The sequence below is a fragment of the Sphaeramia orbicularis genome, chromosome 22 (genome assembly GCF_902148855.1).
Source record: "Sphaeramia orbicularis chromosome 22, fSphaOr1.1, whole genome shotgun sequence".
Classification (NCBI taxonomy): domain Eukaryota; kingdom Metazoa; phylum Chordata; class Actinopteri; order Kurtiformes; family Apogonidae; genus Sphaeramia; species Sphaeramia orbicularis.
In genome coordinates, this window is record NC_043978.1 from 29,823,230 (window position 1) to 29,895,318 (window position 72,089).

Consider the following 72,089-nt stretch of genomic DNA (forward strand, 5'->3'; position numbering starts at 1 on the left):
GAGTCCGACGTCACCGGTTACATATATTCACCTGAAAGTCAGAATCACTAATCGCATTTCCATCGGACATCTGCGCAAAACTTCACCGATATTTACTAAATGTCGATAAAATAGAAGTGTGTAATGTCAGTTTTTCCATTGAATCACAAATGCGATGATTTGTTTATTTATTATCGCAAGATGACATGAGAAGCCATTCAATAAACATGGCAATGAATGCAAATATCATGTTGATGTATTGATATATTCATTAATATTATATATTATCCCTCTATCCCGTACTAAGTTAAAAAAATTATTCAGTTTCCTGGTTTGTCCACACATACTGTGCCATGTTTCTTTTAAAACTCTTCTTCTTCGCATGTTGTAACGTCTGTCAACAGCCTTTTTTTTTTATTCACGTGACTCCAGTTGCAGAAAAAAGTCTTTCCATTGCAGTTTTGCATGATATACCAACTGCACCACGCCCAAAAAAAACACCTCTTCCAGCGCAAAAATGAGAATTTTGCTAAAATTGTTGTTTTTCCATTAGGTCACTTTTTATGCACAAGTTCTATTTGCACAATTTGAGGGTCAATGGAAAAGCAACTGTTGTGTCTTCATTACCTCAGAATTAGCTGTTCATTGCTGCAGAGTGACCACATCCTCTTCCACCATCAGTAGTGACGTTGCAGTCTGCTGTGAAAATTGCTATGATGTCAAATTCTGTACTTAGGGTATATAACCAGCATCAGGCTAGGTCTTTGAGTTCAGTAGTCTGGTCTTCACTAGCTCTAAAAATAGAACTCAAGCTCATCATATATATAAGCAGACTCTCCACAGATGTTCTACCTAAACTTAAATATGCACAGAGTACAAAAAAAGGCTGCATCATTTGGTAAAAAAAAAGTCACATTGCAATTATTCAGAACAATATTGTGTGTGCATGTGTTTACAAAATGACAAACACACAGAACCACCAGGGTTTGTCCAAATGTGCCCGATGGCCCGTGGTAAAAACAAGGAATAATATATTATTTAAGTCCAGACAAGAGTTATGTAAACATTTGTAATTAAATTGGAGCTTTTTGTCGTCCTTTAGTAGCACAGGCTGACACTGTGACTGTGACTAGATTTATTACGGAGCTCTACTACAAAAGAATGAAAATAGTGGTGCATCAGACACTACAGGACATTATTAAGATGATCAGGCCCGAGGGAGCACATCACGTGATCTTGTGAGGACACAGTAAACAAAAAGGGGTGACTCTGGGGTAAAGTGGGCTGGAAATCCTGTAGTCTGAGTCCAGTATTAGGCACCTGGACACCAGCTCAGACTGAGTGACCTTGGTTTTTCCTCTCTAGATCACATGCTGGATAGGCTGGTGCTGATTCATAGGACTGGAACTGAAAGAACACCTCACTGTTTTAGATTAATGCTGCGTTCCAGGCAACCTGTAACTTGTGTTTTTCCAACCTTCTACCGCTGAAAATGCACTGGAATGGCAGTCAAACCTGTGACTTCTCACCCGTGAACTTGTACTAGATCAATGTACTCCCAGTTCCGAGTTCTGACGTCACGTAGCAACGGCAGCCCCCATGGAACAGGTGTTCATGCAGATAGTTTATTAAAACGAGGTATTACTCTGATATTATTTACCTGCAATTTACCTGTTCTGTATAATCAGCAGCTACTCTAGTGTTAGCTTGTTTTCAGTCCAATGAGTGCAAGAATAAATGAATACCAAATATGTATCCAAATATACAAATAACATAACATAAAAGGTATAACAGCTTCTCTTGTCTTAAGCGCCATTTTTACTCCTCTGTTTCCCTCAAATAAGCAAAGAGCAAACACCTTTGGCGATAGAAATGATTGTAAATGAACATAGTGTGCGGTCTACCATGCTGGTTTGTTTACATTAGTGATGTGATGTTCACGAACGAATCGAATCTTTTGAACGGCTCTTTGAAATGAACGATGGGAACCAAGTCTTTGTAAAGAGGTGTTCATTTTTTTTTTTTTTTTTTTTTTTTAAGGAGTGAGTTTTCTGATTGCCTGTCAATTTACCAACATATTGTTCTTGTTCTGAGAATTGCACTACAGTTCAGGTATTTAAGTCATTGCAGTGATTAATCACTGTTGTGTTTTGTGCAATTCTTTCCGTATGTTTACACACATTTATTGGTCTTGTTTTGAGGAGAATAAAATGTTATTTCATGAGAAAATTTTTTATTTTCTTCTCCATTTTTAGGCTACAGACTAGTCCATATAATGTACCGTGATGTTTTTGGTCTAATTCCAGCATTTGCCTAATGTCACCTCTCATGTCATGGATTTAGCCCACACATTTGAACTAACTATTCTTTTTTATAGTAAGGTAATATTTACTTCCGCGCCAATTAAACACCTTTAAAATGTAATGTCAATCATCGCATGTAGCCCGTTTAGTCATTAAAACATTGGTGTTTCAAAATAATGTAAAAAACATAACAGAGCCAGTCTTTTGAACGACTCTTTTCAGTGAACGGCTCCTGATGGAACGGCTCCCTTCAAAGAGCCAAAAGTTCCATCACTAGTTTACATCTAGCTACCACAATTCCTTGCGCTCAGGCAGTTTGGCGTGACTTGCCTGGAACATTTCAAAGTTGTGAGTCGTGGTTTGAAGTCATGACTCATGGGCTCAAAAACCAGCCTGGAACGCAGCATAATTTCCACTAAAGTATGATTATTTACCAAGATGACTAAGATTCACAAGGTTTTGGGATGAACTACCAGATATTTGCTACAGACTTCAGGCTTGTCAGCAACTGGGAACGGGTGGTGGGGTGGGGGGTCGCTGTGGCTTCACATCAATAATATATATAGTTTTGTCAGGTCCACTTTCATCAAAAGAAAACTCATGGCATGTTATATTTGGCAGTATGGATCTGTTGTGGGAGCATGTGCATACTTTGAAAAGTCTGAGAAAGAAGTGCAATCCCCTGCCTTTCCATGTTTTTGCACAGAAAAAGCTGCATCAAGACCCACCCCATGGGGAACGAAACATCAATGACAACACCATGACATTTGATTAAGTCAAACACAGCATGAAAAGGCAGAGATCTGGGTTGCAAGGAAAGCAGAAAACGGAGGCAGACTAAAGCAGGAATGTTATCCAAGCTGAGCAGTTTAAATATGGCGCCAAGAATGAGAAGAACCAGCTGATGTGGGCGGGCACTAGAGAGGCAGCGGTTAGAGGTTGTAGTGCTACGATTATCGTCAGAGAAATAATCGCGGTTTCACGATTACTATGATTATTTTGTGCAAATTAATTTCAGAACAGTACTTATTAGGGCTGTCACTTTTTATTTGAACTTTGAACATTTGTTTGAGAATGAGGTGAAAAGTTAGAATTTGAACTGTAATTACCTGTTTGAATGTCGGCCGTCGTCTCTACAGGCGCATCAGACTGCAGTCATGGAAAAAAAAATATTAGACCATCAAAAGTCATCAAAAGCAGTGGTTATGCAATCAAGTACTAACTCCTGTGTGTATCATGTGACTAAAACAGACAGAAAAGAAAACATGGAATGCCTAAAAGCACTGTTTTTGTCAGTACAATGCCATAGATATTGATGTAAGAACTGAGGGGATTTAGGTTATTATCAAGAAAACATGGAAAATGGGTAGGTATCACATCTGAAATTAAACTGTTATGAGCTATTTTTGTTGTTATCATTATATCTGTCCAAACACATGTACCTTCAGTTGTACCAGGCATTAAAATGAACAAGAAATTGAAGAAAACAAGGGGTGGTCGAAGAATTTTCTCCGATTTTGTCCGACTTGATATCAATTTCTGACGAGAACCGCATGTTTTGAATATTTGCATAAAGCTTAAAAAATCCAAGTGTTACCGGACAGTAATTTGACATTTTGGACTCAGCTCTGAAACTAAACTCTTATGAGCTATTTTTGTTGTTCTCATCATATTTGTCCAAACAAATGTACCTTTAGTTGTACCAGGCATTAAAATGAACAAGAAATTAGAGAAAACAAGGGCGGTCTAATAATTTTTTCCGTGACTGTATTTTATGCAGTTTGCCTTGTGATCAAACAGAGCGTGTTTTCTGCATCAATTCACAAGTTAACCCTCCCAAAGCTTGAATGACAATCTGAACTACTGGAGAAAAATGGCCTTACTCTACAGATAGTTGTGAATGGGTTGTGCAATGGTAGCCTGAAGTGGCGTAGATGACGGTAGTGAACGCAAACTCGACGAAAACAAAAGTAAGCTTGCACTGAAAATATATTTACGGTTAAGACAATTCAGAAATATGTCCACCCCCCTGAGACAGAAAGTCAGCTTGTTCCTTCTCTGTTATTTTCACTTGTAAAATGTTAGCTGTTTATACCAAGAATGCAGAGTACGGTCTTGGTAAGAATAGTCTCAGAGAACGTACTTCCTAAGAGCACAAGTCTATCTGTAATTGGAACAGCTGTGTACTTGTGAACTTTCCTCCCTGTCTCTGCTGTATTTCCACCATCTGCTCCCTACGTATTTCCCTCAGATCACCACAATGTCACTCAATTTGATTTCAATACATTTGTACTAGTATTTACATGACATTTATACATTTTGTATATTTTCAAAACTGTAATTCATTTCGTCGGTTCAGCCGGGCAAGCCGACTGGCTCCCAGCCGAACTGACGGGTTCATAACCACCCGGCACGAACTGCATCTTGGGAATTATTTCCCAGCCAAGTCTACATGAGTCACCAACCAGTGCATCCTGGTTTAAGCTAGCAGACAAGAACAACATCCGGGTTTTCCATGCGTTCTTGGTTTGTGTGAATTTGCAACTGGAACAGTGCTTGGGCCTCGACTGATGACGTTTCACGAGAACACAAGAAGAACAGATAAAAACACTTATTGAGAAACGGCCGTTGAATTCAGCGCTTGTGTAACGTTGCTTTCATTCCGTGCAGGAAGCACATATTGCCATGTCTTTGGTTCTGCTCTTAATCTACCGTACTTTATGACACGGTTTTTGGCAGCCTTGACGATTAATTAATCATGACGTTTAAAATCGCGATTAATTGTAACACCATGACATCGTAGCAACCCTAGATGGCACCGAGATTGTTTTTTTTTTTTTATCTGTGTGTGGGCTGAACTTAACTTTGTGAGCCTGAACTAATGCAGTGTTCTGGTTCTTTGTCTATGAACCCATAAAGCAAAAGCATCTACTGATGTAAAATATTTAATACCTGTTGATCCACAAATCCTATCAATACATGTAAATAATTGGTGTAAAATACAGTTAGTCATCTTTTCATGGTCATCAGATATGACCCATTTGGATGTTCAGGCTCCGTCGTTGAATGAATGAATTATTTATTTATTTTAAAAATGGGACAGTTGGTATTAATGGACCTATACATGTAAATATGAGAGATTATAGCCATAGTTACCGTGGAAACACCATCATCTTATACAACACTATACAATACCAGTAAAACCCATGAAGTTTGATCACTGACAGTATTTGGAGACACTTGTTTTATGTTCAGTTATTTATATATTTGCTGAAAAAGTCACGTTTTCTTCAGTTTTCCCCATTTTGATGTAATAACCTTTGAATTTACAGTGAGTTTTCATGAAAATCCAAATTAAATATAGGAAATTACATGATTCACAATGAAAAATCAGAGGGTAATATTATAATATGTGGTGATAAATCATTTGAGAAAGTTTAAATAGGGAGAAAAAATCATTTGGGAACCACTAGAAAAGTAGTATTGGGTCTTTACAGGTTAAATACGAAACAAGCGCCAACATTTTGGATGACATTATAACTACTATGATCCCAAAAATGTTTTAAGACATATAGAAAATACTCATGTTACCTCTATCATTAATATTCACTATAAGGTCTAAAACATACTCTGTACTGTAAGCTATACATTTAACATGCCACTCCGACTTGTTCGAGTTTAAAGTGATTACTTTTAAAACCAAGTAGCAAACTCACTTCTTTCCCCAGTGACACCACTGACAACTCCACATGACACCTCCAGGAGAAGCATGACTTTAAACTCCTTACAAATTTCACCATTAGGCTGACAAATGAAATGCAGGCTTTAAGTCGACAGAGCGAGTCTCAAAAGCTGGTAAGGAGTGGATGGAAGGAGATTATGGGGGGGCCTCATCTCACCGATACAGGGCAAGAAATTGCTGACAGTCAAGGCAATGTGGAGTGTCACGCTTCTGATGCATAAAGTCTGGAAGTTCATTACCCCGCATATCATCACTGAGCACACTGAGGACCCCGGAGCTGTTCACATTGCTCTCGGTTCTGTCTTTCTCTCGTTTTTACACTCTTGCATTCTCACTTTCACTCTCTCATTTTCTCTCTTTTGAGGATGATGATGATGATGATGAAAGAGCAGGGAGCACACAGTCATCGTAATACACTTCAAAACCCTAAATGTGTCATGGTTGGGCCTGACAAGAAGAATAATAACCACTTACTCAGACTGCTAAAACCGTGTTATACAGGGGGTATAAAAAAACTATACATTTTGAAAAATTACCCCCAATTCCACATTTGATCATTTTTGGATTTTTTCTTTTATGGACATTGGTAGGTAGAGGATTGGTGGATATTTGTCCAAATTTACAGACCCAGGTTTTCATGCATGAGTGAGCAGGAGCAAACTGTGCAATCCAAGTTAAAACTGTTTTTTGTGAAGTAGCAGTGGGATTTAAATCCAATCAAAGGTCATAATAATAATAATAATAATAATAATAATAATAATAATAATAATAATAATAATAATGGATTAGATTTATATAGTGCTTTTCTATGAACCCATACTCAAACCGCACACAGTGGATCCATCATTCATTCACTCTCACATTCTCCCTCTGGTGGTGGTAAACGACATTTGTATCCACAGTTGCCCTGAGGCAGACTGACGGAAGCGTAGCTGCCAATCTGCGCCTACGGCCCCTCCAACCAACACCGAACATTCATACGCATTCATACACCAAACAGTGTGAGTAGCAGCACTGGAGGCAAGGAGGGTGAAGTGTCTTGCCCAAGGACACAACAGCATATGGACAGAGCGGGATTCGAACTGCCAACCCTTCAGTTATTAGACAACCCACTCTACCATCTGAGCCATGGCCACCCCAAAGGTCATGGGAGGGGACAATGGGCATCCATCTTGTTTTCCACAAAATTACCAGAATATAGCATTAACACTTTGGCCAACATGTCAGTTTCATTTCTTCACCCATGGCAGCTGTTCCTGCATTTCAAAGTTAATTCAACTTGTTTAGGCCTGAAAATGTCACTGAGGACAGGCCAAGTTAGGCCAAGTTAGGGCTAACCCTAACCTGGCAATTTTGTGGAAAACAAGATGGATGCACATTGTCCCCTCCCAAGACCTTTGATTGGATTTAAATCCCACCGCTACTTCACACAAACCAGTTTTAATTTGGATCGTGCAATTTGCCCCTGCTCACTCATGCATGAAAACCTGGGTCTGTAAATTTGGACAAATATCCACCAATCCCCTACCTACTGACGTCCATAAAAGAAAATTCGAAAAATTATCAAATGTGGAAGTGGGGGTAATTTTTCAAAATGTATAGTTTTTTTTATACATCCTGTAGTACAGTAATACGGGAAAACTGCAAAAGCAAAGCCTTACAGCAGTGGTTCCCAACCTTTTCTGGCTCATGACCCCATTTTAATATCACAAATTTCTAGCGACCCCACACATTCAAAATGGAGACATTTTTTTTACTAAAATTAATTTGTTTTTGATCATGTATTAGTTTGCTATACTATGTTGCAAATAAACATGAATTTTAGATGACATTTAGTCTATATAATGTATATTATTATGGACGGAGGCAGAAAATCCAGGTGTAGATTACTGCACAGTGAGGATTTAATTTTCCTTGGATATGTACAGTCAGTCCAGCTTGTATTTACAAGGCTGAGAATTAATACTGAACAAACAATAACTCAAACTATGAATTATGAAAGAGCTGCAGCATCTGAAACTGACCACAATGAACATTTGACAGATAAACAGTACCACAGTGCTTCAGTTTCAGCTTCAGCTTGTCATGTCTTTTATGGATTGGGATTGTCCCTGTCAACTCAACATATATTTTTTATTAGTAAGTTTTTTTTTGTTTTTTTTTTATCAATTATTAGAAATTTCAGGCAACCCCATTTGAATTCCAGGCGACCCCACGTGGGGTCCCGACCCCAAGGTTGAAAAACACTACCTTACAGGAACCATAATGAGCTCCTTTAGTAGAAATAGTGGTTCAAACTTCTCCCTAAAAATGTAATCTTACACATCAGTGGACTAGTGTCTCTATAATGTTCAAATTTGCTTACATATAAGGATCATAAACAGGTATTAAGTGGGATAATCCTCCCCAAAACACCTGCACGACACCATGACTCAGACCCTTCGCCTCTGCATCTCCATGGCGACGCCACTCCTCTCGCCAGGCGCCAGGGTCACCCACTCAGGCGAGCTCATTAGGGCTGTTGTCACGTCGGCCATCCCGCCCCTGGGTGCCTTTGAAGATGACACTGTGTGTGTATGTGTGTGTGTGTGTGTGTGTCACTGCATGTGTGCATATGGCTGCGAGTCCTCATGTGTGAAAGCCAGGGTAAGTGTGTGTGCGTTTGTTTGTGTGTTTGTGTGTGCATTTCAGGAGGAGGTGAGCCTGTGTGGATAATCAGATATAGTGGCTCAGGACTGTGTTCTTAGCAGTGGCTTGTTGTCACATCTTGGTGTTCAGTCCCACATCCTTTAGAAAAAAGCACATATACAGAGGCTAAAGTTCAGTTGTATCACACTGACATACACATTCATGGTACACACAACCCTTTCCTAGAGGTCACAGCAGTACATGTGATGAAACTTAAGTGTGATTGATCGGTTGGAGCAAAGGGCAACATGGATGGATTTAAATGAAACAACAAATGAGACAAATGAAACATAGAACTTCCGTAAATTGAAGTATTACTTTGGGAGATTTAATTCTGTTTGTGATGAATTTATCTCTTTGTCATTTGCTCGGGGCTTTATCTCAACCTCTGGGGTCTTGTCTTTACTTATTAATCAGCAGCGACTTTGTCACAGTGTGGCAGAATGCTCAATAATAGATTGGGAGAGAAGTCATGTGACTCGCAGACACATACACCCACACAAATTGTACATGCAAATCATGCCAACGGTTCAAAAAAAAAAAGGAAAGAATACGGGGAACAGAAACAACCACCCGGCGTCTCCACCTCACTAACATGAGGTGAAATTACATAAAGGCTCCGGGGAGGTGCTCCTATTATAACCCGTCCCTCGGCTCAGTCAGCTGAGGTAATCTAGCAATCTGCAGAGTCAGGCTCAGAGACTACCTGAACTGTCCTATCAATCATACTTGGACATTAAAGGCTATTTGCATCTCATCTCTAAGTAAGAGAGGACAACATAATTAACAGAAAAGCTTTTACATAGACGACACAAAAGATAAAACTGCTGTCATTTTTCTAATCTGTCCATACTCTTGAGAATGAGAAAGTATTGACACTAGGGCTAGGAAGATTACACTGGTCTACAATTTTTTAGAAATGATTTGCTTCAGAGATCAAATGTGCTAAATGTTACGTATTTTAATAAGATTAATTGGAAAATAAATGACAAAAGTGCCGGTTTGCTGAGGTTTTCAAGGTATATGATTAAGTGTTATTACACATATATATTGGTTTATGTACATTTATATAATACTTTTATAAATCTTCCACTAAATAGAACCTGTAAAGTGAATGTATTCTAATGTGCAGACAGTGTTTTGAAGTAGATCTTGTAGCTCTGAGACAAATATTCCTTTTGAGTCAAACCCATTCTCTCATTAATTCTTGAGTTTCACATTTTGACCCAAGGCTGTATCTTGGAAAGTTCAGCCAACCACCATTTTTGACTTGATTTTTCTTTATCAGTGACTCTCATGTGGTAAAATTTCATTACTTTTATTCTGGAAGCATTTTCCATGTAGACCAGTGTTTTCTGATACGTATCGATTTGCTGACATGTACGTGCACCGGTAGAAAAGCTGTGAGTGAATGAAAAGTTCGGAATGATATCGCGATGCGTCGGTTATTGAATGTTTGCATTGATAAAATTCGATCTGTTCAATAGAATATATTTTTACTGGCATTTAAAAGTGCTACTCTTTATTTGGGTAAAGTTTTTTTTTTCTTCAGACCCACGTTAACGTACGCCGTGGATTCGCAGATGTGTACACTGCACACTAACAGTATGAACTCAGCGGATGAATACTGTAATGTCTGTATCTGAATCTGAACGACATAGAAGGGAGGTGACGATGTGTGGTTTCTTAATGTGTACTTTTTACTATATCAACTGTATTGAATACTGCTGTACATACCGGAGATACTTCCTTAAACAGTGACATACATATCCAGCAGCGCATCCCAGAATACCTTGCGCAGGTGTCTCTTAAAGTGACAGAACATTTTTCTGTATTCTGTGTTGGGTTTGAATCGTATCGTATTGCATCTTGAGATACCTGATTTATATATATATATATATAAAAAATTATTAGACCATCAAAAGTCATCAAAAACAATGGTTATGCACTCAAGTCCTAACTCCTGTGTGTATCATGTGACTAAAACAGACAGAAAAGAAAACATGGAACGCCTAAAAGCAAAGTTTTTGTCAGTACAATGCCATAGATATTGATGTAAAAACTGAAGTGATTTTAGTTATTATCAAGAAAACATGGAAAATGGGTAGGTATCACATCTGAAATTAAACTGTTATGAGCTATTTTTGTTGTTATCATAATATTTGTCCAAACACATGTACCTTCAGTTGTACCAGGCATTAAAATGAACAAGAAATTGAAGAAAACAAGGGGTGGTCGAAGAATTTTCTCCGATTTTGTCCGACTTGATATCAATTTCTGACGAGAACCGCATGTTTTGAATATTTGCATAAAGCTTAAAAAATCCAAGTGTTAACGGACAGTAATTTGACATTTTTCGTCTTAAAATTTTATCTCCCCAAATTTTGCTCTACATAATGTTAAAGTGCTCATAAATACCTACTCAAATATGTATAATACATGCATATAAGTTAGTCTGCTGACATGACAGAGACTGTTGAACACCAAATGTGCCCACGTGTTACCCCTTGATTGGACCCTGTGAAGTTGGCGCTTTCAACATGGTTGTACTTTTGGAGTCAGCCTCAAGTGGCCATTTGAGGAAGTGCAGGTATAGACACCTGGACGTTGCTCTATAATATGCATTTAATAGGAATAACAGCACCAGTGGCAGGTTTACTACTCATGTCTACTGGTTTACTACTCATATCACAGCTAAAATTAGATCTGTTCCGTATTTATGCTGTAGTTTGGAAGCTAATGAGGTCCACAGTGAGTTTGAAGACTGCAATTGACAATCGTTATTTCTTGATCCCTCACCTCTCGCTTAGTGATTTGTTCACATTTCTCTTGTATTTTACAGATGTACTAACTCCTACGCTTTGTTTCCTGTGTGTTTTCTGAACGGGGCTGACTGCACTGGCCAGGCTCCAGAGTGGATTCAGTGTGACACTGTCTCTTCGAGGGCCTCATGAAAGGAGGCTCGGCTCCCCTCAGAATGGCCTGAGAGCTTGTCAGTGGGCTGCCTGTCAGCACACAGCCAGGCCAGGGACATTTGATGTACCACACGAGGATGAGAGGACAGATGGGAAGAAGCAAGAGATGGATGGAAGGGGAATAGAAAAGGATGGCAAAACTGGTGGAAAATAACACTAGGGCAACTGTGAGGGAAAAACTAATATACAGAGTTGATTTTCCCCTTTTCAAAGAACATGTTCATTAATAAGGTAGGGAAAGTCTGGAAATGCTTCAAAAAATAGGACACAATGGCCCTGTAGCGCACTGGTATGTTCTATCAAGAATCAATAGCACTTTTCCACAGCACTTCTTCACATTTATTCTGGAATGACGTCTGTGTAAACGAAATGGTGGGATCATTTGGTCCCACCTTTATCGCAGCTTTGTAACGCCTCTGGCGGTACTAAGAGAGCCGTGATAAAGGTGGAATCATGATGATGGAATTCTATGTAATGTGTTTGATGATGTATTGCGTGTGCGACCCCAATGCTGAGGGATTTAAAAATGAGCGTGGGTTATGTACGGTAAACAAACATATCAACGCCACCAGAAAGATGTCAAACTGGGGAGACGCCGAGATCTGCAAGCTGTTGTTATTTCGGATGGAGGATTCTATCCATGCTAACATTTGTGGAACGGTGAAAGACGGGCCAACTCTGGAGAGCTCTATGCTAAGGGTATTTCCAATGCACAAGTTATACATCACACGACATGGTGCGTTGCCTCACCGCCCCTTAGATTCCAGAACACAGGTCCACTGTGTAGAAGTCCAGCCTGTCTCACCTCTGTTACTCCTTTGGCTTGGCTGTGGAAATCGGTCAATGGTGGAAAAAAGGTGGGATCATCATCTCACCTTTTTTCTGGGAACTCCGTGTAAAAGTGGTCAATAACAACTTGAATTTGTGAGGTGGTCAGGTTCTGCTGCTATGTTACAGTCCTGTGGTCTTGATGCAGGAGATCAACCTCCCAGTAGAAGCAGGTGGTACTTTCACTGGAGGATAACAACAAATTAAGTCCATATATGACTTCCCATCAGTGCTTAATAGTAACTACATCTGTAACCATTTCCATGTTCTAAACCATTAACATATGGAGCATTATAAGTAAGGGAAAAATTTTAATATTTCAAAAATTCATGAAAAATTTAAATTTGTCAAAACTGTTACCAAACTTTGTAGACATTATCCCAAGGAAGATACATATTAAATTTGAAATGAATTTGACCAGTAGTTTAGTCAGAGAAGATGTTTGAAGAAGGTGGTAACAAAGACAATGATGAAGACGCTGATGTCAAAGATGCCAATGATGAAGACGCCAGTGACAAAGACGCCATTGTCGAAGATGCTGATGGTAACGATGGTGATGACGAAGATGACCATGATGACGACAATTCAATTCAATTCAATTCAACTTTATTTGTATAGCCCAATATCACAACAAGGTTATCTCAAAGGGCTTTACAGAGTCAGTTAGAGTAAACAACAGTCAAATGAACAGCAAGAAAATGAGTAGTGTCCAGGGCATCCCCCGTCCTTAGACCCTCCTTCTCGGCAAGGAAAAACTCAAAACCCAGTGGGAAAAGGGAGAAACCTCGGGGAGAACCACAGTGAAGGAGAGATCCACTCCCATGGACGGACAGGCTATAGATGCAGCAGGACTGATGGACGTCCATTTGCAGATGTAGTTCTAGTCTACAAGGATGCAGTAGGGTGGACACATGGGGGGTCCATCCCGCTGGATGAGACAGGCAGGGGCGAGGAGGCCCATCCACAGTGGTGAGGCCGAGGACGTCTATCCAGACAGGTGGGGGAGGGGGTCAGGACACAGGACAGGGCAGGACACAGATGGGTCAGCGCAGATCCTGTCGTCATTGGCTCCCAAGTGGTTACAACTGAAAAAGTAGCCACTCCCCCGGAGGGGAGTGGGGAAAGGGGACATCGGGTGAATAGCACTGCACAAACTAAGTTGGCTAAATATTAAAAATATAAGTGCAGACCAGAATGGTACGTAGAACCAGAAACAGGTGATAGGACTCAGTGCCTGTACTTCCCCCAGCATTCTTGCTCCTAGGGCAGCTTAGACTGAACTGTGGGTTCAGTCTGGTTTGAACTAGCCTGACCATAAGCTTTTTCAAATAGGAATGTTTTTAGCCTGACCTTAAATGTAGAGACTGTGTCGGCCTCTTTAATGTTAACTGGAAGCTGAATCCATAAAACAGGAGCTTGGTAACTAAAGGCTCTAGCTCCTACTGTACTTTTACAGACCCTGGGAACTACCAGTAGACCTGCATTCTGAGAACGAAGGGTTCTGTTGGGATGGTACGGCACCAGAGCATCTCTGAGATAAGAGGGGCCCATACCATTAATGGTCTTGTATGTGAGGAGGAGGATTTTGAATCTAATTCTAAACTCGATTGGAAGCCAGTGAAGGGCTTGGAGCACAGGGGTGATGTGTTCTCTTCTATTTGTTCCTGTTAGTAGTCTCGCTGCCGCGTTCTGAACCAGTTGATAACTTTTTAGAGAGCTTTTAGGACATGCTACGAGAAGGGAGTTGCAGTGATCTAATCTAGATGTAACAAACGCATGAACTAATTTTTCTGCATCATTTTTAGAAAGAATATTTCTAATTTTGGCTATGTTGCGCAGGTGGAAGAAGGCGGTTCTGCAGGCTTGGTTAATATGTGGTTTAAATGATAGATCTGGGTCAAATAGAACTCCTAGGTTTCTAACTGTGGTGCTAGAGGCTACACTCACATTGTCCAGAGTGACTATCTGGTCAGATAGGGAGTCTCTTGCATTTTTAGGGCCTATTATAATGACCTCTGTTTTTTCAGGGTTAAGTAAAAGATAATTAGCGCTCATCCAGGTTTTAATGTCACGGACACAGGAACTTAGTTTATCTACTTGTCTGGTCTGATCAGGTTTAATCGATAAATACAGTTGTGTATCATCTGCGTAACAGTGAAACTTAATGCCATGTTTTCTAATAATGTTACCTAAAGGCAGCATGTATAGTGTAAACAAAATGGGCCCGAGGACCGACCCTTGTGGCACGCCGCAACTAACTCTGGAATATGTTGATGATTGTTGGTTTACATTAACAAACTGGTACCTATTAGATAAATAGGACACGACACTGGATACAGCGCCTTCAATATAGCCTGTTAGCTATAATCAGTGTTCTTCATAGAGAGATAGGCGGGGATTTGTATAATTCACTGTCTATGATGCAGAATTGAATAAAAAGAACCTGAATGTGCATTAAGGGCAAAGGTACAAGCCTAAACACCCATAATCTCAGACCCCTCAGACGGTGCTGCATGCTGCACGAAATGTTGCAAGGTATGTTGGTCATCTTTATCTGACAGAACAAAATGAGTTTAGATGGAGAGACACCATTGTACTGGCATAAATCACCTCTATCCTAATATTTTATTGAATGTGAGGAATGTGAACAAGCATGAATGTGAGAAAACAGAAGTATATTCAGGGTGTGATTTATTGGGGGGATCAACCCTCCCTCTGGTTTTTACATCCCTACTTCTGCTCAGTTAATTTCATCCTCGGGGGGGGGGGGTCAACAAACCAACTGAAATAACAGAAAGGATGTGACAGCTTTCTTACACCTATATCCTACATTACTGGCACAAACATTCACCTAAACAATGCCCCCCCCCCCCCCCCCCATGCTCCAAAAACAAACAAACAAACAAAAAAAACAACACAACCCCCTCTCCGTTTTTTTTTTTTTTTTTTTTTTTGACAAATCGCACTGAGTATATTTACAAATGAAATTATTTTGACAAGTATGAAAAATGTACATATGCCATCACAGCTGTTGATCAGGGGTGTTAACCTACACAGCTATGGGGGGGCCCAAGGGAGAGGGGGGGCCCATGGGAAGTTAAGATTTTTTTTCCCTGTTGTTCAACTAAATTACATGATGAATATCGACCTATATGCAAGCTTCACGCATTAGATTTTATAAATTGGTATATTATTGCATTCCAAAAAAGTAAAGACTGCTGTCACTACTCTGTGAACACCCCTTGAGAAAAGCGCACAATGGTTCACTCCACACGGAGTTTGAGAAACGCACCTTGCTTGTTAGGCTAAGTTCTCTCCATTGAAAGCACATCGGCAAGAGCATTGGACTTTAAAGACCTCATCAGGGATTTTGCCAGTAAGAAGACCTGTCAGTGGGCATTTTCTGTAGAGTAAACTGGAATGTATAGAATTGAGCTATTTTTATTTTTTGGAATACTTGTTCAAATCTGTTTGTTTTTGCCTTTTTTGTATCTTTACAGGAAAATGACTATTGAGTCATGTTTTGTTTGGTTACCTTTTATGACATATTACACTGGTCAACAACAAAGTTTTTTGAGCTGATTTAGGATAATTTTGGTGTGTTGAATCCAAAAATCACATTAATTTTGCTCAATCAGGTCAACTTTCTTAACTATGCTACATTGGCTTTTTAACATTTTTGCTTACATTTATGGGCATTTTCACATCATATGATACAAAATTCTTTCATATTTCTTGCAATAAACGAGTTCTGAAGATTTTACTTTTGCCAATTTATGATTAATGTTGTTTTTAATATTACAGGTGAATGAAATGGCTTCGACTAGAAGATCTTGCAAAAATAAGCCTGACGTATTCTGCTACATCTGCGGTGAATACACCATTGTACCTAACAGGAATGAAGTGATCAAATGATTTTTTTTTCTCTTAAAACCTATTTTGGGTGAGAACTCTATGAAAAATCAACTGATAAAGTCACAAAAATGTAATCAATTTTGTGAGAAGATCAAATTTTTCAAAATCAAATTAGCAAAAAAACCTGACCTGATTGAGAAAAACAGATGTCATTTTTGGATTTAGTGGTGCAAAATGGTCCTAATTCAGTTGAAAAAACCTAGACAACTTGCAAAAAACATTTTTTTGTAACCCAGTGTTATTATAGGCTGTTGAAAAATTTGGCCCATTCTTGTACACTCAGGAAATATAATGGGTAAATACAGTCTTGCGTGGTTGTGTTCTCTTATACAGTAGCTTAAGCAGATTTGCGAATTATGGTTAAATCATAATGTTAGCCCTGTGATATAGCCATTGTGTTGGTGGGTAAGGCCCTTGGCAGATGGGTGTGTGTATGTGTGTGTGTGTGTGTGTGTGTGTCAGAGGGGGGTCCATCAGGACTTTTTGTGTATGGGCCCAGAATATGGTGCTACGGCCCTGTATGCCATACTGTTGTAAATTTTGTGGAGTTGAGCTTGTAACGATTATCTAATCTAATTTCTGCAAACATACGTCTAAAGTACAGCTGAAACTGCATACATTCAAAGATCGCTCAAATATGACCCCTGCCCTGACTCTAAAATGGGTCACTGATGTACTGGTGGATGTTCAGAGTGTTTACTGTGCACATGCGTGGGTAGCACTGATGCTAAGCTAGTCTCTTGGAAGTCTTGTGTTATGTTAGTGTGGTTTTATGATCACAAACACAAACAGAAGAGGAGCTGTAAGATTTGCAATACGACACTATAATGATACTAAAAATAGCCTCAAAGTATGGACTCAAACACTTTGGTGTAGCACAATTACAACAGGCTTCAAAGTTACATTAATCCTGACCTACATTTAAAATGCTGTTTAGAAAGAGTATCACTGTTTCTCTTTCAATAGCATAAAGACAAGAGGAAAATGGTTAGATGCCTTCACATGCAGCATCCTCATTAAATGCACATAAATAGTTCGAATCACAAAGCTGAATTCACTTTTTATCATTTCACTTTCACACCCTGCAGAGTCTCTATCTCTATAATGCTGCTACCTCTGCCTCTTCATTTACCGTGGATGTCTTTATCATAAAACAATAATGGGCTGATCATATCAAAAACATAGAAAACAATTGCTTTAACCCTTTCATGCACAAATTATGAGAACCTTAATCAAAAATTTTTCCTGAGCGTTTTTATTCCTCTTTAGGCATGAAAAAAACAATGCGATTGATAAATTTCTTCTGAAAAAAAAAAAAAAAAAAAAAAAATAATAATAATAATAATAATTTTAAAAAAATCAAAAATACATAAAAAATAATAATGAAAAAAAAAATTCTTATGAACCTATTTTTCATTAATTTGCAAAAATGTCCCCTCAGCTTGACACCACACGTTTAATTTTTGACGCACAGAAACATGAATTCAGTGATGAATTGTGCGAAAACTATGGGGAGGGCTCGTGATTCTGGGGGTTTATGCTCAGGAGGGATCTACATAATGTTACCAATTCATGTCAGAAAAGATATGTAGTGTCTTAAAACTTTAATAAAGATATGTGTAAAAAAAACAAAACAAAAAAAAAAACAACAACAAAAAGAACAACAAAATCCATGAATATACAAGAGAACAGCTGTAGAATAGCTGTCCACTGTAGTGACCAGTATGCATGAAAGGGTTTAACAGAATTTGAAGGATGACATTTGTTTCTATAGACTTGTGGATGCAGAGTTTAATGATTACCCAGATTTTGCGCAGTCCAGCCCGTAATCAGCCGACATGAGGAGTGTAGGTGAACGGCCTGTGATCTCTGGTGCTTTGGGAGCGCTCCAGCCACACTACAGGCACTGCACCATTTGTTGCCCTAATTAAGAATTCATTGGCCACTAACGATGAGTTCTGACCTCCATTTCCTGCACCTTTGTCTCATCCACAGCATAGTAAATCAGCCTGGAGTGATCATCTTGACACACACACACATACACACACATGCGGAATAACTGGTATACGACGGCATGCAGCAGAAACAGGAGGAGCTACAGGACAAGAGAGATGAAAGAGGAAAAGCAGGAGGAAAGTGGAGAGAAAAAGGACGATTACAGAGGAGAAAGGAAAGGAAAGCGGGATGAATGGGCTAATGAGTTGGCCAGTCTCCAAAGCTAACCACATAAGATGCGGAGTGAGGCTGGCATAAGTACGGAGCCTTGGGGAATGCCTCTGGTACTGATAAACACATCCAACTGTCTGTCTGAGCTGTTATCTGTTGCACTGTGAGCTGAATACGCCACTGTTATCCCTGTAGGAGATGGGAACACCACTAATCTCCCCCTGAGGTGACAAATACACCTTCACATCATCCAGATGCTGGAGTGTTGAACCTTGTTATTGTTACAGTATGTGTAAAGTATGGAGCTATTTGACCGCCATGTCAATTATAAAACAATATTTACATGCACAGTCTGTACAGTATAATATTCCATTATTATTATTACCCCACCCCCACCCAAAAGGGGAGGCAAGGGGGATTGTTTTTGGTTCGGTTTCTTTGTTAACACTTTAGCAGCAAAACTATTGGTTGAATTCACGCCACATTGGGTTTATAGATTGCCAGTGACCCAGAATAGATGTCATTACATTTTGGGAAAAGTAGGTCAAAGTTCACATTTTTTATGAATTGTTAAAATCTTGTTTTTTTTTTTCCTATTTACTTATAATGGGCAAAATTTCAAATGTCTCTAAAAACATCAATTTTGTTTCAATTTACTTCAGACTTGGCACATATATAGAGGTAATTGATATGCTGACATCAGCACATGCAAAAACATGATGACATCAGCTGGATTGATGCGAAAATAAGCTACAATACGTGCGAGAGGTGGGGTTTGTTGTGCCTGGAACCACTTGTTCAGTAAACGTCAATGCTCCAGTTTTGTTAGGGGTGTATTAATGGCATACAGGGGTTGGACAAAATAATGGAAACACCTTCACCTCAAGATGATAATGCCCCAATCCATACAGCTAGAATCGTTAAAGAATGGCATGAGGAACATTCTAATGAAGTTGAGCATCTCGTATGGCCGGCACAGTCCCCAGACCTCAACATTATTGAGCATTTATGGTCAGTTTTAGAGATTCAAGTAAGACGTCCATTTCCACCGCCATCGTCTCTAAAAGAGTTGGAGGGTATTCTAACTGAAGAATGGCTTAAAATTCCTTTGGAAACAATTCACAAGTTGTATGAATCAATACCTCGGAGAATTGAGGCTGTAATTGCCGCAAAAGGCGGACCTACACCATATTAAATTATATTTTGTTGATTTTTTAAGGTGTTTCCATTATTTTGTCCAACCCCTGTATGTGCATATTAGGCTACATTCAGACTGCAGGCAAATGTGGCTCAAATGTGATTTTTTTGCTCATATGTTACCTGTATCCAATCTGTTAAAGACAGTTTGAACAGCACAAATCCAATTTTTTTCAAATCCAACCCAGGCCACTTTCATATGTGGTCCTAAATATGATATGTATCTGATATTTTGCATTGTGACTTCAGTCTGAATGGCCAGGTTGCATTTATTTGGTCTTTAGCTCATTGAAATGCAACACATCACAATTCTGTGTCCCAAGAGGAGGAGCGGTGGGAAAAACATATTTACGTACATAAACACAGTGCATGTCCGCATGGTATTACATCAGAACCTCTTTTATGCCTGTGGGTCACTTCAGGGTCACATTCAGTTCATACTCAAAACTGATAGAAGTCGCATTTAATTTGTAATATGAACGAGCCCACAAAAAGATCGGATTTCACCCAAAAATCCAAATTGTATATTAAAACCTACTGTTTGAATATAGCCTTATTCAGGTTTGAGTAACAGTCACTGGGTATATTTGTGTGTGTGTGTGTTTATACATACATACATACATATATATATACACACACACATATATAGTAATCAAACCCATGAGAGAGTTTTTAGAATATAGGTCTCAGCTGGCAGTTTGCGACTCACAGTCTCTTGTCGCTTTAGTCACCTCTGTTTGTTTACTCTAATCCAATTAGCCAACAGTTTTGTAGGCTGGAGTAAAGATGTATGGCTGTAGAAGCCAATAAAGGCCCCATTTTTAGTCAGGAGAAACAACTGCTTTTAAATCATCATCATCAAAAGATTTGGATATCAACAAGTTTCTAGATATGAGCTAATATTGCAATGCCGACCTTTTCAAGAATGCGGTTGAAAGACCAAAAGACTGGGATTTTACAATGAAACAAACTAGCACAGGACCCCCAGTCACATGTCATCTATCTGATCAAAATACAGAAATGTCAGGGCATCATCGCACTCCACAGCTGCATACATATAAACAATACTAGCAGGGTATTCCTTAGTAGTAGGGAATATTATTTTAATAACAAGCAGCTGAAGTGTGTACGTCAGCACCGTTAGTTTTTGTTCTGAATTGTCACAGAGAACAAACCTGTTGTTAGCATATTTGAACCTGAAGGTGCTTCATTATCACATCAGCTGTGCAGTTAACACCCTTATAACCCACAGGAACTCACAGCTCTGAAATATGAAATTCTACTGATTATTCTAATCTGTCTGTCTGTCTGTCTGTCTGTCTGTCTGTCTATCTATCTATCTATCTATCTATCTATCTATCTATCTATCTATCTATCTATCTATCTATCTATCTATCTATCTATCTATGTGTCAAACTGCCATGTGAAAATGACACATGCCAATAAATGGGTGCATTTATTTAACTTGACTCTTTCACTTATGATGGTTTTACCATGCAAACCTCATACCCAGATTGTCAGACAGTTCCTAACCCACATGATGATGCTGGAAAACACAGAGATACTATAGTTGCAAATACATCTGGTTGTGACTGCTGCTGTGCTGACTACCTGTGCAGGTGCATCTTCAGCCAAGTGACGTAAAAGAAATGCAAGCAATGGCATTTAGATAAGTGTCTCAGTAGAGTAACGAAGAAAGAGAGTTTGGTTTTTCTGTAATTATACTTCAGTAAAACTGCTGTTGAGAGCTACAGGGTGGGGAAGCAAAATTTACAATATTTTGAAGCAGGGATTGAAAGACAGTGGATGACCAATTAGTTTATTGAAAGTCATGAGAATTTATTTGCCACAAGAAAATGGACATAATAGAAAATGTTTTTATTCTATGTGTCCTCCTTCTTTCTCAATAACTGCCTTCACACGCTTCCTGAAACTTGCGCAAGTGTTCCTCAAATATTCGGGTGACAACTTCTCCCAATCTTCTTTAATAGTATCTTCTAGACTTTCTCGTAATAGTTTTGCTCATAGTCATTCTCTTCTTTCCATTATAAACAGTCTTTATGGACACTCCAACTATTTTTGAAATCTCCTTTCGTGTGACGAGTGCATTCAGCAAATCACACACTCTTTGACGTTTGCTTTCCTGATTACTCATATGGGCAAAAGTTTCTGAAAAGGTATGGATAATAGTGTTAGGTATGATTATGACATCAATATATGTTTGGTTTCAAAACAATTGACGTAGTGCCTGCTGAGAAAAAACAACTAAATGTTCATTGTAAATTTTGCTTCCCCACCCTGTAAGTCAGGTCACAATAGAAAACACTGCTGAAACATCAGTGCAGGCCAAACATCAGACTAGGGTCTCTGATTGGGTATCTTTAAGAGTTTACAAAATTTTGGATGGCATGTCAATGTCTGCTGGCTGCTACAGAAAATGGTAGTGTTCAGTCACAGGAATACTAGTATGTATCATGTACAGGGGTATCAACAGTGTTGGGAGTAATACGTTTCAAAAGTAATGCATTACAGTAACAGATTACTTTTTGCTGTAACACAGTAGTGTAAGGCATTACTAATCAATTCTCAGTAATATTTTACGACTGACATTTTTATGTTCAATAGCACTTGCATTACAACACACTTTTCACCCATAATTTATTTGCTCAAATGAAAAAAAAAAAACAGCAAGACCGTGAGACCCTAAGGAATTAAAAATGCATCGGAAAGTTCTATTTCCTGTTGGTATTCAGCCAATGGGTGAAGACAGCAGAAGACAGTCCATTGTCCACATGGACGTATGCTCATTACTAACCCTAACCCTGCTTTACAGAAGCGAGTTAGCATGATCCATATGATCAGGAATGACAAGGTAAGCTAACGCTTCTATGACTAGCTACCTCCGCCAAGGACAGCAGAGGTTATGTTTTTATCGGGGTTTGTTTGTTTGTCTGTCTGTCTGTCTGTTAGCAAGATAACTCAAAAAGTTAAGGACGGATTTGGATGAAATTTTCAGGAAATGTTGATACTGGCACAAGGTCCAAATGATAAAATTTTGGTGGTGATTGGGGGTGGGGGTTTTAATGAAATTTTCAGGAAATGTTGGAGGTGTTTGGGGGGAGACTGATCTGCCTTGGCGGAGGTCTGCGCTCTCTGTGTGCTTTTCTAGTTAGAATTCTTTATCGATTGCGAATTTATCTACGAGTATGTTGAAAAAAATGCATGTGATCCTGCTGGAATTCAAACATCGTAGACTGTAGTGTTACTTACGGAGCTGTACGTCCACATGTACTTAGGGGTGCAAATTTATGTGTCCCAAGGCTCTCCTATCTCTTGTATTGGGCCATTAATGACAAGAATTTGTATGTTACTCAAAAGTAATACAGGAGTCATGTAATGCATTACAATTCTGAGACAGTAATATTGTAAGGTAAGGAATGACTTTTTAATAACAGTAACAAGTAATGTACAGGGTGGGGAAGCAAAATTTACAATATTTTGAGGCAGGGATTGAAAGACAGTGTATGACCAACTAGTTTATTGAAAGTCATGAGAATTTATTTGCCACAAGAAAATTTACATAATAGAAAATGTTTTTATTCTATGTGTCCTCCTTCTTTCTCAATAACTGCCTTCACACGCTTCCTGAAACTTGCGCAAGTGTTCCTCAAATATTCGGGTGACAACTCCCATTCTTCTTTAATAGTATCTTTAAGAAAGTTGACATTGCTGTGTGATGTTCTGTTGGTAGCATGTTCTAAAACGCCTCAAATAGCAGAATCCAGAGGGTTTAGATCTGGGCTAGAAGGCGGCCATAAACATGATTCCCAAAAATTGCTAAAGTTGGATTTGTTGCTGTTGTCAACAAGTGTTTTGGTGTTCTTGTGTAAGATTTTAACTTCAAATCATATTTTACTGCATTTCTAACGGTCTTGTTGTCTACCTCAACTTCAATTCCCATTTTTCTCATGGATTTGGTTGGATCCTTTAGGATTTTGGATTTGAGAGCTTTAATAAAAGCTTTGGTACGTTTTTTGTTGCTTCCTCCACTTCCAGACTTTTTCGTAACAGTTTTGCTCATAGTCATTCTCTTCTTTCCATTATAAACAGTCTTTATGGACACTCCAACTATTTTTGAAATCTCCTTTGGTGTGACGAGTGCATTCAGCAAATCACACACTCTTTGACGTTTGCTTTCCTGATTACTCATATGGGCAAAAGTTTCTGAAAAGGTGTGGATAATAGTGTTAGGTATGATTATGACATCAATATATGTTTGGTTTCAAAACAACTGACGAAGTGCCTGCTGAGAAAAAACAACTAAATGTTCATTGTAAATTTTGCTTCCCCACCCTGTATTACAGATCAAAAGTAACTTGCACAACACCGGGTATCAAGAACCAGACTTTTCTGGGATTCCATGCAATTTCAGAAATGGTTTAACCGGGATACATTTCTTAGATACTTGACACATGTAAAAATAGTATAAGCATTTATTCATTGTAGCTTCATTGTATGGTTTTCTTACACTGTCACCTAATGTAGGGTATGACTTTTCACCGTTGTCGTGTCCTGAGCCGTTGTCTTTTGCTCCTTTCACCTTGTAGCCTGAACCCGGATCAGATATCAGAGATTGCGCTGCTCTTAACACTGCAGAAAACAAACATATATCCTGAGCATAAGCACTTCCCACCGCCAGAACAATATCAACTGATTTAAACTGCCACGGCTTTCCTGTCACCACAGGCAGGGCCGGGGCCTGGGCCTGGGCTTCGATATGCTTGGCTGAATATGAGCAGGACAGATTGCTCATTCACGCAACACAACGACAAAGACAGATCCTTCAAAGTCCCTCTCTGACACGCGCACATCCGAATGCACGAACTGGCATGCCGACAACACACACACACACACACACACACAAAGCTCAGCATGATAGATGGGAAAAGACACAAAGGTCAGCAGTCAGCAGGGCTTCACTTAGACAGGACTCGGGTTCTTTTACATCACCTTGACTTAGGAGATGGAGCTGACCCAAACCGATCTTTTCCACCGTCACTGCACTATAATATACAGTATAGGTCAGCAACAGTTTTAAAGAGCTACAACCCTAAACGCCTTCCACATTCCTCAATATTATTTAACCTTCAGTGAACTGTCCGGTGTTGCGACCCGACTGTTTCTCATTTCCCCTCCTCTGATATGTGAAGAAGAGATCCCATGTGGTTATGAGTGACGCGTGCATTTATCTTTTCCCCGTTTGCAGATCAGCACTTCCGTCAGCGTGATGGTATATCTCCCTGAAAAGCTACCCTCCAGGGGCTGTGATATACAGAACATACCATTCACACATACACAGACACATATACACACACACAGATTATTACACAACCTGTCACAGAGATGGTGAAGTGATTGGTTGTCAGATCTCTAGGCCCCCTGTCTCTAATGTGCTGCAAAAAAAAAAAAAAAAAAGAATCCTCCCATATCAGATTGACTCCCATTAATCCACTTTTTCATTTAAATGTCATGATTAACAAAGATTTTTGCAATAATTCTAAAATATGTACACAGCCAAATATGTCTTGGCAAATGTCAGCCCTTCATGTGGATTCTCTAAGAACCTGTTGCGGGGCAGACTGTGGCTCAGACTTTGTTTAACCTATCGTCATTGATCTGACACTCAACACAGAGCCAGTCTAATTAAAGCTCCTTTAATTGGCCTCAAAGGTCAGAGGTCAGCAGTTGACAATAGGATAACAAGTCTGAATGACATCTAACAAAACGTGACCTCATCTGTGAGGACTGCCAGTAGGTTTAGCTGATAAAATTAACTTGTTGATAAGATTTGGGAGGGAGCTTTTAACATTATGAACAAATGGCTTGGACACACCCACAGTGCGTATCTATCTAATTCAATCCCACAGAAACAACAAACACTCCATAAAGGCATGCCAGGCCAGTAGGTGGCAATGTGACGCACATTCCCGTTTTTTCTATGATGGATATTTAGATAGTAGAGGGTGGAGGGCAGTGGTTCTCAAACTTTTTACAGTGGAGGACCCAATGAAAGATACTTTTCTTTATTTTTAGCCGAGTACCCCCACCTCTCACTTCAGCATTTTTGATTGAAAAAAAAAAATAAGGCAAAGTTTGTTCCTGTGCCATTTACTGTAATATATAAGAATAACAACTTTTTAAAGTCAATTTTGTGTGCAAAATATAAACTGAAAAGTGTCCTCTTTTGTTGATAAGAAAAATAAATAAATGAATAAACCTTTCATCACCAAAAATTAATTATTTAGCTCATGCGTCTCAAACTCATTTTCTTAAAGGCGCCACATTCAGCCCGATTTGATCTGAAGTGAGCTGGACCAGTAGAATAACAGCATAATAACCTATAAATACTGGCAAGTCCAAATTTCTGTTTTTGTTTTAGTGCTAAAAAAAACCCCATTAAATTATAAAAAATACTTACTTTTATAAGCTATCCAAACAAAAAAGATGTGAATAACCTGAAAAACTCAAATTTTTTAAGAAAAATAAGTGCAATTTTAACAATATTATGCCTCAACTTAACATTTACACACATGCATCAGGAATTGGATCTAAAGACACTAAACACTTAGTAAAAGGTAGAAAATTGTTAAAATTGTGCCTAATTTTCTTTAGACATTTCAAGTTGTTCATATTTGTTCAGGTTATTCACATTTTATTGTAACAGAATAGTTTGTAAATGTAGATATTTTCCGAATTTAAAGTTATTTTTTTCACTAAAACAAAGACAAAAATTTGAAGTTGTAATTATTTATCGCATAATGTAATATTATTTTATTCACATCAAACCCAGAAGAAAATATGGAGTAATTGTTTTTTGTAGGTTATTATGCTATTATGAGTTTGACAGCCTTGACTGTGGAATTTTTTGCACATTACAAATTCATCCCTAGGGCCAGAGTGGAACCTTTGGCGAGCTGCATGTTTGAGACCTCTGATTTAGCTACTCAAATAAACTCATTTTGAATAATATAAATGTTCTTAAAATGTTACCAAAGCTTAAACAAGATGATTAACAATAAAACTATTATATGAATGTATTTATTGTGTTTTATATTTCAGTATTAATTCTCATTTATTTTGTATTCGGTACATGATGACTTATTTAATGTATTTTTCCCAAAAAATGTCAAGTACCTCCTGGGCTTCTTCCAAGTACCCCTGGGGGTACACATACCCCACTTTGGGAACCCCTGGTGTAGGGGATCATTATTAAAAAGCTCTGTCATTACCGCTGTTTCCTCTTTAATGTAAGAATCAAAGATGTCACTCAAGTATAGCACCGCAAACAAACGTGAAAGTTTTCCTTCCCCTCCTCGTTGTTCATAACCCCATGCTGGAAATTGTCCCACCGGCAGCTGCTAGTTTGTCTCAACCTGGTGCAAAACCGTTTAGAGCTGCAACCGATTAATCGACTAGGTGCTTGAAGTGAATGCAAAAAGCCCAGATTCGATTAATTGACTCGAATTGATTGAAGGGAGATATTCTATGGCAGTTTTCCTGAATTGAAGCTTCTTTGTGCATCACAATAAGTGTCCATGTGAAACACAACAGTGGAACCAATGTTTAACAGCAGAGAAATGAAGGAAACAAAGATTTGATTCAGGAGAATTGTGGTTGAATGATTTTTTTTTTTTATCACTTTGAGTCGATTAATCGGTTGCAGCTCTAAAACCGTTGTTTCTGGCGACTTTTAAAACGTGGACACTGTGGATCAAGTCACACCAAACACAGCAGAAGGAAAAGGCTTTTGTGTGAACTGGTGCGTAACGCAAATGAAATTATAAACTTGTAAGTGCTAGGGGCAAGACAAACATAATTAAGTCGTTATACCTTCACCATTATCGTTGCTGTTGCTACGGTTACAGATGCATATGTCTTATCCAAAGCAAAATTGGAGGTGTGGGAATCTGAGTGTGATGCCACTATTTGTGATGTTTTCTGTTTTCCCAGTTTACATCAAGACACACAAGATATAATTCATCAAATCTTCACTCGAAAAAGCGTGTTTTTAAAATCCCCAAATCCCAACACTGTTTATGTGGCAGCCAAAAGGTAGAGAAAAATATCCGTTTGGCAAAATATCCACATTAGTGTGGACGGGGCATAAATCAATGCATGTTTTCTCAACAGTCATTCCAAGGTCATTCACCTTAAATGGACCTTCTTAGAAATATGCTGGTGGTCCTGGTGGGCTTCGATCAACAGTTCATTCATCTGCTTCAGAGTCTGCTGAGATTCTGTTGACTGGCAGCTGGACTCAAGCTTCAGTTTAACTCATAAAGACACAAACAACCACTGGCGACCAAAAACATTTACCAATATAAAATGTTTAACAACTTCTGACACATTAATCCTATCAATCCATGTAAATAATTGGTGTAAAATACAGTTTGTCATCTTTTCATGGTCATCAGATATGACCCATTTGGACGTTCAGAGGCTCCGTAGTTACCATGGAAACACCGTCATCTTCTACATCATGGATTCACCAGTAAAACCCATGGAGTTTGACAGTGACAGTAGATGGACACACTTGATTTCTGTTCAGTTATTGATAAATTTTGTTGAAAAAGTCACACTTTCTTCATTTTTTTCTGTTTCTGATATTATGAGAATTAACTTTTATTCTGAGCTTTTATGAACATCTACATGATCTGTGAATTAAATATGGGAAAATACAATTTTTTATTAAAGAAACGCAAAATACAGAGGATATTGTAATAAACAGTGATAAATTGCTTAAGAAAAGTTAAATAGAGTAAAATTCATTTGGAAACTGCCAGGAAAGTAACACTGGGTCTTTATGGGTTAGGTTACACCAACAAGAATGTCAAAGATTGTGATGCTAATATTTAAACTTTTCAGTTTCCTCGTATCAGTGAGACAAAGTCCAACTTCTGTCCTAGTGGTCTACATTATCATGGGTATGTCCACTTGTTTTACAGTCTGTGATCTCCTCCAAAATTTACTGACTTTGTCTCTGGCTGTTGTTCCACCAAGATTATCTAAATTTGCTGTTGAAGTTTTTCCTGCTGAGAGTTAAACAAATGTGATACAAGTTGAGAGCAAAAGACTGGAAAAAGCACAGACGTCATTTTGGCTTAAAATGATGAAAAAAAATGTGCCCTCTCGGTGGATTTAAGTTGAGTAAATGGTGGTGATATGTGCTACTTCAACTGTAAAATAAATCGATGATGAACGCTTATATTTTGGTGACATTGTTTCAGTAAACATGTCCACCTTTTTTTTTTGGCTAAATGGGCCAAGCTACACACAATGTCTTCACTGTGTGGGCTGGAATCTGTTGTTTTCTTTGACAGTTTCTTCTGAATAAAATACACGCATCGTGACAAACTGTCTTTGAAAAGACTGTGTTGTTTATAGCTTGGTTCTTATTCTTGTAGCATTGAGGAAGCGTGACGAATCAACAGTTGTGTTCAACAACGACACAGTTGGTGGTTCCATGGTTCCTTCCAGGACACAACAAATCTGAAGGGCAGTGAGCTTGGCAACCTGCAGCCTCAGGTTGGAAAGAAGGCTTAAAGTAACAGGATTGGGAGTGTTTACTCTCTGGAGAAGGGATAGTAAAGTGGATTACAATGTAAATGACTTAAGATCGTTTGGTCAGTTTTGGTAATCTGGGAATCAGACCCAGCACAGAGGAAAATGTTTGATTTACTGTGGCTCAATCTGGGTTTGTTCACACTCAAACTGACCCCCCCCCCCAACATAGATCAGACCTGGTCAGTCACAACCATTTAGCTAATACGTGGCAGCTCAAATGGGATTTGATGCAATGATGGACAATCTTCTGAGATATTTCATGTCATACATTCATTTTTGTTGACTTTTGTTGGAAAGACAACTAGTCTGACATGAGGAAGAGCACCGGAATGCAGCATGACACGCTTTTGTGACAGACTGCTACAGTAGTAAAGAAGCAGAGATGTTTTTTCTTGTGTCTGAGAAACAGTAATGTGGACCGTCTATGACCAGCTGACGAGAACGTCAAAGAGATGTACAGCAGAGGTGATTTCTCTTACTGCAAGGGAAGCTCGGCTTCCCCTAAAATGACGAAAATTAAATGGTTAAATATGTTCAGTTGTGTTGACATTTCGTTCACTACAAATGTGTTAGAACACGTTTATCTCAAGGACGAGTTCGTTCAGAATCAGCTTTGTCACAAATCAGTGGACTCAATGTTGTTCACTTCTCATACATTCCCGTTGCGCTGTTTTCTCATACGATCTCTGCTCAGTGCATTTGCCCGTAGACGCTCAGCGTCCATGCACTTCAATGGGACTGAGTGGAACAGTTTTTTTCATTGCCTCAAAACTGGACGGTAATTGGATAAATGCCACGAGGTTGTCCCGCCCCCGGGCGCCCGGCGTCTCTGGGGGTGAATGGAGCTGTGGAGCTTGGCCGGGCTGGACGCCAGGCTGCCACGTGCTGATTGGAGGATCAGTCGAAAGGCTGAATCCCATTTGATTGACAGCTAGTTTGAGATCTACTCCTTCACTTGACAGAGTTCAGTTTAATACCGTCGCACATTCTGCAGGGAAATCGAGAGAGAAACCACTATGAAATTACTTGTTCATTTCTTGCACTGTAAATAAAACACACTCATTGTACTTCCTTCTTTCAATTTAACATAATTTCAACGTTTTCTTGTTTAGTTGGTACGATACAACCATTTTCTTAAAAAGGAATGGAGGGCCGAATTTATGTTTAAATAACTTGACTTTTTTTTTTTTTTTTTTTTTTGATGTAAGCCGACAATGAGCTTCCCCTCTCTGAAAGACGAGCAGCCGCCACTGATACACTGGGTGTCCCAAAAAAATGTATACACACTTCAGCAGCTGATAACTCAATTGTCTGTTTTTTCTTTGCAGATTAAACCCATTGGAATTAATGATGGCAGCCAGCCTAAACTTTGAAGAAAGGAAATTCACTTTAAAATGCTACTGGAAGTAAGAAAACACTGTTGAAGTGCAAAGACAATTTAGGAGGGAGTTTCAAAAAGAACCACCAATACCAGTCTGTCATGCCAAGTATTAGAGAAGACTTTGAAGATGAGGAATTTTATTTTCAGCAACATTGGGCACCCCCACACTACCATTGTGATGTTAGATCCTTCCTTGATGAAATCTTGCCAAACAGGGGGATTGGACGGAGGGGTTTCGTTGAATACCCTCCATGTACACCAGACCTCTCACCACTAGACTTTTTTTTATGGGGATCCCTAAAAGACAAAGTCTACGCTGTGAGACCTGCAACAGTCACTGAATTGAGAGCAGCCATTGAACGTAAATACACACAAATACCAAAGGAATTGTTTGGTGATGTGTGCGATTCCATTGCTTGGCGTCGTCAGCAGTGTCTGGACCAGAACGGACGTAAGTTTGATGTTTGCAAATTCTATTACATTTTGAAAATTAAATGAATTGTAATAAACACATACTTTACAATTATTTAAAGTGTGTATACATTTTTTGGGACACCCTGTATGATTGGTGAGTTTAATTTACCAGCTGATCAAACTATCAAACATTTCTGGAGGCTAATTCTGGGTTAAACATTGGTCTGTTGATACCAGCTACATTTCTCATATCAAGACCAAAGAGTTTGAAGAGTTGAGATAAAGTCAAAACAAAGACCCAAGCAGACCGACGGCAAGAGAATTAGGGAAAACTGAGCTTTTAAAAATAGCTCCGCAGGATTTTATTACAGAACATTTGACTGATATCTCCTCCCAAACAGCCAACAGCTCTAAAATTTCAATTAAAAATGAGTTTTAGAACATCTGAAGTAAAATGAGCTCCATCAAATCACAATAATGATTCGTCCTATTTGTCTAAAACTGAGACAAGAGGAAAATGCGAATAAAAATCTAAGACACAAGACTGCAGTACTACAACATTAGTTTATGTTGTGCAACATGGAAAAGCAAACAGTGGAAATGAGAATGAATTCCATGACTACTGCATTTCATCGCTGACATTAACCCATAAAGACCCAAACATCAACCTCTGACCAAAACCATCTACTGATCTAAACTGTTTAATACCTGTTAATCCTGTCAATCCATGTAAATAATTGGTGTAAAATGCAGTTTGTCATCTTTTCATGGTCATCAGATATGACCCATTTGGACGTTCAGGCTCCGTAGAAGAATGAATGAATTATTTATTTATTTTAAAAATGGGACAGTTCGTATTAATGAACATTAACATGTAAATATGGGAGATTATAGCCACAGTTACCGTGGAAACACCATCATTTTCTACAACACTGATTCACCAGTAAAACCCATGGAGTTGGATCAATGACAGTGGATGGAGACACTTGATTTATGTTCAGTTAATGATATATTTTACTGAAAAAGTCCTTTTTTCTTCAGTTATCAGCTTTTATATAATAACCATCAACTTTAACCTGAGCTTTTATGAACATCTATATGATCAGTACATTAAATATTTGAAAATACCTGATTTTCACCAAAAAAATGCAAAATATGGAGGATTTATTTTACAATAAATGGTGTTAAGAGATATTATAGCCACAGTTACTGTGGAAACACCATCATCTTCTACAACACTGATTCACCAGTAAAATCCATGGAGTTGAATCAATGACACTTGATGGAGACATTTGATTTACATTTAGTTAATGATATATTTTACTGAAAAAGTCACTTTTTTTCAGTTTTCTCTGCTTTTGATATAATAACTCTCAACTTTATTCTGAGCTTTTACGAACATCTATATCAGGGGTGTCAAAGTCATTTTAGTTCAGGGGCCATATCCTCCCAATTTGATCTGCAGTGGGCTGGACCAGTAAAATAATAACATAATAATATATAAATAATGCCAATTCCAAACATTTCAATGTGTTTTATAGTGGAAAAAAAGTAAAATTACATCATGGAAATGTTTACATCTATAAACTGTCCTTTTAAAAATGTGAATAACATGAACAACCAAGAAAAAAACTGACATTTATTAAGAAAAATAAGAGCAATTTTAATTATATTCTGCCTCTGCTTATCATTTGTAAATGCACATTACAACTTACAGATCACAATGGATCTACAAATTTACAAAATATTTTAGTAACTGGCAGAAAATTAGTAAAATTACACTTACTTCTCTTCACACATTTCTAGTTTTTCATATTTTTTTGTGAAAGGCTAGTTTGTAAATTTACACATTTTCATGTAATTTCACTTTTTTTTTTTTTTTTACACTAAAACAGAGGAAAAATTTGGAAGTGTCATGATTTGTAGGTTTTGATGGTAGTATTTTACTGCTCTGACCCACTTGAGACTAAAGTAGGGCTTTATATGGGCCCTAATGTAAAACGAATGACTGTTAATATCTTCAGTGTAATTTTTGCATTTCACAAATTTCATCCCGCGGGCCAGATTGGACCCTTTGGTGGGCCGGATTTGGCCCCCGGGCCGGATGTTTGAGACCTGTGATCTATATGATCAGTGCATTAAATATTAGAGAATACCTGATTTTCACTGGAAAAATGCAAAATGGAGGATTATTTTATAATAAATTGTGTTAAATCACATAGGAAATGTTAATTACATAGAAAAAAATCATTGGGGAACTGCCACAAAAGTAGCACTGGGTCTTTATGGATTAAAAATACTACACAGGACACTGCATCAAACTCAATCATATGCAATCCTCACAGATGACAATAAGCATCTAACTACATGCCATTCAGTGGAATTATGTCAACAGATGCCATACAGGCTTTGTTGTGGTCTAAGAATTGTTATCAGCTGTTGTATGCTGGCACACGTCAACTTAAACTCATCAGTAAGCGGGGAGTATTCACTCAAGTGTTGTCTCCCCAGCTGTGCGTTGGGAAACTAGGGAAAGCAGAGATCTCCTTGGCCGTGGCTGTCACTGTGTTGAGATAGACGGTGTAATTAGCGCTTAGTGCCAGCATCCAGGGCAGATCCACTGACTGGTAGGAGTCCACTGAGAGAGAGAGAAGGATGCTAGCTAAAAGGCCAGAGGCTGACTGACAGTGGATAGGATGTGAGAGGCAGGGAAAACAGAGGGGAGAAAGAGAGAGGCCAACAATAATGAGTAGCAGCTCTGGGCCGCTGAGTTTTATCTTCTTTTCTTTTTCCTCCCTCCTTCCATTGCATTGAAGGCCATGGGCCTGCAGTGCTGTGATGTCCCTTTCACTGCATGTAAGTGTCTGTTTTGACTACATGGAGAGGCAGAGGGGACTGCCACAGAGAAACATGCATTACAATAACACCCATTTTCTCATGTATAATGCATGTCCAGTCAGCATATTCATTCAGGATAATGGGAATACACAGAAAGCCTGCTCACATGGAAGGCCTGTCTGCATGAGAAGTCAGTGCAGTTTAAGGGACTGTGTTCAGCATGTATAGAGGAAAGTAAACTACAAATGACTTGATTTGAACCGAAGTGCTCATATTTTTATCTGTATGTTATTATATCAGGAACAAAATAAAACACATCTTACTGGGCTGAAAACTCCAATGGCCACTTGAGGTTAAATGCAAAAGCAAGTCTCCGCATACCACCTAACAGAACATAAGCACATTTCGACAGATGGAGGTTTTTAGTCCCAAGGTGCAGGACACAGCATTATAAAACAGCTTTGTTCCTGTCGCCGTCACAATAAGGAATAGTGACATTGCACTTTATTTATTTCAGCTAAAATTTACTTAGGGGGTCAAATGAGTGGCCATTTTTGTTAAGAAAAAAAAAAAAAAAATTGTAAGAAATGCATAGAAGTGTGTTGAAATAATGCTCATACATTTGTGCACAGACTACTGATATTATTTGACAGTGGAAGCTATGTTTTCGGAAATATTGGATTTGGAATAGCACGTGTATGTGAAAACTTTTGCTGGTGGACGGACATGACATTACCCATGATGATCTGGTCAGTACCAGTACTTTATTAGTAATAAACTTATAGACTTACTATTGCCAATTCTCCTCTTATTCATAAATGTTAGTATTGTGGATCTAAAACAATAACAGCTGACACAAAAACACAAAATGTGTCAGTGGACGGATGTGACATGGTTGTTACAGATCCCATCATACTGATGCTCGGCAGCCATGTCACCGTTTCCACAAATGATCCCTGTGCAAAAACTAGGATCAGAATTATTTATTGTATAGTTTATCATCATACTAAAGAGTAAATAACAATATAGAATTGTTATTTCTTCATAAAAATGCTTATTATTAGAAAACTGTTGATTTAAAAAGTGACGTGTGACATTCTTAATGTATGTATTGGCGTAACATAAGCAGGATGGATCAGCACCATACTCCATATTGAACCTGTAAAAATAAAACATGTGATATGTAGGATAGAATCTGTAAGAAAAACTGGGGAATCTAAAAGAATAGAATATTTGTTTTTCAAGTAAATTAAGTTCAAATATAACTTGGCCATTTGTGACATGAAAATATAGCATTAATTGTGATGAAATTGGACATTTTTGACCTGAAAACATAGTTCACATGACCATCAACATGTTGCAACAGAACTGAAATCCTGTAAATTTGCATAACTTGCATTTACCAACACAAAGTTCCTTTGGGGATTCACTTAGATTGATTTCTTATGCACAAAGACAGAAATAAGACCTCTAAGCAAATTTTAGCCGATTTACTTATTTAGTTATTTATTCTATTTCTTTGCTGTATTTATTATTATTGTGACTTCTAATTATTATTTTTTAATTTTATGTTGTTATTCTGTTTTTTATCCCAGATACTGTTTTTATATTCTTGAGGTTTTTATTGTGTCTTATTGCATCTTGTTTTTAGTTATTTGATCTTATTGATTTATTTTATCCTTTTACTGATGAATGGTGGAACACTGTGCACTTTTTGTTTTGATGCCTGATCAAGTAACTGCTGAACAGGTTCAATGTGTGTTTTGTGGTAATGCCAAATGCAATTCACTCTGTCTGCAAAACAAATCTACCCACAGGTATAAATAAAGTACTCTAGAACCTTGAACCTTACCGCCTGGTTTTTGTTTATAGATAATTTCCACATTCATGATTTTTCAGCAATACTCACCCACTTAAATTAAGGTTTGGAAATACAAATAGTTGAGATTGTGGCTGCTATGACTGAAAAATTGTCAAAGATATGAGGACTGAGAGGTACAAAAGAATAGAGGAGGAAAGGGATCTATGTCTTTTGTCCAGATTTACCATTTTGAGTGTATAGTTACCGCACAGAGGTTATTTTACTCTTTTACTTATAGCAAGGGGGACACTAAAAACTGTAACACAGAGATAGCCAGGGTAGGATTATTCCAACAGCCTTATATGACCTGTAGGCTAGTGTGCAAATGACCACGTCAAATTAAAATTATGATGACAGCACATAACTAAATGACTTGCTAATATTTAGCAACTGTCTGAAATTGCATGGCAGCATTTTAATATAATACTTTCTAATGTGTATGTGTACATTAGCATTCATTAGGATTCATCCATTCAGCCCAGTTCCACCATCTGGACACTTGTGGCTCACCAAAAAAAAAAAAAAAAAAAAAAAAGAAAAAAGAAAAGAAACCCTAATGCAGTGTTTTTCAACCTTGGGGTCGGGACCTGGACCCCAAGGTTCACCTGGAATCAAATGGGGTCACCTGAAATTTCTAGTAATTGATAAAAATAAAAACTTATTAATAAAAAATATATGGTGAGTTGACAGAGACAATCCCAATCCATAAAAGACATGACAAACTGTGAAGCTGAAACTGAAGCACTGTGGTTCTGTTTATCTTTCAAATGTTCATTGTGGTCAGTTTCAGATGCTGCAGCTCTTTCATAATTCATAGTTTGAGTTCTTGTTTGTTCAGTATTAACTGTCAGCCTTGTAAATCCAAACTGGACTGACTGTACATATACTGACCAAGGAAAATTAAATTCTCACTTTGTGCAGTAATCTACACCTGGCATTTCTGCCTACGTCCATAATAATATACATTATATAGACTAAATATCATCTAAAATTAACGTTTATTTGCAACATAGTATAACAAACTTTTACATGATCAAAAATAGGACCAATGACCCTGTAGCTTATCGGCCAAATTAAAAGCTTTGGGAAATGTATCCATATGCCATTTATTATCACCCAGTTCTGTGTATTTATTATATTACAGAAATAGCCCATGTTTTGGTCATATTCCAATCAGATCTGTAAAAAATTCAAATTCCAACTTGATATCATTGATACTGATTTATTGGATCAATCCACTTCCTATCTGTTATAATGGGAAAATTTTTCAAAGTGGCACCAAATCCAGAATCAGATCCGGATCGAAATAATTTCAATACCTTGTGTTGACATCATCATACAGAAGCTGTATACCAAGTTTGAAGTCAATCAGAACTGGAGTTTTGGAGCAAAAGACGACTGAAATTTTTTCCCCATAAGAGCCCATGTGAAATTTTCCATAAGTTACCAGATCCAGAAGAAGATCCTGATCAGCATGTGGACATTATGTTTTGGTCATCTCCCAATCAAGGCTGGACTGTAGAAATTTACACTGGATATCATTTATATTTACTGAGTTATTGCATCCATCCACTTCCTATCTCTTACAATGGGGACATTTTTCAAAGTCGCACCAAATCCAGAATCAGATCCGGATCCAAATAATTTTGTTGACATCATCATACAGAAGCTGTATACCAAGTTTGAAGTCAATCAGAATTGTAGTTTTGGAGAAGAAGACGATTGAATGTTTTGTAACAGACGACGCCGGACGACGCATGAAAACAATAGTTTACAGCCGGTAAGCTAAAAAACTTTTTAATTTTAGAAAAAAAAAAGTCTCCGTTTTGAATGTCTGGGGTCGCCAGAAATTTGTGATGTTAAAATGGGGTCATGAGCCAAAAAAAGGTTGGGAACCACTGCCCTAAAGCCATCCTGAAGACCTCTGAACACCAGTTTGTGAACTAGTAGTTGAAGAAATGGTGATTATATTCACATCTATGGATTTTACATTTTTATAGGATAAAGAATGAAAAAAACATTACATCCACAATTTGCAACATTTTTACAGCGACAGTATGGATAACAGCACAGGTGAGCCCCTATGTTGTATGTTGAGCCCCTGGAGAGGGACACTGACTGACATGCTAATGCAGCATAATGAAAGGTCAGTGTGACAGCGACACCCGCCCCCCCCCCCCAGGGAACACCACATCAAGCAGTGAAGGCTACAGCATGCTGTGTGGTGAACCCCCTTAGACAAACACATGCATTTGGAAGTGCAATCTATATATATGTGTGTGTGTGTGTGTGTGTGTGTGTGTGTGTGTGTGTGTGAGACTGCCTGAGACCAGTGCGTCATCCCCAGAGTATGAGTATCAGAGGTGTGTTAGGGTTTTTCGGTGTGTTGTCATGTGTGCTAGGCTGCTTAAACAGCACATTGTGATTAACCTGCAGGTCAGTCTGCTGGTATTAAGGCCATCACTCCAAAGCTACATATCCATCACAGACTGGGGACCTGAATTTACAACATGAGCACCAGGCTGACAGGTTAAGACTGGGTTCAACTGGGCTAGAAGAGCCTGTTTTGGCTAACTTATAGCTCATGGTGCTATTTGGCATAAGATTCATGGCTCTCTGCTCTGCAATACTTCAATACTTAAGACTGATGAATATCTCAGATCAATAAGCAAATAGGAGGCGTAAGGCCAGTATGGATCTTAATTCATTGGAATGTGAGACTGAGATGAGACTTGGTGTGAGCAGCCTGTGGATGTGGGTGTTCCATCAATCCAGTGACTGGACACCAGCCGACCTGCTCCCATTTGAACAGAAATCAAGGCCATGGAAGGTCTTTAAAACCTAATCACTGTTTACATCCCACTTAGTAGTTTGTGTTTGCTCCAGTTACACAAAATGCATCAACATTGATCTATAGAAACTGAGACTATAGCTACAAACACTGTCGCAAACTTGTACAAATGTAACGAAAAAACTTTACGGAAACCAACCATACACTGTAAGACCGGATAGTTGAGTTTACTTAAAAAAATCTCAGGTAAATGGTTGCCTTAAAAAATCTAAGTAATGAGTAATGAAAACTCGAGTGTATTAAACTTAAATGCTTGATTTGAATGGAATTGCTATTTTAAGTACAACACACTAAATGCCAAGTTAATTTAACTTAAAATTTGTTGCAGTGTCAATTGCTTTGTATAATCATTAGATTTAATATCAGGTCATTTTACTCAATCACAAGTTGATTTAAATTGAAATCTTTTGCAATATAAAGGGATTTGAATAATTATTAGTGATGTGACATTCATGAACGAATTGAATCTTTAGAATGGCTCTTTGAAACGAACGATGGGAACCGAGTCTTTGTAAAGAGCCGTTCTTTTTTATTTTTTTATTTTTTTATTATTAATAACAGTGATTAATCACTGTTGTGTTTTGTGCAATTTTTTCCGTATGTTTACACACATTTATTGTTCTTGTTATAAAGGAAAATGCACTACAGTTGTTAAGGTATTTAAGTCATTGCAGTGATTAATCACTGTTGTGTTTTGTGCAATTTTTTCCGTATGTTTACATACATTTATTGTTCTTGTTTTGAGGAGAATGAAATGTTATTTCATAAGTAAATGTTTTATTTTCTTCTTCATTTCTAGGTTACAGACTAGTGCACATAATGTACCGTGATGTTTTTGGTCAAATTCCAGCATTTGTCTAATGTCACCTCTCATGTCATGTATTTAGCCCATACATTTGAACTAACTATTCTTTTTTACGGTAAGATAATATTTACTGCCGCGCCACTTAAACACCTTTAAAATGTAATGTCAATCATCACATGTAGCCTATTTAGTCATTAAAAACAGTGGTGTTTCAAAATAATGCAAAAAACATAACAGAGCCAGTCTTTTGAACGACTCTTTTCAGTGAACGGCTCCTGATGGAACGGCTCCCTTCAAAGAGCCAAAAGTCCCATCACCAATAATTATTCAATTTAATACGTTATAGCATGGATGGAAATTAGCTAAATGTCATTTGCTAGTACAGAAAGTGCATTTAATTTGACAAGGCATAAAAATTTTCCATTGTTCAAAAACAATGTTACATGAGCAGGAAACCTATTGTTGGGCCTATGAGTTTGACTCATGGTGCAGCTCAACAAAAATACAAAAACAAACACAAAAAGGCTAATAAACATTGCCATACACACATAAAGTCAAAATTAACACTAACACCACAACCCCACTGAACCCCTGCACAGAAAAATAACACATTTTCAACAATATACCCAATACCCACAATGCAACGCAGAGATAAAAAGGTGTGGTCATGACTAAAACTTAGTGATTTAAATCCATTCAACTTAAACTTTTTCGTACTTTCAACTACGTCTACAAATTAGTAGAATATACTCAACATTTCATGGTAATGTAAAAAAACTTAAATCATTTAAGTATTTTGTAATTAAAGCATTTTAGTAAATACAACTTCCGGGCTTACAGTGTAGACGTATATCCACTGACAGGCCAATAGTAAACACATAAAACAATGAAATACATGAAAAGGCAATGACCTTTTGGAAAAGTAAATTAAATGTATTTCCAGAATCCCAAGAAAAATCCTTCTACTGTCATAAAAAATATATTTTTAGATTGGAGCCAAGGAAATGAATCAAGAAGTGACCCTTACTGCATGAGGACACTGAATACCAAACAGCTCAAATCTGAGTGTTTGTCTATAAGATTGATTAAATCAACAAATCCCAGCTGTCAGAGGAGCTGCAGGTGTCATGGTTAATAAATCAGTGCAGTCGAAGATTCACAACCAGGTTACAGTCTAATGCCTCATTGGAATTTACAGAGCGCTCTGGCACAGACCTCAAACTGTGTCAAGGTCTCATGGAGTGGGAAATAACAGATAACACTGAAGTAGACGAAGCATCTCCCCAAAAAGAACAGCTGTAACCAAAAATGTCTTTAGTGTAAATGCTTTTAGGTTCTCCATAACACGATCTTTTATTCAAATATACAGTCAGGGAAATTCTTAAAGAAGAGGACATGTATATGCAGATGAATAAAAAGAAAAAATGTGTTACATTCCTTCTATAAGTATTAAAGGTGCAGGAGACTTCGTGACCAATTTTTCATCAAATCTGTCAAACCTCAGTCATATCCTCAGTATCACAAATCTGTAAGTCTGTCTGTGATCACTCACCTGAATCTCTTGCATTACGGTGAATAATTTCAAAGTGCCATCCACTATAAACAAAACGCGTGTTTACAAACAGAGTTAACTCGGGCATCTTCGGAATTTTGTCGCGATGAGCATTGTGATATTATATGGATGAAACAAACACGTGGAAACGTCTGAAACGCGGAAACAGCTGGAGGAATATGCATAGAGGGAAGAGAGCTCCTGCCGTTTCCGGGTCGTGTCTTTAGACCATACTCTCTTTATGTGTGCATAATATGTTGTTGTATATATTTATTATTCTCTCGGTTTTAGATTTATTTTATGATGCTACCTCATCAGTATTTTATAACTTATTTTATCTCAGGTGTTTTTTAGTGTTGACCCTGCATTGTAATTTCATTCTGCAGTGCATCTCAAATGTAATTTAACTGAATGACAATAAAGTGATCTGATTCTGATTCAACAGTCTATAAAGTGGTACGTTTCTTAAAACTTCCTATTAATTCCCCAATAATTACAGCACAAATGTCTTTATGATCCTGGATTTGGATTATTAACACCTGTATAGTCTTATTAATACATAATAGTATTCAGAATCTTATAAAGTCTATTATCTAAGTAATGTTAAGTGCAAGCACCTCAATATAATACTGTTTTTTTACACTTGACATAATATAGAACTAAATTTGCAGCAGCAGAAGAAAAGTGCAACAATGCATGTAAACCAGGGGTCTCAAACATGCGGCCCGGGTGCCAAATGTGGCCCGCCAAAGGTTCCGATCTGGCCCGTGGGATGTTTTTGCAAAGTCGAAAATTCCACAGTCTTGAATTGAATTAAGCAAAAAAAAAAAAAAATTAGAATTAAGGAAAAAATGTTGAATTAAGCAAAAAAAAAAAAATAAAAATCTTCAATTAAGTTAAAAAAATGTTGAATTAAGCAAAAAAAAAAAAAATCTTAAATTTAGCAAAAAATGTTGAATTAAGCAAAAAATCCTGAATTAACAACTTCAAATTTTTTTCTTTGTTTTGAAGCAAAGAAACATTTATTTAAAAATCATCAGCAGAAAGTGATATACTGTATGAAAACTATGAAATAAAAACATTTTTTTTGCTGCTAATTGCTAAATTGCTACTGTTTTCTCACATTTTGTCATACTCTAATATTAGTTATTACTCATTTCATGGAGATAAAATCCTCCTGAGACCCAGGAAATTGACAGTTTTAGCTTTTTTTATATTAAAACATTGTCTTGTTTGGAAACTGCATAATGCAACAGTTTTTTCAGATACATTTTTAAAATTATTTTTATTTATTGATTGATTTTTTTTTTTAACAGAATGTCCTTTGTAATGCACAACATTTTTAAAGTAAAACTATCAAACTTTTGTCCCCTACAGAGGACAAAATGCATTGCTGGGCCTCAGGAAGATATGCAAAAAAAAAAAAAAAAAAAAAAAAGTTTGTTAATTACAGTCTAATAACAATTAGCAATTGATTTACAATCAACCCTTTCATGCACAGTAGTCACTACAGTGGGCAGCTATTCTACAGCTGTTCTCTTATATATGGATGGATTTTGTTGTTCTAGTTTCATATCAGCCAACACATTGGACACTTTTGCATCATCCCATACACTGCAACTGATAATATTACTGTAACTTTGCTGTTCTTGATAAACCTGATCTAACGTGTTTAAGTGTAAATCAATTCCTTGTTATTGTTAGGGTAAGGTTTTGAATATTATCTCCATGAAATGAGTAATGACTAGTATTGGAGTATGTTAAAATGTGAGAAAACATCAAATTAGCAGCATTAAAATGTTTTTATTTCAAAGTTTTCACACACTGTATCTGTAAATACATGTTTCAGTGCTTCCTCAAAAATTAAACATATGGTGTCCAGCTTAGTGGACATTTTGGTAACACTTTACTTGAAGGTCTAGTTACCTCCGCCAAGGAGGTTATGTTTTTGCCAGGGTTTGTTTGTTTGTCTGTCCGTTAGTGTGCAACATAACTCAAAAAGTTATGGACAGATTTTGATGAAATTTTCAGGGATTGTTGGAAATGGGATAAGGAAGAAATGATTAAATTTTGGTGGTGATCGGGGGGGGGGGGGGGGGGGGGGGGGGGGGGGGCACTGATCAGCCTTGGCGGAGGTCTGCACTCTCCGAGTGCTTCTAGTTTATAATGCATTAAGCGTACATTCATAAGACATTATAATGAATTTATAATGCATTATAAAAGTTATTACAACAGTTTATAATCATGTACAACAACTTATACCAAGGTTAATAAAGCATTATAAGTGTGGGCATAATGTATTATAAATTCAGCTTTCATCATGTTTTATACATCCATACCAAAGCAGCATGAAGGAAATTATTTTTTTAGGTGGGGAACTTTTGTTAGGTTTTGTCACTGGTCCCTATATCCATCTATTTTAGGGATTTCATATTTATTTAAAAAAAAAAAAAAAAAAAAAAAAGTATGTTTGAATTAACAAAGATTTAGAGCTGCCTCATTATTTTTTATTTATGTATAAAGCAACATGTAACACTTCTATGTACTGACTGTTCTTTTAATGTTTTGTTTTTGCAAAATAAAGAGTTATTAAGAACACTTTGATGTATAATTTTTGACTTACATTTTACTTAGAACCAGCAGATACTGCTGATACGTCATCACACTTGTGTTATGATATCATCAGTCATCTTGTAACTTATTATTGATGTTTATAAGGCATTATTCAGTTTCAGAAACTACATGTCACAGCAGTTCTCTGTGTCTTTATAACTGGTTAGAGTCATGATGGTTAGAATGTGTTCTGTAACCCAGGATTGGAGATTCTTCCTACAAACACTGTTGTCACTTTGGTATGGATGTATAAAACATTATGAAAGCTGAATTTATAATACATTATGCCTACACTTATAATACCTTATTAACATTGGTATAAGTTGTTGTACATGATCATAAACTGTTGTAATGACTTTTATAATGCATTATAAATGCATTATAATGTCTTATGAATGTGTGCTTAATGCATTATAAACTAGACCTTCGAGTAAAGTGTTACCAAAATGTCCACTAAGCTGGACACCATGTGTTTAATTCTAGAGGAAGCACTGAAACATGTATTTACAGATACACTGTGTGAAAACTATGAAATAAAAACATTTTAATGCTGCTAATTTGAGGTTTTCTCACATTTTAACATACTCTAATACTAGTCATTACTCATTTCATGGAGATAATATGCAAAACCTAACCCTAACAATAACAAGGAATTGATTTACACTTAAACACGTTAGATCAGGTTTATCAAGAACAGCAAAGTTACAGTAATATTATCAGCTGCAGTGGAGGACTTGAGATTCTTCCTACAAACACTGTTGTCACTTTGGTATGGATGTATAAAACATTATGAAAGCTGAATTTATAATACATTATGCCTACACTTATAATACCTTATTAACCTTGGTATAAGTTGTTATACATGATCATAAACTGTTGTAATGACTTTTATAATGCATTATAAATGCATTGTAAAGTCTTATGAATGTGTGTTTAATGCATTATAAACTAGACCTTCAAGTAAAGTGTTACCGACATTTTTTTCAACTCCATGAAAAATAGCTTCATAAATGTATATATATATATATATATATATATATATATATATATATATATATATATATATATATATATATATATATATATATATATATATTTGCATTGTTTTTTTTTAATGCCTAAATAGGAATAAAATCACTCAAGAAAAACATCTTGATTAAGGTTCTCATAATTCATGCATGAAAGGGTTAAACATGTTAGTGCAGATCAGGTTTATCATGAGCAGCAAAGTTACAGTAATTGTATGAATTGCAGTATTTTGGATGATGCATAAGAGTCCACTGTGTTGGCTGACACGGAACTAAAACAACAAAACCCATGAATATACAATAGAACAGCTGTAGAATAACTGTCCATTGTAGTGACCAGTATGCATGAAAGGGTTAATTCAATATTTCAGGTGACGACTATTGGCTTTTTCCTGACAGAAACTATTATTTTACTGACTTCACATTCTAATATTGTACTTGTTGACCTCTAGTTTACCAATTTATTACACTCTGATATATTTTTAAAAAGCTCACAGATTTGTTCCAAAAACAGAATCCCCAACTACCAGGAGCTCCACTTTAATTTACACAGGGTGGGAAATTAATTACAGCTAAAGCAAACAGTGACAAGATCAAATCCCTCAACACGTGACCAGTGGCTACAGGGGGAATCTGTGCTCCCTCTCCCTCCGCTTGTTATGCTTATAATTAATTAGCTGCTTCTGACGATCGTCACAAATACATCTGGTGAAATTAATCTTTCTTTCTTTGTCTCTGTCCTCAAGGATAAAGCAGATCTCTCTCAGGTAATTCCCCTCATGTGACCTTTTGTTTTACCGCACCGAAGGAAAGTTAACAAGAGTTCATTTGGTTGGACTTAACACAGCCACGGGACGATTTGTGCCTCAGCGCTCGGTAACAATTCCATTACTATCACTTCTATCTGAAAGCTCAGGAATCTCCATTTAATGTGGAGGGAAAGGCCTTACACTGACATTAAGCTCTTCACATCAAAGAAAATGACTAAATGGTTTTCTGAGGATTTTTTTCTCAGTGGGAAGCAGAGAGCAGGGGTTGATAAAGCATAGCAGAACTGTATCACAGACGAGGAGATTGCGATATTGACCTAATAATGTACAAAGAGCCCTTGATGTGCAATCTCTGTCGGGTTGCTCCTATCTCATTCTTTTTCGTGTCTCTTTCCCTTCAGACTAGTGTTTCCAGCCTCTTCCTTCAATTTTTAAGACCTGATTTTCCACCTCCCATGGGTGTGCAGGAACTTCTAAAAGTACACCCATGTATCCAAATCCAGAGGTTTATAAAAAAAAATAAATAAAAAAGACACACCTACACTGTAAAAAAAATCCTGTTGTTTTTACAGAAAAAAACTGGCAGCTGTGGTTTCCAGAACAATACTGTAAAAAACACACCCAACTGTCAACATATTTGTGGAGTAACATGTAGATTTAACCATTTAAACATGTAGATTTAACAGTTTAAACATGTAGATTGAACATTTTAAACATGCAGATTTAACATTATAAACATGTAGATTGAACAGTTTAAACATGTAGATTGAACAGTTTAAACATGTAGATTTAACAGTTTAAACATGTAGATTTAACATTTTAAACATGCAGATTTAACAATTTAAACATGTAGATTGAACAGTTTAAACATGTAGATTGAACAGTTTAAACATGTAGATTTAACAGTTTAAACATGTAGATTGAACAGTTGAAACATGTAGATTTAACAATTTAAACATGTAGATTTAACATTTTAAACATGCAGATTTAACATTATAAACATGTAGATTGAACCGTTTAAACATGTAGATTTAACAGTTTAAACATGTAGATTTAACAGTTTAAACATGTAGATTGAACAGTTGAAACATGTAGATTTAACAATTTAAACATGTAGATTTAACATTTTAAACATGTAGATTTAACATTATAAACATGCAGATTTAACATTATAAACATGTAGATTGAACAGTTTAAACATGTAGATTTAACAGTTTAAACATGTAGATTTAACAGTTTAAACATGTAGATTGAACAGTTGAAACATGTAGATTTAACAATTTAAACATGTAGATTTAACATTTTAAACATGCAGATTTAACCATTTAAACATGTAGATTGAACAGTTTAAACATGTAGATTGAACAGTTTAAACATGTAGATTTAACATTTTAAACATGTAGATTTAACAGTTTAAACATGTAGATTGAACAGTTTAAACATGTAGATTGAACATTTTAAACATGTAGATTTAACAGTTTAAACATGTAGATTGAACATTTTAAACATGTAGATTTAACAGTTTAAACATGTAGATTTAACAGTTTAAACATGTAGATTGAACAGTTTAAACATGTAGATTTAACATTTTAAACATGTAGATTTAACAGTTTAAACATGTAGATTTAACAGTTTAAACATGTAGATTGAACATTTTAAACATGTAGATTTAACAGTTTAAACATGTAGATTGAACAGTTTAAACATGTAGATTGAACAGTTTAAACATGTAGATTTAACAGTTTAAACATGTAGATTGAACAGTTTAAACATGTAGATTTAACATTTTAAACATGCAGATTTAACCATTTAAACATGTAGATTTAACCATTTAAACATGTAGATTTAACAGTTTAAACATGTAGATTTAACAGTTTAAACATGTAGATTTAACAGTTTAAACATGTAGATTGAACATTTTAAACATGTAGATTGAACATTTTAAACATGTAGATTTAACAGTTTAAATGTGTAGATTTAACAGTTTAAACATGTAGATTTAACAGTTTAAACGTGTAGATTTAACAGTTTAAACGTGTAGATTGAACAGTTTAAACATGTAGATTGAACAGTTTAAACATGTAGATTGAACATTTTAAACATGTAGACTGAACACTGGATTTCAATGGTAAATGGACTGCACTTATTTGGCTCATTTTCTCCACCTTCATGGTGTCCACAGCTCTGTCCAAATCCACCAGGTCCAACTGGGACCAGTTTAAGGTTCAGTGTCTTCCATGGACACTTGGACATATGGACAGTTGGAGCCAGGATTCGAACCACCAACCCTTTGGTTATTGGACGACCTGCTCTACCAACTCTACCAACCCATTAGTTTACAAATTTAAAATGTTACATTGTTAAATGTTTACTTTTATATAACCTTTTTTATATATTTCTAAAAAAGCAAATATGCTGTTATTTCAACTTTATGGTCTTGCAGTTTAAACGGCACCACATTGTTTTTCAATTTACAGTTTTATTTTCTAAAAACAATAGAAATACATAATTTCTACATACAAATCTGGTTTTGTTCACATACTCTTCCTGTGAAAACTACAGCTATATTTGATTTAATAACACAAACATTTTTTTTCAAATAAACAACTTTGCATTGTATTGTCACAGTTTTTTTTATATTGCAATTTTACAACTTTTTGGTGTTAATTCTACAGTCATTTTTTACAGTGTACAAGATGGCGAAGGTATCAAAAAACCATGGAGTAAAGGTGGCAGATTTGATATATGAGAAAATAGGAAAGGTAAAGACAAGTATGTGACTCAGCAAGTTCAGCAGGAGAGGAGAGGAAGGACGAGCAGGTGATAAATACAGCCCAGCGTCGTACCTGCACTCTAAAGCTTTCCGCCTTATTCCTGCAACATTCTACACACTATAGAAACAATAAAGAGGCTCAGTAGGGCCACAGAAAATGCATACTCATTCCAAACCTATACCTAATGTTCACCATTGTGCAAAAGTCGCACATGAAGAAAAAAGGAGAGCATTTTTACTTGTCTTATTAAATAAATGTTACTGTACAGGCCAGCTCTGCACTCTGTAGAAGGCTCATTAGATATGCCCAGCTGGCTAACAGTACACAGTAAGGACAGAGCAGGAATTCAACTCCTGAAACCTCACTGACCACTGGTTTAGTGGTGGATCTGAATGGAAGTCATCTTTTTAACCCTTTCATGCATACTGGTCACTCCAGTGGACAGGTATTGTCCGGGTGTTGTCTTATACAGGGTGGGGAAGCAAAATTTACAATATTTTGAGGCAGGGATTGAAAGACAGTGTATGACCAATTAGTTTATTGAAAGTCATGAGAATTTATTTGCCACAAGAAAATTGACATAATAGAAAATGTTTTTATTCTATGTGTCCTCCTTCTTTCTCAATAACTGCCTTCACACGCTTCCTGAAACTTGCGCAAGTGTTCCTCAAATATTTGGGTGACAACTTCTCCCATTCTTCTTTAATAGTATCTTCCAGACTTTGTCGTAATAGTTTTGCTCATAGTCATTCTCTTCTTTCCATTATAAACAGTCTTTATGGACACTCCAACTATTTTTGAAATCTCCTTTGGTGTGACGAGTGCATTCAGCAAATCACACACTCTTTGACGTTTGCTTTCCTGATTACTCATATGGGCAAAAGTTTCTGAAAAGGTATGGATAATAGTGTTAGGTATGATTATGACATCAATATATGTTTGGTTTCAAAACAACTGACGTAGTGCCTGCTGAGAAAAAACAACTAAATGTTCATTGTAAATTTTGCTTCCCCACCCTGTATATTCATGGGTTTTGTAGTTTTAGTTCCATATCAGCCAACACAGTGGACGCTTATGCACCATCCCATAATACACTGACATTCACACCATTACTGTAACTCTGCTGATCTGCACTAACATGTTTGAGTGTAAATCAATTGTTAATTGTTATTAGACTGTAATTAACAGTTTTCTTATTCAAAAAGTTTTTTTTGTTGTATATTATCTCCATTAAGTGAGTAATAACTTGTAATAGAGTATGTTAAAATGTGAGAAAACATCAGATTAGCTGAATGAAATCTGTTTTTATTTCATAGTTTACACACAGTATATCACTGTTGATAAGGAATTCAAAACATGCACATCACTCACCACATTTCAAAGGATGTTTAAAGCTAAGGTATTCAATAAATATAAAATATTAGGATAAAGTCAGCCAGTTATCAGTATGAATCGAAGATTTTGCTTAGATTATATTATTTGTTTTATTATATTATTATTTAAAGCTGTGCCATTTTGTTATCTTGTTTGGTTTCTGCAACTTTCCTTCTTGTAAACAGGGTAGGCAGAAATAAGCTGCTGCTTCAGCCTGTGCTGTTTCACCAGTGTTTAAGATAAAAAACCAAACTGTATGTACAGTATGGATATAGCATGTTCTGTTAAATGGACAAATGGACATTACTGCTACTACTACTACGACTACTACTACTGCTACTACTACTACGACTACTACCACTACAACAACTACTACTACACCCATGATGACTACTACTACGACTACTACTACTACTAATACAACTACTACTACGACTACTACTACAACTACTACGACGACTACTACTACCACTACGACTACTACTACTACCACTACCACTACTACTACTACTATGACTACTACTAATATGACTACTACTAATATGACTACTACTACTACGACTACTACTAATACGACTACTACTACTACGACTCCTGCTGCTACTACTACTATGACAACTACTACTAATACGACTACTACTACTATGACTGCTACTAATACAACTACTACTACTACTTATCCCTGTAAGTCGCTTTGGAAAAAAGCGTCTGCCAAATGCGTAAACATAAACATAAACATACAACTACTACTAATACGACTACTACTACTACAACTACTGCTGCTACTACTACTACTACGACTACTACCATGACGACTACTACTGCGACTACTACTATTACTACTACGACTACTACTACTACCACGACTACTACTACTACTACTACTACTACTACGACTACTAATACAACTACTACTATGACTACGACTACTACAACTACTAATACAACTACCACTACTACTACTACTACTACTACTACTACTACTACTACGTTTTGATGATGGTTTCTTTGCTTCAAAAATTTTAGTCATATTGTCCAGATGAGTGGACTTTTTTGTAACTCCATGAAAAATAGGGTCATAAAAAATTTTCAATCACATTGTTTCTTTCAGGTTCTGATAATTCATACTTGAAAGGGTTAATATCTCAAGTCTCTTCTCCATTGGACATCTGCGCAAAACTTCACTGATATTTACTAAATGTCGAAAAAACAGAAGTGCGTAATGTTGGTTTTTCCATTAAATCACAAATGCGATGATTTGTTTATTTATTATCGCGAGATGACACGGGAAGTCATTCCATAAACATGGCGACGAACATAAAATAAGGTGTTGATTTACAGATATATTCATTATGAGGGTGACTCATGTCCCACTAATGACAGGTAATAGAGTGAGGATGGAAGGCAAAAACTACAGAAATTAGTTTTTCAGGATACCTAGGGGTCTAAATTAGAAGAAAAAGTCAGTTCAAGATCTTTGTGATGCTAGTCTTAAATATGTGACTAAAATTGTGTTATTATTCAGATTAGTCAGGGAGAAAATATGTTAGATTGTAATCCATTATAAATCTCAGGCACTTGTCGCTTTTCCATTGGACATCTGCGCAAAACTTTACCGATATTTACTAAATGTTGAAAAAAAAAAACAGAAGTGCAAAATGTCGGTTTTTCCATTAAATCAAAAACGTGATGATTTATTTATTAATGCGAGATGACACGGGAAGTCATTCCATAAGCATGGTGACAAATATAAAATATGGTGTTGATTTACAGATATTTTCATTTTTATTATATATCACCCCTCTATCTTGTACTAAATTAAAAAATGATCGGGTTTCCTGGTGTGTCCACACATACCACGGCATGTTTCTTCTTCTTCGCTTGTTGTAACATATGTCAACATCTGGTTTTTTAATTCACCTGACTCTAGTTGCAAAAAAAAGGTCTTTCCATTGCAGTTTTGCATGATGTACCATTTGCGCTATGCCAGAAAAACCACCTCTTGCCAGCAAAAAATACATTTAATCGAAAAATGAGACTTTTGGCGAAATTGTTGTTTTTCCATTAGGTAAATTTTTATGCGCAAGTTATATTTGCACACTTTGAGGGTCAATGGAAAAGTGACTATTGACAGTATGTAGGAAGTGGACATTTTGATGCTGTAATGGGTGGAGATGGGAAAGCACAAGGGTTGGAATTACCAAACATTAACATACTATCAAACTGTTTCAGTGGCTTTCATGTTAACACATCCAACTGTGTCAACTTTTCTTAATGTACAAATACATTATATGTTGCCATGTAGTCTAATTAGAAGGCTAGCCAACTGACCATATAACACAATAGTTAAATAATGCTAACATTAACTGATGTAACAAATTGAAAATGGTAGATTTCATAAAACAATTGCATATCAAAATTAACTGATGGTTTTATTAGTGCGCCTACTCATTAACATCAGTATGATTAACTACAACTACAATACAACTGTCTGAGAAAAAAAGTATGTTTGTACTGTCCTGCCACAACGCCTTGTCAGGGACAACAGTTGCTTAACTCCTCTCCAAAAAAAACACACGGACAACAAGTTCCAGTCCACTCGTAATGATAACTGAAGTAGGGTAAAACTGAGAAATGAAAATACAATTCCATTCAGAATGCAATTTAACAGAAGGCTAAGACATAGCTTAGAAGCTAGGTTAGCTTAGCCAGCACATTAAAATACACCGATATGGTCTTGTACTGTAGCTTTACAGCTTGAGGCTAATAGAATTAATGCCAAACTTTTATATTCACATTCATAACCATATCATAAAGTAAACATATCGATGATGCCTTCAAAGGCCAACTTGAAGCTAAGGAGCAAACAGAGAGATAAACCAGACTAATGTCAAACACCATGCCTTTCTTCCAAGCAAAATAATGTCCCATGTTTTTGACATCATCAGTAGATTCCCTAAACACAAAACACTGTACCGACATTGACCCGTAGATGGCAGATAAGGACTATGAAAACCTTACAACACCAAATTTCACAGTGCTGGAAACAAAGTACATTAAACAGAACAATGTTTTATTCAATAAACAGAAGCTCTGACTCTGAGGTCCAACTCCACAGGTGAGTGAGTTGTCAAAGACTGCCTCGCAAACATTAAATATCATTATTACCTCTAAAATCTTAAGAACGATGGAATAATTTACAAACCGACAGAAAGATCGTTACTGGAAAATGGATTGATCTCAATCAAAGCCAGGCTTTTTTAAAGCCTCTAATGGATGTCTGAAATTTTCCACTTGAAAATACCTCTGCACTGGCTTCACTTTTAAAGCTGATGATGTCACACAATGAAGCCTCCTATTAATAACTTCCTTTTAATAAAAGCTGTGATTAGAAATAATGTGCAGGTTGGATATGAGATGAAATCATTGGAGGGGTTTGATACTGAAAACCACAAAAGATGGATCCACAGATTAATGGTGATCAACGGCCAACATATACTAGTATTTTAACATCAGATACTACAGTACTTCTTACTATTAAAGAAAACAATAACCTGCTGATGCTTAGAGTTCACATCATTACATGGATGTTCCACCACTACCGGCCTCTCAATGAAAGCAATAACAAAAGCTAATCAATAACCCCAAGAGTCCAGAAATGTCCCAAAGGTGTTGTTACTTAGGAGCACACAAAAATGCTATTTATGTTTTAAAGGGCCACAGGGCTAATACATGTCTCAGAGCTAGTGTCACAAACATGCAGATTATAACAGACATTAAGAGCATTTTTATTCAGGGGCAGTTAGAAAACAACTATGATCTGGGTTTTGAAAAAGCAGCAATAAAAGAAGTGTCACAAAAGAGAAAAGATCCTTCAAAGGTTGACAATACTGAACTGAGGTGATGGAAAGCTCTCAAATAAAAAGCAGACTTTGGTTCCACAAAGGCCTAAATGTATTATGTTTATGGATGATTATGATACATGTTGTCATGTTGTTTTGCATTCGGTTATTCTAGTGAAATAAACCCAAGTAGCCAAAGTAATATAAAATGCAAACTTAACATCAGATGACAACTTAATGGTAAGTAAGTTATTAATATTACATTAGCATACACATCAGCTTGGTGCTTTGCATCAGCCACTAGTCGCACGCAAGGGGCAAAGACTGCCTCCAAAATGAAAACAATGCACAAGTATTTTCAAGTTGTAATACTGCTGATGACCACAGGGACTGGCTCCGAAAAATATGAGACCGTCATAGACCTACACTAACCGTCACTCTTAAAATACTAAGTCAATAAATAGGCCTATATAGTTTTTTCCCATGAGTCATTCTGGTGTCATTTACTTTATTTGAATCATCTACTAAACGATCTGGTGGTCTATCTTTTTTATTACTCAAATTAGATCTCAGGTCTAATAGAAGGTTTTGGTGTTTGTAGTGCTCTGCTTTGACTGCCAGGTGTGTTTGACAGTTTACTTGCCTACTATATTAGACATTCAGTGTTTTGGCTTATTTATTTGAAGGGGTCATATTTTGCTAAACCCACTTTTATTAGTCTTTGGTTCATTTATTTGTGTATTTGGGGACCCCAATAGTTTGAATTTGAGCCCTCCAGGTGCTGCAAAGCTATCTTTATATTCATTTTGGCAAAAATCGAGTAGATTTCTACAACCTGTTTTAGTTCCTGCTTAATTTGTTACGTCTATAACTAGTTACGTCTGGACATTTGCACATTTAAGGTCAAGACTTCTGACGAACACAGAGTATGACATAATTGTTTATCTGCAGTGGTTGTAGTCTATGCTGAAAAAAGGTCCAAATTTTGAGCCGATTACCTAAAATGTTCAGTGTTTGGTTGAACGGGACAGAACAGCACAGCCAACAGCCTGGAGGGGGTGGGGCGTCAAGTGGCTCATTTGCATTTAAAGGGCCAGCACTCAAAACGACCTTTCTGGTGTCATTACTCAGAAATAGGGTTGAAGATGGACCTGTGGGGTTGAATTAATGAAGAATTTAGACCCAAGCAGAGCATTTACAATTTATGTAGACCACAGGGAAATGTTTTAAAATGTATAATTCCATTTAAAAAAAGCAAAATGTCACTCCTTTCATAAAATACTTTTTTTTTCTTGACAGCTTGACTGTAGTTGTGGTTCCACTAACAAAACTGTGAAATGAGCTTGTTTCATAGTGGATACCATTTTACCATATTAGTGAGTTAGCGCTTAGCATTAGCTCACCTCTGACCCTTGAGTTTCCATAGTTTCGCCCTTTTGTCTAAATATGATTTGGTCTGACTGACTCTGACTCTGGTTGAACTGCCTTGGCGGAGGTCTGGGCTCTCTGAGTGCTTTTCTAGTTTTTACATGTTATTGGGTTTTGAATAAAATAATATATTTAGAATACTCGATATATAATAAGTCGAAAAGTCAAACTATACAGGGTGGGGAAGCAAAATTTACACTGAACATTTAGTTGTTTTTTCTCAGCAGGCACTACGTCAATTGTTTTGAAACCAAACATATATTGATGTCATAATCATACCTAACACTATTATCTATACCTTTTCAGAAACTTTTGCCCATAAGAGTAATCAGGAAAGTAAACGTCAAAGAGTGTGTGATTTGCTGAATGCACTCGTCACACCAAAGGAGATTTCAAAAATAGTTGGAGTGTTCATAAAGACTGTTTATAATGTAAAGAAGAGAATGACTATGAGCAAAACTATTAGGAGAAAGTCTGGAAGTGGAGGAAGCAACAAAAAACGTACCAAAGCTTTTATTAAAGCTCTCAAATCCAAAATCCTAAAGGATCCAACCAAATCCATGAGAAAAATGGCAAATGAACTTTAGGTAGACAACAAGACCGTTAGAAATGCAGTAAAATATGATTTGAAGTTAAAATCTTACACAAGAACACCAAAACACTTGTTGACAACAGCTATGAAGGAGCAGAGATTGGAAAGGTGCAAAAAAATTATTACATGGTTCAAGAAAAAGTCCTCCATTGTAACGATCTTTTCAGATGAAAAGATCTTCACTGTCGATGCTGTTCTGAACCGCAGAAATGACAGATTTCTCGCAAAATCGAAAGCTGAGGTTAAGGGGATATTCAGAACAAAACATCCTGCTCAATTTATGGCTTTTGGTGTTGTGGCTTCCGATGGAAAGAAAATGCCTATAAAATTCTACAAAGCTGATGAAAAAATCAGTGTTAATACTTACTACAAGACTCTGAGATACCAGGTATTACCATGGCTTAAAGCAAACTACCCAGACGGAAATTATGTATGGACACAGGATGGTGCTCCAGCCCACACAGCTAGAAAAATACAAGATTTCTGCAAATCCAACTTTAGCAATTTTTGGGAATCATGTTTATGGCTGCCTTCTAGCCCAGATCTAAACCCTCTGGATTCTGCTATTTGGGGCGTTTTAGAACATGCTACCAATAGATCATCACACAGCAATGTGGACTTTCTTAAAGATACTATTAAAGAAGAATGGGAGAAGTTGTCACCTGAATATTTGAGGAACACTTGCGCAAGTTTCAAGAAGCGTGTGAAGGCAGTTATTGAGAAAGAAGGAGGACACAGAATAAAAACATTTTCTATTATGTAAATTTTCTTGTGGCAAATAAATTCTCATGACTTTCAATAAACTAATTGGTCATACACTGTCTTTTAATCCCTGCCTCAAAATATTGTAAATTTTGCTTCCCCACCCTGTATAACATAGTGTACGCCGGGCACATGTCGTAGGATTGCACGAAGATTTGAAGCATATAATGTAGTCACGGAACACTCTAATGATGTGTTATTTAGTTATGCTTATTACTGTTGTCTACTACTGACAGGCAAAAGGAAGAGCTAATGAGCTTCGCCCACTCTCACACCAGTAGTCATCCAGAGGAAAGTTCAAAGTTTCGTTCTCTCACACACATATGGACACAAACACAAGGATATACACACCAGAGATGTACAGAGTCGACACGATGTGGACTTAGAGCAGAGCTGGTAGACTAATCAGTGTGAGGCAGAGCACCTTGAAACACCTGGACAGAATCAATACTTGGATTTTAATGTGGCCATACAATATGCATACGGTTAAAACTGGTGTGTCTTACAAATGTGACTCTTAAAGGACACAAAAAAGATGCAAGCAAGCTGCAACCCTGTAGTCAGTTATGAGCGTTTCCATCTACAGCCAACCACTAAGAGAACGTTCATGGGTGCGTCTATGAAACTGGTCCCTAGAAACAGGACATGGGGGCTAAAAATTCAAACCAGATGTAGACTAATGTTTGGAAGCACTGTGGGTGTATTTTAAAAATAAATATTTACTGAGAAAAAAGAGAAAATATTTTTCAGATAAAACACATTTTCATATTATTTTTATATAAGAATCCGCATGTAACACAGTAAAAAAAAGGACACAAAAATTACGCGCTACTGTTTGTTCAAATATTTTTCAAATCTCTCACAGGTACATTTTGGAATTTAACCAATTATGCAAGAGTGTTTCACAAAAATGGCCGCTGTTGCAAAATCACACGCGATTTATTTATGTTTAACCCATAAACATCCAAACAGCCACTGCTAACCAAAATCTACTGATCTAAAAGGTTTATCACCTACTGATGCACTAATCCTATCAATACATGTAAATAATTGGTGTAAAATACAGTTATTCATCTTTTCATGGTCATCAGATATGACCCATTTGGATGTTCAGAGGCTCCGTAGTGAACGTGGAAACACCGTCATCTTCTACAACATTGATTCACCAGTAAAACTCATGGAGTTGGATCAATGAGAGTGGATGGAGATACTAGTTCTTATGTTCAGTTATTGATATCTTTGCTGAAAAAGTCATTTTTTCTTCAGTTTTCTCTGTTTCTGATATAACAATTAACTTTTATTCTGAGCTTTTATGAACATCTACATAAACAGTGAATTAAAAAGGAAAATACATGTTTTGTGCTGAAAAAATGAAAAACAAGCATAATCAATGATGATAAATTACTTAAGAAAGGTTAAATTTAGAGAAAAATTCATTTGGGAACTGCCACAAAAGTAGCACTTGATCTTTAAGGGTTAAATGGGCAGGTTGCGCATGTAACACGAGTGGACACGATGGGTTATGCACAAAACCTGGAATGAGACTGAGATTCATTAAAAAACCCACATGTCTGGAGTAGAAAAACCACTAGGATCATCAAATTTAACAGTGTCTTTATTTAGATTGGTATATTAGACCATTTCAAGCCATGTTTTCCAGATCAAATGCACTGACACCTAGGGAGTTCTTCCTGTCCCAATTTTTGTCATATTTTCGTCCCCAATATTTTATCAAAAATTCATTAATTTTGGGATGGCTCAGAGCAAGAGTATAATTTTTTTGCACTTATCTAAGGTCATTGGGTACATCCTGGGGGGAAATATGTCTAAATTTCCATGAAAAAATTAAAAATTAAAAAAAAAAAATCAATGAACAAGTACATTTTGGGAATTGAACTAATTATCCAAGGCAGAGTGTTTCACAAAAATGAACACTGTTGCAAAATTATTTGCGATTTATATGCATTTAACTGGGCAGGTTCCGCATGTAACGTGAGTGGACACGATGGGTTACATACAAAACCTGGAATGAGACTGAGATTCATGAAAAATCTACATGTCTGGGTTAGAAAAACCACTAGGATCAACAAATTTAACACAGTGTCTTTATTTATAGCGCTATATAAGACCATTTACAGCCATGTTTTCCAGATTAAATGCACTGACACACGTAACTTTTCATATCCCAATTTTGGCCCCAATTTTTTTAATTAAAAATTGATTAATTTTGGGATGGCTCAGAGCAAGAGTATGATTTTTTTTTTTTTTTGCATTTATCTGAGGTCATCATCAGGTACATCCTAGGGGGGAATATGTGTAAATTTGTCTTTTATTATTGGGTCTAAAAAGCTGTGCCAGATATCAAAATGAACCCAGTTTCATAGAAGCACCCTCATACAAACATACATACTGTACACTGTACCTCATGAAATCCTGTTTCAACACATCGACTTATTCCTTAAAATATGCTGTCATGGTATAATCGGCTTATTTATCCTGTGTTTTTTCTACAAGTGTTGGTGCCTGTTGACGGAGTCCTGCTCAGGTTAGTACCAACCCATGTGGGCTGACAGGTTGCCCTGCTGATGTCGGCCTTTTTTAGAGGTTAGAGCGCGACAGGCCTAGAAAGATTCTCCGCATCCACCCGTTGACATGAAATATCTGTCGTGACACCCTGTTGAGAGGGGGAGATTCCATAAAAAATTCTGCTGACACCTGCAAATGTCAACTTGTATTACACAGCAGACATCAGCAAAGTCATTTTCACAGGATAGACTTTCAGTGTCACCTGATTTGTGTGCTCTACTTATTTCCTCTTTCCATTTTCTTGTTCATTTGCCTCAGATTGTGATATTAAGAGGCTTAACACCTTCCATTTATGAGGAGAGAAAACATTAAAAAATTAAAGATGCAAGCAGCTATGATCGGGCTCCTGTCACAGTAGTTGAGGGGCTGGGTTGTGGTTAAGGAAATGTCTTCAGCAAAGTAAATATTCATGTAGTTACATGGTGACAGAATTAAAAAAAAAGACCCTCTATTTGATTTAGAGAGTCATTTTTGGACAAAAAGCAGGCATAACTACATTTTAGTCTTCTTAACTGTTTTAGCTTTATACTAGTTAGTTTATAAGTACATCTATAGTCGTAAAATGCAAACCAAAAATGTAAGAATGCATAAAATTTATAGATTTCGGTACTGCCATGTACTTATATCTTAATACTTTTGCATTCTAACCTATTTAAACCTATAAATTACTTTCAGAGTGAGACACAGTCAGTCCTTTGTTACCATAGTTACCATATTTTATAATTTTTATTTGACTAGACGTGTCAAAAAGTGGATTCACACTGCCAAAAGCTTGTTCTAACTTTCAGAAAAGTACAGTAATGTATCATGCAGTTGTGGAATCTTCTGCCTAAAAATGTTGTACTGACAGAGGGTAAAATCGGTTTTAAGATTTTGTTAAAACTATTTTATGGAATGTGAGATTTTGTAGTTGTTGTGATGAAGATGTTGGAAGCTGTGATTTCAGTTGCTTTCGGGTTACTTTTCAAATGTGTTTTCTTTTTGTTTTGGTTATTCCTGGTGTCCGAGTGTGTTTTGTTAATGAAAATTGTGATTTTTTTTTTTTTGGATTATTGGGAGAATAGTTTTGCTGCAACTAAAAGTGGTTCCAAATAAATACATAAATAAATACACAAATACATGCATACATCATTAAATAAATAAATAAATAAATAAGTAAAATAGTAACTCATTCAAGAGGAGAAAAATAGACCAAGTAGTCACTTTTCCATTGACCCTCAAATTGCGCGAATATAACTTGCGCATAAAAATGTACCTAATGGAAAAACAACAATTTCGCCAAAACTCTCATTTTTCGATTAAAAGTTTTTGCACTGGCAAGAGGGGGTTTTTCTGGCGTTGGGCAAATGGTATATCACGCAAAACTGCAATGGAAAGACCTTTTTTTTGCAACTAGAGTCAGGTGTATTAAAAAAATGAATGTTGACTTATGTTACAAGCGAAGAAGAAGAAACATGTCGCGGTATGTGTGGACACACCAGGAAACCCAATCATTTTTTAATTTAGTTCGAGCTAGAGGGGTAATATATAATAATAATGAATATATCTGTAAATCCACACCAAATTTACGTTCATTGCCATGTTTATGAAATGACTTCTCGTGTCATCTCGCAATAATAAATAAACAAATCATCGCATTTGTGATTTAATGGAAAAACCGACAGTACGCACTTCTGTTTTTTTGACATTTAGTAAATATCGGTAAAGTTTTCCGCCAATGTCCAATGGAAAAGCGACTTGTGATATTAAAAAGATGACTTTCATTCAAATCCACCACTGAACCAGTGGTCAATGAGAAGCGACTAGTGCCTGAGATTTATAATGGATTACAATCGAACATATTTTCTTCCTGACTAATCTGAATAATAACACAATTTTAATCACATCTTTAACATTAGCATCAAAAAGATCTTGAACTGACTTTTTCTTCTAATTTAGACCCCTAGGTATCCTGAAAAACACATTTCTGTAGTTTTTGTTCCTGTACACCGTTCCGTCCTGTGGGTTTCTCCTTCGTTTGAGAAATGAGGATAATTGCCTTCCATCCTCACTCTATTACCTGTCATTAGTGGGACATGGGTCAACCACAGCTATCAATAGTCCAGACAACTGGGCTTTCAACAGCACCTCCACTGACTAGAAACGGGAGACTGATCTCATGCCAGTTATTATGGGATTTGGTGTGCTATACGTACGCATTTTCGACCTTTTACGTGTTATTTAATACCATTTGATTGCGTGTCAATTTACGCCAAGATCTCTGGGTCACATAACCCTAACCTTAACCGTCAGTGTGTGGTATTTAACGTGGTGTGAACATTCACATGTAAAGCTTATAATGCGTACAGATAACACAGTAATTAAAAGTGGCGTGTATATTTACGCGAGTCATGATGTCACGTTGAAAACAGATGCTACACTGGGTCTTTCCCAGGATCTAGCGAACTACAGTTTATTAAACCTCAATATGCAATGTAGACAGTTAGACCATTATGTTACTTCTGTACTTTTTTTTTTTTTTTAATAATCAAAATTTTTACTGATTTCTGTTTTTGACAAACACACAACATACAAATCATTTTAACAGCTAACACTTTGCACTATACACACCCACAACACAACCAAGGCAATGAAACAGAAAAGCAGTAATAGCATTACATCACAATAATAATAAAATAAATTAAAATAAAAAAAGAGTAAATAACACATCTTGAATAAAAGAGAAATGATATAAGATCCAGCATGAATATGGGTGCTTCTATGAAACTGGTCCCTAAAAACAGGACATGGGGATAAAAAATCAAACTAGATGTAGACTAATGTTATGAAGCAAGTTTGGAAGAACTTTAGGTCTATTTTAAAATAAATACTTACTGAGATAAAAGACAAACTATTTTTCAGATAAAATACATTTTTATATTATTTTACATTTTATTTAATACAAAAATTGGTATGTAACATGATCAAAAGGACACGAAAATTACACGCTACAATTGTTTTGAATATCTCTTTATTCTCTCAAAAGTACATTCATACATTCATTAATTTTGGAATGGCTCAGAGCAAGAGGTTAATTATTTTGCATTTATCTGAGATCATCATTAAGTACATTTTGAGGGGGAGATATGTCTAAAATTCTCTTTTATTATTGGGTCTAAAAAGCTGGCCAAGTGTCAGATACCAAAATGTACCCAGTTTCATAGAAGCACCCATAAAAAATAAAAATAAAATAAAATATAAACAAACAAAGAAACAAACAAACAAGTACATTTTGGGAATCAAACTAATTATGCAAGGCAGAGTGTTTCACAAAAATGACCACTATAAATTTGCAATTTATATGCGTTTAACTGGGCAGGTTCTGCATGTAACGCCAGTGGACACAATGGGTTACACACAAAACCTGGAATGAGACTGCCAATTCATGAAAAACCCACATGTCTGGATTAGAAAAACCACTAGGATTGTCAAATTTAACACAGTGTCTTTATTTATAGCGGTATATAAGACCATTTACAGCCATGTTTTCCAGATCAAATGCACTGACACCTAGGTAGCTTTTCCTGTCCCAATTTTAGTCCTGTTTTTGGCCCCAATATTTGATTAAAAAGTCATTGATTTTGGGATGGCTCAGAGCAAGAGTATAATTTTTTTTGCATTTATCTGAGGTCATCATTAGGTACATCCTAGGGGGAAATATGTCTACATTTCTCTTTTATTACTGTGTCTAAAAGCTGGCAAAGTCCCAGGTACCAAAATATACCATTTCATAGAAGCACCCATAAATAAAAAAATAAATACATACATAAATACATAAATAAATAAATAAAAGTTTGGGTGGGGATGTTACTTCTGTATTTGAAATACCAGTAAGTAACATGTTTCTCCAGTCTGTGCATCTGAAACAAACATAGTCATTCTTTTCAAACATTACAGCAGCCCTTTGTAGTCACTTCCTTCTCTACAACAACCCCCCCCCCCCCCCATCTTCAGCTACACATTAGCACTTAGGATCACCCACTAAGACAACCGCCGTGACCATCTCTTAGCCCCTGTGTTCACCCGTCTGGTTTTCCACAACCCTCTCCTGTTCGATACACCAGCTCCCTGTTGTAGCTTGTACCTTGTTTTTGAACCTTCAAGAGGACATAGACTCTCCGCTGATGGATGGAGAAACCCTTAAAGCGGTGCACCTCATTGCTTTTCACTAAGACGAGATGCACTTACAACATTTAACAACATCCAATTTTTGTTTCTATTAGGGTTGACTGCACTTAATGAATGCCACTTTATACTAGAGTGCCTGCTGTAATATAAGGCTGTAATACTTGTTAGCATAATAAAAATCTAACTGCTGTAAGTTCTGTTGCGTAAATCTGCACAAAAATCACCTGCCATACATATGTAATCCCACAATATTTTTTTTTAAAACAACTTTCATTAGGATCTTTCAAATTGTTCCGAAGCTACCAGCTCTTATTTTTCATTCTTATCTGAAGGCACAAAAAGCTGTAACATATAGTCGTTTACTTAAGGTAGTAGCATGTCAAAGTGATTTATTCTTACAGGAAAATGGCAATGAATCAATTATTAAATGACACCCCTGACCTTTTCGACTAACAGCCATTTCGAGATTTGTGTAGATGGCCGTAACTCATATATAACAAATACAAAAATGTTGAGATTAAGTCAATCATGTGCATAAAATATTCATATGCTGGTATTAGCTTTGCATTTTCATGTGCTACAGGCTGATATCTTCACTGATCTACAGTCAGAGGTGACCTTGCTGGACAGTGTGAGACTGATGCTTTATTCTGACAGCTTTACAAGGACTTTACAGATGCTGTATTTTAGGTACAGGCCTGTTCGCTGTTCGACAGCATCCTTCTAGGTTCCGTCGGACTTCAAAGATCCCTCACTGTCTTTCCTGTCAGTGCAACCTGACCTCGAGAAATGATATGCATGAAGAAAGTCAGATGGACAAATGGATTACATGTATGTATTTACAGGAGAAATCGATTTCTTGTTCTTTATTTAGACAATCGGATGTTTAAAGAAATGCAGCTAGCTTCAAACCTACAGGTCAGGAGACTATTATATTATCTCTTCTCCCAATACACATCTGATTAAAAGCTGGGTTTGTTTGTATCCATGTTTTTAATGTATGTTTTATAGCTGAAAAAATAATTTACAGGCTGCCAACAGGGCTGTCACAATAAAGACACTTCAGTCAATGATTAATTGGAATATAAATAATCATTCATTTTTAAACTGTCTTTTTCTGTTTATTTTATGCCACTGATGGTAGGATAAGTGTAATAACAGTTTAATGACAAACATGCAGTAAATTTAATCAAGAAGTGCATTGATTTGCATTGAAACAAAAACTGCACTGGTAGATTTGACAGAAAAAAAACACTGATGGCCACTAGGGTGGATCTAAACAGCCTTGGCTCCCATAGACTTACATTAAACTTTTCTCTAAAAAAACTAAGTCATTTTTCCCATGACTCTTTCTGGTGTCATTACTTTTATTTGAAATCTCGAATAAGTATTCTGGTCCAACTTAAAAATCGTTCTCGATTACATAAGGCAAGGGCGGGGCAAATAGAAGCACTGATATCTACTGAGTCTGACTTTGAGCTGTCAGTCAAGTCACTGGTGAATAGGACATTAGGAGTTGCGGTTTATTTAATAATGCATATTTTAGTTAATTGGTTAGCTCGTGTAGTTTTTATTTCCAGCACATAGAATCAGAAAACAAAGAACCATACAACATGGTCAAACCAAATTTTTTCAGCGCTCGAAAAGGAGTGGGAAGAAGTACAACTTATAGACTCCCACTCCTTTTTATAAACTGATAATTAAATTAATTCCACTTTTCTATATATTTTTACAATAACACAAACCATCCACACAAACAATTTACATACATTATTATTATTATTATCATTATTATTATTAGTAGTAGTAGTAGTATATTTTCTCCTGACATTTGTTATTGGGGTATGATAACACAACAGTGTTTGATGACGTTTACCATTTTATTGAGTCATTGCGCTAGCGCTTAGCATAATCTCATCTCTGACCCTGTTGTTCCCATAGTCCCCACCTCCGAGTATGTCCAAATATGGTCACTTCTGACCAGGGGCACTGCCACCAATCATGGACCCCAAGAAAGCAAAATTGTTGTCAATCCTACATAAATTGACATGGGGAGGGTCCATGAATAACATCACTTACGCTAGCTTTAAAATGAAACCGAAACTTAACAACCTTTCACCGTTCAGTTCCCGAATTCTACATCTCTCCTCTGCAGCAGATCTTACACGAACTTTTAACAACTTCTATATCCACTGGGCCCCCTGCACTGCTCTATGGGCCCCCCACAAACACTGGGCCCCATGAATTTGTTGCGTCAACCCCCCCTTATCGGCGCCCCAGCTTCTGACGCCACAAAGCCAACCATTGCTTTTGCTAAATTGCAAAACCATTAGGTTCCTCTGTCTAATAATTATGTACAGTCTATCAAACCGACCTACTCACTCAGCCTCAAGTGGCCTTTCAAAGAACTGCAGTCCTTTGCTTTTTTTTTCAATCTCAGAGGTTTTCACGTGACTATTTCTCAGCAAGTCACGAATGCTTTTTTCTCCTATTCTCTTATGTCTTCTGAAAATAAAATAAAATTAAATATATAACATATATAATCATATTTAAATTTATTCTACACAAATTCAGATATTTGAAGGCAAATCCCTCAGCCAGCTGTCTTTGTGTCCCTGGAAATAAGCACTACTCTGCCTTTTACTTCCCCTCAACTAAGTCATCATTAAAGATTCTGGGGTTTGCAAATTGCACTTTCTCTCTTCCACTTCACTCCTCGGTTTTAATCACATCATCTCAAAAAATATGAAGATTATTAGACCTGCATTGTTTTGATATTGGCCAGACTGAGAGGGCTGTTTTGCAGATGTTTCATATGCCAAAGGGACTCTGATCAAACATGCATGTCTATTCCACATCTATTCCAAGCATATTAAATATAGCTGTACAGAATAAGGGTTTTAAATAAGAGGCATGGCCCACAGTGGGATTTGAGAGGGAAACATCCCAGGAGCAGCAGCGGCGGCAGCAGCAGCAGGCTCTTGGCTTTGTCCAGCTCAGCTCTATGAGCACACATCATTAATAACCTCAGAGAAGAGGAGAGAAGAACAACTGTTACTCCTTTTGATTTATGGCACCGTCTCTGTATTTAAGAACGGATCCAGAGTTTCATAACACCAAGCCGGACCAGCAGTGAGTAAACCACAGTCTCTGGTGTGCAGAGGTCAAGGTTTGTTTTCCGAGGGGTTATTTTGTTTCGGATCAGGAGATGAAGAGCGACACGAGCAGAGGAGGGGGAAAAGGAGGTAGAGGTGTGGTTACTAGACTAACCTGCTGATTTCTGTTTGGATGGTGGAAGGTATTCGCCCCTCCTGCACTGGAAGACTGGATAAGTTGAGTTTACTTCAAAAATTTGAGGAAACCAGTTGCCTTAAAAATTTAAGTAATGAGTAATGAAAACTTGAGTGTATTAAAACTTAAATGCTTGATTTGAATGGAATTGCTATTTTAAGTACACGTTAATTTAACTTAAAATTAGTGATGTGATGTTCACGAACTAATCAAATCTTTTGAACGGCTCTTTGAAATGAACAATGGGAACCAAGTCTTTGTAAAGAGCCGTTCATTTTTTTAAAAATGTATTTATTTTTTTAAAAGAGGGAATGTCCGATTGCCTGTCAATTTAGTGTCACTGGGAAGGCACTGGGCAGGAGGAGAATGTTCGAGCAAAAAAAAAAAAAAAAAAAGAGTGCTTGCGCACTGCGCATGTCTCATGGCAAAAAGCAAAAAAACAGCAGTTTGAAGCGTGAGGTGGTGAGCATACTTGAGGAGGCGGAGCTGGAAGACTGATCGAAACTGGAGAAAAGTTTGAGAGTGAGTGAGTGACCACCTGTGAGTAATGAGCAAAAGAAAAGGAGTATTTGGATGCACTTTTCAGAAAGAAAAGATGGGTATGCAACTTGCAATATTTGCAAAAAAATATGTATCTTTCAAGTCTGGGTCAATGAATAATTTGCACCGCCATTTGAAAACTCAGCACCCGACTGTACTATTCTTTTTTACAGTAGGATAATATTTACTGCCGCGCCAATTAAACACCTTTAAAATGTAATGTCAATCATCACATGTAGCCTATTTAGTCATTAAAACATTGGTGTTTCAAAATAATGCAAAAAACATAACAGAGCCAGTCTTTTGAACGGCTCTTTTCAGTGAACGGCTCCTGATTGAACGGCTCCCTTCAAAGAGCCAAAAGTCCCATCACTACTTAAAATTTGTTGCAATGTCAATTGGTTTATATAATCATTAGACTTAATATCATCAGTTCATTGTACTCAATTCCAAGTTGAGTTAAATTAAAATATTTTGCAATATAAATTGCTTTGAATAATTACTCAACTTAATGTATTATAGCATGGATGGAAGTTAGACAGGAAGTTAGCTCAGTGTAATTTTCCAGTTTAGGAAGTGCTTTTAATTTGGCAAAGCATAAAGATTTAAATTAAATAATATCAATTGTAGATGAACAGTAAAACCATTGTTGGGCCTATGGCTCTCACTCATGGTGCAGCTCTACAAAAATACAAAAACAAACACAAAACGGCTAATAAACATTTCCATACACACATTAAGACAAAATTAACACTAACACCACAACCCCGCTGAACCCCTGCACAGAAAAATAACACATTTTCAATAACATGCCCAATACCCACAATGCAATGCGGAGATAAAAAGGTGTGGTCATGACCTCAAATTTTTCGTACTTTCGACTATGTCTACAAATTAGTAGAATATACTTAACATTTTATAGCAATGTAATAAAACTTAAATCATTGAAGTACATTGTAATTAAAGCATTTTCATAAATACAAAGTCCAGGCTTATAGTGCATGTGACTCTGTATGCCTCTGCTGGTGCTATTTCAAGATCTGCATGGCTACTAGATCAATACAGACCCAGAGCAAACACAGAGTACTGAGCACATACCCTTCCTGCTGCAGTGCAGTGGGGGGATGAAAGGTGTGCAAACTCCACAGTGTTCTGGGACGCGCTGTTCAAAACTGTCCTTTCCTGCACAGATGATTCCAGGTTTAGGGAGTTCGAGAGGGCAGAGCCAGGTAGAAGCTTTACTGTTAAATAAAGACGTTTTTTAACTTCATCCCTGCTTCTATTTTTGAAAAAAAGACGGCGATAGATTAATGATGATGTTCCAAACTTTTGGGGATGGATGTAAGGGGGCGGAAAAAAAACATGCTTCTGAGGAAAGGAGTAAACATGATGGAGAATTTTCGTTTTTGACAGAGCGGGCATGAAGCGTTCTGAATAACAGCGACGACTCAGAGTCAGCATCAACATGCAGGCGAGCAAAGAAGACGTCTGTCATGCTCTCGCTGGAAGCCTAGCCGGGCCCGTCACCATCTTCTCCTTATAGGCTTCAGAGGCTTAAAGTCAGAAAAATAAGAGAGTAAGTCAGAGGGACCGAGAGGGCAAGAAACAGAGAGACAAAGGGAAAGACGACGACTAAAGGATATGAGAAAGGAGAAAAAATGAATCAAATAATGCAAAAAAAACAACAAAAAAAAAAAGCTCTGAGTCATGCAAAGTAGTGGGAGGATAAAGCCTGTAAATGTACAAACGTCAGTACAAGTACAAAGTTAAAACATTTTTGTTGCACCAGCTATTATTAAGCACTATCTCGTCGGGCATGGGTGGAAGAGATAATTTCTGATCGTGTCCTGAAGTTTTTTGGTGTTTCTGGTGGATATAAAAACTTAAGAAACAGATTGAATCCTCTCACCAAGCCTTATCTTTAATTCATATGTAAGACCAAAGTGTTATCGCTAATAGAAATGTAGAAAATCTGACTTGTTTTGTAGAAGTTTGGAGAAAGTTGAGTTTAATTAGGTTTATAATATTATGCTGGCCTCTTCCAGTTGAACACCTGTGTTCTGGATAATGCAGCTAAAAGGATATATTTCTATAATGAGTTTAGTAATTAAGATGCATATAATTACACTTTCTCAAAATAGCTCCCTTTAGTGTCTATGAAACCACAGCTCGTCAGTGGAAACAGTGGAGGATATAATGGAGAACCTCTGATGGTACAGTGTTATCCAGATATACACCCTGAATTAAAATAAAATGACAACAAAGCCACAATTAAACAACAATTAAACAAAGCCAAGCACTTTGGTTTTCAGCTTAACTTTCAATATGATACTGTGATGATACATTGTCCTGATAACGATGTCACAATTCAACAATTCTGTGATACTTGATAGACTGGAAGATTATTATCTACGACATATGATGTCCGTGTAACTAAAGAGGAAAAAATACAATATGCCAAAAGTAGAGAGAGGAAATATAGCCACATTTTTTTTCTTACAGTAGAGACAATACAGTACAAGATTCTAATAACCGTACTATATGTCTTCACAATTGATTACACTGGTCTACAATTTTTTTTAGAAATGATTTGCTTCAGAGATTAAATGTGCTAAATGTTACGTATTTTAATAAGATTAATTGGAAAATAAATGACAAAAGTGTCGGTTTGCTGATGTTTTCAAGATATATGATTAAATGTTATTACACATATACAGGGTGGGGAAGCAAAATTTACAATATTTTGAGGCAGGGATTGAAAGACAGTGTATGACCAATTAGTTTATTGAAAGTCATGAGAATTTATTTGCCACAAGAAAACTGACATAATAGAAAATGTTTTTATTCTATGTGTCCTCCTTCTTTCTCAATAACTGCCTTCACACGCTTCCTGAAACTTGCGCAAGTGTTCCTCAAATATTCGGGTGACAACTTCTCCCATTCTTCTTTAATAGTATCTTCCAGACTTTGTCGTAATAGTTTTGCTCATAGTCATTCTCTTCTTTCCATTAAACAGTCTTTATGGACACTCCAACTATTTTTGAAATCTCCTTTGGTGTGACGAGTGCATTCAGCAAATCACACACTCTTTGACGTTTGCTTTCCTGATTACTCATATGGGCAAAAGTTTCTGGAAAGGTATGGATAATAGTGTTAGGTATGATTATGACCTCAATATATGTTTGGTTTTCAAAACAATTGACGTAGTGCCTGCTGAGAAAAAACAACTAAATGTTCATTGTAAATTTTGCTTCCCCCCCTGTATATTGGTTTATGTACATTTATATAATACTTTTATAAATCTTCCACTAAATAGAACCTGTAAAGTGAATGTATTCTAATGTGCAGACAGTGTTTTGAGTAGATCTTGTAGCTCTGAGACAATATTCCTTTTGAGTCAAACCCATTCTCTCGTTAATTCTTGAATTTCACATTTTGACCCAAGGCTGTATCTTGGAAAGTTCAGCCAACCAGCATTTTTGACTTGATTTTCTTTATCAGTGACTCTCATGTGGTAAAATTTCATTACTTTTATTCTGGAAACATTTTCCTTGTAGACCAGTGATATTGATGATTTGTATTCATGGAACTGCCATACAAACAAAAATGACACTTGATTACACTTTCAAAAATACAAAGGACTACGTAAATATTAGTAACATAGCCGTTAAACATTTTATTGGTATTCTGGACATTAGACTCTACTCGTTTTGATATGTAATCTGTCCAAATAAGATAAAGTGAATAAGTTTTTGTAAGTTATACCCCACCCCATCTCCCACTCTACCCCACCCCTGGACTTTTGCCTCATGGTATTACGGTTGAAATGATGAATTAAGGGGAGCTGAAGGGATCTGTTGTTGCTTTAGACACAAAATATCAAAGTGAAAGTCACTCTGGTGTAATTATGGTACTGCAAAAAACAACAGAACTTTATATTTCTAAAGTAAAAAAAAAAATGTACAGGTAAAACTGATTAAAGCTAAGAGGGTCGCAGTGACAAATTTTTTGTTGAAAGTTAACCCTTTCATGCATACTGATCACTACAGTGGACAGTTCTTCTCCAGCTGTTCTCTTATATATTCATGGGTTTTGTTGTTTTAGTTCCATATCAGCCAACACAGTGGATGCTTATGCATATGTAACTTTGCTGTTCTTGATAAACCTGATCTGCAGTAACATGTACGAGTGTAAATCAATTGTTATTAGACTGTAATTATCATTTTTTCTTTAACAAAATGGTTTTTTTGTGTATTATCTCCATGAAGTCAGTAAGAACTAGTATTAGAGTATGTTTAAATATGAGAAAACATCAGATTAGCAGCATTAAAAGTGTTTATATTTCATAGTTTTCACTGTATATCAGTAAATACATGTTTCTTTGCTTCAAAAATTAAATGCATCATATCCATTTGAGTGGACATTTTTGCAGCTCGATGAAAAATAGGTTCATAAAAAAGCTGTCAATTGCATTTTTTTTCATGCCTACAGAGGAATAAAAACAGGGGAGAAAAATCATGATTAAAGTACTCATAATTCATGCATGAAAGGGTTAAATTGGTAAAGATTTCATCGCATTTACACCTATTAACCCATAAAGACCCAGTGTTACTTTTCTGGCAGTTCTCTATTCAACTTTTCTTAAGCAATTCATCACATTGTTACAATGTTATTCTCTTTATTTTGCATTTCTTTAATAAAAATCACGTATTTCCCCATATTTAACTCACTAATCATGTAGATGTTCATAAAAACTCAGAATAAAAGTTCATTGTCATAATGTCAGAAACAGAGAAAAATGAAGGAAATGTGACTTTTTCAACAATATTTATTAGTAACTGAACATAAACCAAGTTTGTCCATCCACTGTCATTGATCCAACTCTATGGGTTTCACTGGTGAATCAATGTTGTAGAAGATGATGGTGTTTCCATGGTAACTATGGACCTTTTGAACGTCCAAATGGGTCATATCTGATGACCATGAAAAGATGACAAACTGTACTTTACACCTTTTTTTTTTTTTTTTTTTACATGGATTGATAGGATTAAAGGATCAGAAGTTATTAAATATTTTATATTGGTTGATATTTTTGGTTGCCAGTGGTTGTTTTGGGTCTTTATGAGTTAAAGTATAAATCTTGAACTGTAATAATTAAAAAAAACCAACAACAACAACAACAAATATATCAAAACACTATATA

The 72,089-nt window shown here is 36.7% G+C and overlaps 1 long non-coding RNA gene across 1 annotated transcript; it reads right to left on the minus strand.

The window, feature by feature from the left end:
* Positions 1-8,604: 8,604 nt before the first annotated feature.
* LOC115413298 (uncharacterized) lies at positions 8,605-20,343 on the minus strand. The gene is made up of 3 exons (XR_003934446.1): positions 20,181-20,343; positions 10,317-10,324; positions 8,605-8,624 (listed from the first exon to the last, which is right to left on the minus strand). It is a non-coding gene; the product is annotated as an uncharacterized LOC115413298 (long non-coding RNA).
* Positions 20,344-72,089: the final 51,746 nt, after the last annotated feature.